This window comes from Eschrichtius robustus, chromosome X (genome assembly GCF_028021215.1).
Source record: "Eschrichtius robustus isolate mEscRob2 chromosome X, mEscRob2.pri, whole genome shotgun sequence".
Lineage (NCBI taxonomy): Eukaryota > Metazoa > Chordata > Mammalia > Artiodactyla > Eschrichtiidae > Eschrichtius > Eschrichtius robustus.
Genome location: NC_090845.1, coordinates 106,049,187 through 106,110,985, shown reverse-complemented (window position 1 = coordinate 106,110,985; position 61,799 = coordinate 106,049,187). Strand labels below are relative to the sequence as shown.

Sequence of the window (61,799 nt, the reverse complement as noted above, 5' to 3'; positions counted from 1 at the left end):
ACAGAGAACAGGGTAGTGGTTTCTAGAGGGGAAGGGGCGAAGGTAGAGTGGGGAGGGCGAAATGGGTAAAGGGGATCAACTGTATGGTAACAGATGGAAACTAAATTTTTGGTGGTAAGCACACTGTAGGGTATATAGAAGTAGAAATATAATGTTGTACACATGAACCTTATACAATGTTATAAACCAATGTTACCTCAATTTAAAAAAAAAACAGGCCAAATTGGATTTTTAAAGGGAGGAGCAGTGGTAACAATCACTCCTTCTTTAAATAGGTCCTGTATAATGGGTTTCAATTCTTGAAGCCCCTATTTAAATTTACATTGGACCTTATTAGCTGTTTTAACAGGGATGGGGAGGGGAGACGGTCCATGTGGTCCCATTTTTTTTTTTAATTAATTAATTAATTTATTTATTTATGACTGTGTTGAGTCTTCGTTTCTGTGCGAGGGCTTTCTCTAGTTGCGGCAAGTGGGGACCACTCTTCATCGCGGTGCGCGGGCCTCTCACCATCGCGGCCTCTCTTGTTGCGGAGCACAGGCTCCAGACGCGCAGGCTCAGTAATTGTGGCTCACGGGCCCAGTTGCTCCGTGGCATGTGGGATCTTCCCAGACCAGGGCTCGAACCCGTGTCCCCTGCATTGGCAGGCAGATTCTCAACCACTGCGCCACCAGGGAAGCCCCATGTGGTCCCATTTTTAAAAGCCAATTTGTAAGTGCCACAGATTTAGGTTTTTTTTTACTTGAAGTATAGTTGATTGACAATGCTGTGTTAATTTCTGCTGTACAGCAAAGTGATTCAGTTATACATATACATATATTATTTTTTATATTCTCTTCCATTATGGTTTATCACAGGATATTGAATATAGTTTCCTGAGCTATGTAGTAGGACCTTGTTGTTTATCCATTCTATATATACCAGTTTGCATCCGCTAATCCCAAACTCCCAATCCTTCCCTCCCCCCTCCCTTGGCAACCACAAGTATGTTCTCAATGTCTGCCACAGATTTAGTTTTAACTTATTACCCATTGGGTCAGTGCATCCATGCCCCCACTATGGGATATTTTAGGGCAATGCGTGCTACCATCATGGGGAATTTAGGAAAGGCTATTTTTCTGATAGTTAAGGTGAGGCATAACTGTTTGTCTTCTATTTTATATTACAGTAACTCCCCTAAGATTAGTGGGGTTGTGTTGTTCAAATTTAGAAGGATCCTCAGGTATTACTGTAACTTGAGCCCAACTGTTGATTAAGGCCATCAAGGTTTGCCAATTGGTGCATTTCAGCAGATGTTAAAATTAATTCAGAAACTATGTTGTAGAGGTGCAAAAGCGAATCAGCACACTTTTATCTTCTTTTATAAAAATATTCATTTATTTATGGCTGCGTTGGGTCTTCATTGCTGCACGCGGGCTTTCTCTAGTTGCCTTGAGTGGGGCTACTCTTCCTTGCTGTGCGCAGGCTTCTCATTGCGATGGCTTCTCGTTGCAGAGCACGGGCTCTAGGCGTGTGGGCTTCACTAGTTGTGGCACGCGGGCTCAGTAGTTGTGGCTCGTGGGCTCTAGAGCGCAGGCTCAGTAGCTGTGGCACATGAGCTTAGTTGCTCCATGGCATGTGAGATCTTCCCAGACCAGGGCTCGAACCCGTGTACCCTGACTTGGCAGGCAGATTCTTAACCACTGCGCCACCAGGGAAGTCTCAATCGTTTTGTTTTATAAATACTTTTAGTAAATTTTGGACTTCCAATTGGCTCAAATTGTGGACCTCTGTTTCATTATTTTATTTCCTCCCCTGTATCCAGATTCCTCCCTCCCTTCCTTCTTCCTTTCCTTCCTTCCTTGCTTGCTTTCTGTCTTTTCTTTCCTTTTTTTTGTGATTACTGGATATACTTTGGCGAAGTTCTCTCTACCCTGCTTGTATTTATACATTTCTTCCTCCAGAGAGCCTCAGACAAGCATCATCAGTGCTATGGTCTCTCCCATGGCAAGGGTTACTTTATACAGCTTAAAGACCTCAGGCTTAAGTTGAACTTTTTTTTTTTTCAAACTGATGAGGATGATTATAATTTTTTTGGCCTGAAACATTACTGATTCTTTAAAATAATTTTTATTGAAGTATAATTGACTTACAATATTTGTTAGTTTCAGGTATACAACATAGTGATTTGATATTTTTATACAAAATGATCACCATTTTAAGTCTAGTTAACATCTGTCACCATACAAAGTTATTACAATATTATTGACTATATTCCCTATGTTGTACATTACATCCCCAAAGTTGACTTTGAATTTACCCCTTTGTTGTGCCATGAGGGTACGATGGGTGATTTTCCCTATAACCCTGAGGATCAGGATCTTTGTTGTGGCATAGGCAGCAGCAGCAACAGCAACAGCAAAAAAAGCATTTTGCAGGGTCCTAGTGAGCCCTCTGCCTTTAGGTATGTAGATTCAATAATTAAAATATTCAAGTGGGACTTCCCTGGTGGTGCAGTGGTTAAGAATCCACCTGCCAATGCAGGGGACACGGATTCGAGCCCTGGCCCGTGAGGATCCCACATGCCGCGGAGCAACTAAGCCCGTGCGCCACAACTACTGAGCCTGCGCTCTAGAGCCTGCAAGCCACAACTACCGAGCCCGCGTGCCACAACTACTGAAGCCTGCGTGCCTAGAGCCCGTGCTCTGCAACAAGACAAGCCACCGCGATGAGAAGCCTGCGCACCGCAACGAAGAGTAGCCCCCGCTCGCCGCAACTAGAGAAAGCCCACGCGCAGCAACGAAGACCCAACACAGCCAAACATAAATAGATAAATAAATTTTAAAAATCTTAAAAAAAAAATTCAGGTAGTAACTCCTTTTCAAATAGTGAATGATCTTCCTCCACATGAGCAACCACCCAATGGGCCTGTATATTGCACAGGGTGTAGTCTTTCCCATGACTGCTCTATAGAACTGTAGGTACTGCTGTTGAGACACACAACCAAATGATCTCTTTCCCCTGAGCCTAGCATTAGTCAAAGCTTATGCTAGAATCAAGACAGATGATTCATTCTAAGATGCACAGATAGGTCTGGGCCAAGACACAACCCAGGGTCACTTTAAGGAGGGCCCTGATCCTATACTTCTATCCCTAAGTGCCAATTAATTACTGAAACTTATGACTTAAGCCAGTTAAATCTATGACAGAGGCGCAGTAGGACTCAGCAAATGCAGCACAAAGCAGCACAGCTCAAAGGGCAAGCTAGCCAGCAAGCATCAGAGTCAGTTAGCAAGTCAAAGCAAGAGAAGACAGACCCCTGGTGGTGGTGGTCACTGTCTCAGCATTCTGCTCACAGTACCAATTGTGGACGCCCTACAGAAACAGGATGAACCCCCACCCCAAATTTGGTTTTGATGTCAAGACTGACATATATCTAGAGGATATGAAAGGTTTATTGCTTACATAATGAGGCTTTCTGGGGCAACAAGGGCAGGCATCCCAAACTGATCTGAAATGACTTGAGAGAGCAAGGAAAGAAGACTGGCTTGGGGTTTTTATGGTGGCCAGGGGGTGGGCTGGAGTGAAGGTTCCTGTGCATGGGATGGGGCCTGGGGGTTTGAATCTCTGGCTGGTGCCAAAGGAAGGAGAACCCAGGCTTTCTTATCAGCTTGCCAAGATGTGAGGCACAAAGGGAAGAGGGAGGGTGAAGCTTAAAAGCTGTCAGCAGTCAAACATTGTAAAAGGGATTCGACTCTATTAGAGCATACTTCTGATGGCAGTATGGAAAAGTGAGATAGCTGGGTCCTTGATGAGTTTATTCAGCCTCTCAAAAGACCTTGTAACCACCTGCTCCAGACTTCTAGTGTTGCTGAATAATTCAATGTCTTTATGGTTGAGGCTATTTTTAATTAAGCTGTCTGTTACTTGCAGTCAAAATAATTCTGAACTGATATAATGTCGAAGATATAGTCCATTATTATCATTTTGGATATATTCAGGGAATACAAAGGTGGTTCAATAGAAATAAACCTATACTTGTAATTCATAACAAAATGAATTAAAGAAGAACATCATAGGGCATATTAATAATATACTTTAAATGCTTTCATAAAATCCAGTAACTATCTCTAATAAAAACGCAAAGTAAAAGAGGAATAGAAAGCACCTACCTAAAGGCTCCTTACTAAAAACTAACAACAAACATCATTCTAAAGAATGAAACACTAAAAGCATTTCCCAGATAACCAAGCATTACACAGGAATGCTATTATAATTATTATTCCACATATTCTTAGATATTCTAATAAATGCAATAAAGGAATAAAGTGATTTAGCATATTAAATATTGAAAAAAGAACCGTAACTTTTTCTGGTGTGAGTATATACCCAGAAAATCCAAGAGACACTAATAAATACTAATACAATTAATAACATCATTAAGGTTGCTGGATACAAAGTAAATATTTAAAAGTTAAATTTTCTTTATAGTAGGAATAAATGGGTATAAATAGAAATGGAGGAAGTACTTCATTCACCAAAATGACTTAGATTATAAAATACTTCACGGTAGGTTTATAATGAGTTAATTTCTTTAGGTTCAGCTACATTTCCCAGAATTCCTTTTCCTTTATGTTTCCAGCTAAGGTGGGACACAAGAGAGATTATTGTGGGAGACTCGGAGGACAGAAGTGAAGCAGTAGCCATTTTGTAGCTTGACCACATTGCTGTTTTTCTGCTGACTCACCTCATTGGCACAAGGCAGCAACTGGGTTTGGAACTGCCCCCACCTTCCCCTGGATTCTCCTTTAACTCCTCTGACTCTTGGGTCAGGTGTGTAAGTTTAGTTTTGAGACAGTGTCTTGGCTTCTACTGGATGCCCATTCTATCAGGGTCAGAGGAAACAAGAAACTGACACAGGTTTCAGTTCGTCCTTGGGAGCGCTAGCTCATGCTTGTGGGTTCCAGTTTGTTTTTGTTCTCTCCCACTTTACATCTATGTCCATCTTGCCTTCCTGACTATCTGCACTGTGGACTTCAAGTTCCAGCATCAGATGTGAAGATAACAGCCTTACAGAGATTTCTTAACTAGTTCCCACAATTCTGTAAGGTAAAATCTCCGTAACAAATCCCTTAAAAATTACACACATACACTCACATGCACACTCACATGTGTGCACGTGTGCGCACACACGCACACACACACACACACAGTGTAGTCCTGCTACTTTGAATGAAGCCTGATTGGCATACTTTGAAATCAAATTTAACAAAAAAGGAGGTAGATTTCTGCTACTGGCCAAGGTGGTAATAGCAGGGACTGGATTTACTCTCCTATCAGAAAAAGAAAACTACATTTTTACAAATGGACAACAGATATGAAATAATAGTTTTCAAGTCACTGGACATCAAGTAATGAAAGACAGTGATCCCTAAGAAATGGGAAACAAATGAGGTGAGCCCCATGTTTGCTCAGCATGCTGTCTGGAGAGAGTTTCCAGGACATAGCGTAAGGAGAGGGAACCAGGTGGAACCTGAAAAACTCTATGAGTTGAGGAGATGGAGTGAAGAATCTGTGGAGACTAAGGCAGCTATGGTTTGAAAGACAGAGTAAGATATATATCTATATCTATATCTATATATAGATATAGATACCTATCAATATATATACATATATATAACTCCAGAAACCTGCAGAGGGTTCCCTCAAGTACTGATGTGCTCACACATGTGAAGAAACTGCCCAAAGCTAAGGAATTAATCACACAAAAGGATTGGAACACAAATAGACGTGGAAATAGTGCCTGTTCCCTTTAGCCAGACTGGTAAAACATGGAACATTGGATAGAATACTGAGGTTCTTGCCTAGGTAGTGGAGGGTATTTAGACTCAGACTGAACACTGCTCTCAATCCACCTAAAATATCATAAAAGCAAGATCCTAAAGGATTCAACTGTTTCCATGTAACTTGTGTTTCTGAGGAAAAAAGTTCAATAATATTTGTAGGATTACAGAAACAACTAGCACTCAACAAGTTAAAATTCTCAGTGTTGTGTATCCAATCAAAACTTTCTAGGCATGCAAAGAAGCAGGAAAACATAACTCATAATGAGATGAAAAAAAATTAACCAATCAAAAGCAGCCCCCAAATAACACAGATGTTGGAATTAGCAGACAAAGGCATTAAAACAGTTATTATAACTATTAAAACAGTTATAACACCATATCTTCAAAAGTTAAGACATGTATAATATAAAAAGACAGAAATCAAATATCTGGAGTTGAGAACTATGCAATTTGAAATAAAAATATGCTGGATGGGACTAACAGTAAATTAGACATTGCACAAGAAAAAAATTAGTAAACTTGAAAATATAGCAATGGAAAGTATCCAAAATGACACACTCAGAAGAAAAAACATCCAAAGAAATGAACAAAGCATCACTGAGCTGTGAGAAAACTGTATTTGTGTAATTGGAGTTCCCAAATGAAGGGAGTACAGAAAGTAGTTGAAAATTTCCCCAAATTTCATGAAAACTATAAACCCACAGATCTAAGAAGCTCAAAGAACCTCAAGCACACACAAAAAATTGAAGAACACAACACCAAGGCATGTATGATTTTTTTGTTTTGTTTTTATTTTAATTAATTAATTAATTTATTTTGGCTGCGCTGGGTCTTAGTTGCGGTACATGGGATCTTCGTTGCGGCATGTTTTTTTAGTTGCAGCATGCATGTGGGCTCTAGTTCCCCGACCAGGGATCGAACCAGGCCCCCTGCATTGGGAGCACAGAGTCTTACCCACTGGACCACCAGGAAAGTCCCTGTTTTGTTTTTAGTTCTTTAATATTTTATTGGACAAATATTGTGACTCTTTTGAAATGTATGTTATCAACACGTCCTTTCAAATAAAGTTTTTAGATTTTGCTAACTAGAGACTCCAAGGTCTACCCTCCCTTCCTCTGCTGAGCATCATGAGGTCTCCTCTCCCTACCTGAATGTCACAAGACTTCCACCTGCTCTACCTCACATATATGATTAAAGGTATATATGATTAAGTTGCCCACAATGAGTGAGGAGAAAAAATATATATATATATTTTTGGCTGCGCTGCGTGGCTTGTGGGAAGTGAGATCTTAGTTCCCCAACCAGGGTTTGAACCCAGGCCATGGCAGTGAAAGCGCCAAGTCCTAACCACTGGACCACCAGGGAATTCCCCAAGAAAATCTTAAAAGCAACTAGAACAAGACATAGGTTACATAAAAGGATGATAGTAGATCTCATATCAGAAATAATGTAAGATGACAGAGGAGCAAAACCTTTAAAGTCTTGAAATTAAAAAATGATTATCAACCTAGAATTTTATACCGAGTGAAAATATTGTTAAGAAACAAAATTCAACTGAGTAAAATTTAAAGATCTTATTGGCTTTATTCAATGATTCACGAATCAGGCAGCATCCCATCTAGTAGATAGAAAGGAGCTCTGAGGAGCTGTACAAAATGAAAGACTTTTATAGGCAGAAGGGAGCAGGAACAAGGAAATTGGTTGTGGCAAGGTCACTTTCCTTTAGGGGAAGGCAGGGATCTATCAGGAAGATGACCTCACTAGTGCTGATCAGGTAATTCCTGACTGACTGGTTTAAGATTCCATTTCTGGGAAAGCTGAAACTAATTAAGTCTCGGTTTGGTGATGTGGGGCTTAGCATAAGTGACTCCATTTGTGACCTGTTGTCTTGTTTTTAACAATATCAAGAAAGAAGGTGAAATACTTATTCAGCTATACAAAAGCTGAAATAATGCATCGTTAGCTGACCCATACTATAAGAAGTGTTAAAGGAATTTCTTCAGGCAGAAGGAAAATGATAGATGGAAATGTAGATTTATACAAAGGAAGGAGCACCAGAAATGGTTACAACAAGGAGATATACATATATATGAGTTTTTCTTATTATTTAAATCTCTAAAATTTAATTGACTGTTAAAATAATATTAACAATCTAGTGTAGGGTTTATAATATATGTAAAATAAAATGCATGACAAAAATAACATAAAGGCTAGGAGAGACGAAATGGAAATGTACTATTGTACTATTGTAAGGTTCTCATATAATATGTGAAATGGTATAATATCACATTAAGGTAGACTGTGATAACTTAAAAATGTATACTGTAAACTCTAAAGCAACCTTAAAATAACAAAAGAAAGCTAATGCTAATAAAAGCAACAAAGGTAAAAAAGTGAAATCATAAACAACATGGAATTAATTAAAAAATAAGGCAAAAAAGAAGAAAAAAATAAACGGGGCAAATACACCATTGAGGTTGCACCCCAATTAAGTCAGAGATTCTCAGAGAATGGATTTAAAGCCAAGGCCCAGCTCTAAGTTGCCTACAAGAAACACACTTTAAATGTAAAAACACAAATAGTTTAAAAGTAAAAGAATGGATTTAGCAATGATTTCTAGGATCTGACACCAAAAATGCCAGCAACAAAATTTTTAAAAAATATAAATTGCACTGTATCAAAATTTAAAACTTCTGTGCATGAAAGGACACAAAACAGATTGAAAAGGAATCCCCATGGAAAGGGAGAAATATTTGTAAATCATGTATCTGATAAGGGATTAATATGTAGAGGATATAATGAACTCCTACAACTGAATGATTAAAAAAACCTGATGAAAAAATGGGCAAAAGGAGGGAGCTTCAAGATGGCGGAAGAGTAAGACGTGGAGATCACCTTCCTCCCCACAAATACATCAGAAATACATCTACACGTGGAACAGCTCCTACAGAACACCTACTGAATGCTGGCAGAAGACCTCAGACCTCCCAAAAGGCAAGAAACTCCCCATGTACCTGGGTAGGGCAAAAGAAAAAAGAGAGACAAAAGAATAGGGATGGGACCTGCACCAGTGGGAGGGAGCTGTGAAGGAGGAAAGGTTTCCACACACTAGGAAACCCCTTCGCGGGCGGAGACTGCAGGTGGCAGAGGGGGGAAGCTTCAGAGCCACGGAGGAGAGCACAGCCACAGGGGTGCGGAGGGCAAAGCGGAGAGATTCCCGCACAGAGGAGCAGTGCCGACCAGCACTCACCAGCCCGAGAGGCTTGTCTGCTCACCCGCCGGGGCGGGCGAGGGCTGGGAGCTGAGGCTCGGGCTTCGGAGGTCGGATCCCAGGGAGAGGACTGGGGTTGGCTGTGTGAACACAGCCTGAAGGGGGCTAGTGCGCCACGGCTAGCCGGGAGGGAGTCCGGGAAAAAGTCTGGAGCTGCCGAATGGGCAAGAGACTTTTTCTTGCCTCTTTGTTTCCTGGTGCGCGAGGAGAGGGGATTCAGAGCGCCGCTTAAAGGAGCTCCAGAGACGGGCGCGAGCCGGGGTTATCAGCGCGAACCCAGAGACGGGCATGAGACGCTAAGGCTGCTGCAGCCACCAAGATGCCTGTGTGCAAGCACAGGTCACACTCCACACCTGCCCTCCCGGGAGTCTGTGCAGCCCGCCACTGCCAGGGTCCCGTGATTCAGGGACAACTTTCCGGGGAGAACGCACGGCGCACCTCAGGCTGGTGCAACGTCACGCCGGCCTCTGCCGAAGCAGGCTCGCCCCGCATCCGTACCCCTCCCTCCCCCCGGCCTGAGTGAGCCAGAGCAACGGAAGCAGCTGCTCCTTTAACCCCATCCTGTGTGAGCAAAGAACAGACACCCTCAGGTGACCTACATGCAGAGGCGGGTCCAAATCCAAAGCTGAACCCCAGGAGATGTGCGAACAACGAAGAGAAAGGGAAATTTCTCCCAGCAGCCTCAGGAGCAGTGGATTAAATCTCCACAGTCAACTTGATGTACCCTGCATCTGTGGAATACCTGAATAGACAACGAATCATCCCAAATTGAGGAGGTGGACTTTGGGAGCAAAGATATATATATTTTTTCCCCTTTTTCTCTTTTTGTGATTGTGTATGTGTATGCTTCTGTGTGAGATTTTCTCTGTATAGCTTTGCTTTTACCATTTGTCCTAGGGTTCTGTCTGTCCGGTTTTTTTGTTGTTGTTGTTTTTCTTAGTATAGTTTTTAGCATTTGCTGTCATTGGTGGATTTGTTTTTTGGTTTGGTTGCTCTCTTCTTTCTTTCATTTTTTTTATTTTTAAAAAATTTTTTGATTACTTAAAAAAATTTTTTTTAATAATTATTTTTTATTTTAATAACTTCATTTTATTTTATTTTACTTTATTTTATTTTATTTTAACTTCTCCTTTCTTTCTTTCTTTCTTTTTTTCTCCCTTTTATTCTGAGCTGAGTGGATGACAGGCTCTTGGTGCTCCAACCAGCTGTCAGGGCTGTGCCTCTGAGGTGGGAGAGCCAAGTTCAGGACACTGGTCCACAAGAGACCTCCCAGCTCCACGTAATATCAAACGGCGAAAATCTCCCAGAGGTCTCCATCTCAATGCCAAGACCCAGCTCCACTCAACGACCAGCAAGCTACAGTGCTGGACACCCTATGCCAAACAACTAGCAAGACAGGAGCACAACCCCATCCATTAGCAGAGAGGCTTCCTAAAATCATAATAAGGCCACAGACAGCCCAAAACACACCACCAGACGTAGACCTGCCCACCAGAAAGACAAGATCCAGCCTCATCCACCAGAACACAGGCACTAGTCCCCTCCACCAGGAAGCCTACACAACCCACTGAACCAACCTTAGCCACTGGGGACAGACACCAAAAACAATGGGAACTAAGAACCTGCAGCCTGCGAAAAGGAGACCCCAAACACAGTAAGATAAGCAAAATGAGAAGACAGAAAAACACACAGCAGATGAAGGAGCAAGGCAAAAACTCACCAGACCTAACAAAGAAGAGGAAAGAGGCAGTCTACCTGAAAAAGAATTCAGAATAATGATAGTAAAGGTGATCCAAAATCTTGGAAATAGAATGGAGAGAATACAAGAAACATTTAACAAGGACTTAGAAGACCTAAAGAGCAAACAAACAGTGATGAACAACACAATAAATGAAATTAAAAATTCTCTAGAAGGGATCAATAGCAGAATAACTGAGGCAGAAGAATGGATAAGTGACCTGGAAGATAAAAGAGTGGAAATAACTACTGCAGAGCAGAATAAACAAAAAAGGAATGAAAAGAATTGAAGACAGTCTCAGAGACCTCTGGGACAACATTAAATGCACCAACATTCGAATTATAGAGGTCCCAGAAGAAGAAGAGAAAAAGAAAGGGACTGAAAATATTTGAAGAGATTATAGTTGAAAACTTCCCTAATTTGGGAAAGGAAATAGTTAATCAAGTCCAGGAAGCACAGAGAGTCCCATACAGGATAAAGCCAAGGAGAAACACACCAAGACACATATTAATCAAACTATCAAAAATTAAATACAAAGAAAAAATATTAAAAGCAACAAGGGAAAAACAACAAATAACACACAAGGGAATCCCCCTAAGGTTAACAGCTGATCTTTCAGCAGAAACTCTGCAAGCCAGAAGGGAGTGGCAGGACATATTTAAAATGATGAAGGAGAAAAACCTACAACCAAGATTACTCTACCCAGCAAGGATCTCATTCAGATTTGATGGAGAAATTAAAACCTTTACAGACAAGCAAAAGCTAAGAGAATTCAGCACCACCAGACCAGCTTTACAGCAAATGCTAAAGGAACTTCTCTAGGCAGGAAACACAAGAGAAGGAAAAGACCTACAATAACAAACCCAAAATAATTAAGAAAATGGTAATAGGAAGATACATATCGACAATTACCTTAAATGTAAATGGATTAAATGCTCCAAACAAAAGACAAAGACTGGCTGAATGGATACAAAAACAAGACCCGTATATATGCTGTCTACAAGAGACTCACTTCAGACCTAGGGACACATACAGACTGAAAGTGAGGGGATGGAAAAAGATATTCCATGCAAATGGAAATCAAAAGAAAGCTGGAGTAGCATTTCTCATATCAGACAAAATAGACTTTAAAATAAAGACTATTACAAGAGACACAGAAGGACACCACATAATGATCAAGGGATCAATCCAAGAAGAAGGTATAACAACTGTAAATATTTATGCACCTAACATAGGAGCACCTCAATACATAAGGCAAATACTAACAGCCATAAAAGGGGAAATCGACAGTAACACAATCATAGTAGGTGACTTTAACACCTCACTTTCACCCATGGACGGATCATCCAAAATGAAAATAAATAAGGAAAGACAAGCTTTAAATGATACATTAAACAAGATGGACTTAATTGATATTTATAGGACATTCCATCCAAAAACAACAGAATACACATTCTTCTCAAGTGCACATGGAACATTCTCCAGGATAGATCATATCTTGGGTCACAAATCAAGCCTTGGTAAATTTAAGAAAATTGAAATCATATCAAGTATCTTTTCCGACCACAACACTCTAAGACTAGATATCAATTACAGGAAAAAATCTGTAAAAAATACAAACACATGGAGGCAAAATGATACACTACTTAATAACCAAGAGATCACTGAAGAAATCAAAGAGGAAATCAAAAAATACCTAGAAACAAATGACAGTGAAAACATGACGACCCAAAACCTATGGGATGCAGCAAAAGCAGTTCTAAGAGGGAAGTTTATAGCAATAGAATCCTACCTTAAGAAACAAGAAACATCTCAAATAAACAACCTAACCTTACACCTAAAGCACTTAGAGAAAGAAGAACAAAAAACCCCCAAAGTTAGCAGAAGGAAAGAAATCATAAAGATCAGATCAGAAATAAATGAAAAAGAAATGAAGGAAACGACAGCAAAGATCAATACAACTAAAAGCTGGTGCTTTGAGAAGATAAAAAAAATTGATAAACCATTAGCCAGACTCATCAAGAAAAAAAGGGAGAAGACCCAAATCAATAGAATTAGAAATGAAAAAGGAGAAGTAACAACTGACACTGCAGAAATACAAACGATCATGAGAGATTACTACAAGCAACTCTATGCCAATAAAATGGACAACCTGGAAGAAATGGACACATTCTTAGAAAAGCACAACCTTCTGAGAGTGAACCAGGAAGAAATAGAAAATATGAACAGACCAATCAGAAGCACTGAAATTGAAACTGTGATTAAAAATTTTCCAACAAACAAAAGCCCAGGACCAGATGGCTTCACAGGCGAATTCTATCAAACATTTAGGGAAGAGGTAACACCTATCCTTCTCAAACTCTTCCAAAATACAGCAGAGGGAGGAACACTCCCAAACTCATTCTACAAGTCCACCATCACCCTGATACCAAAACCAGACAAAGATGTCACAAAGAAAGAAAAGTACAGGCCAATATCACTGATGAACATAGATGCAAAAATCCTCAACAAAATACTAGCAAACGGAATCCAACAGCACATTAAAAGGATCATACATCATGATCAAGTGGGATTTATCCCAGGGATGCAAGGATTCTTCAATATACGCAAATCAATCAATGTGATCCACCATATTAACAAATTGAAGGAGAAAAACCATATGATCATCTCAATCGATGCAGAGAAAGCTTTTGACAAAATTGAACACCCATTTATGATAAAAACCCTCCAGAAAGTAGGCATAGAGGGAACTTTCCTCAACATAATAAAGACCATATATGACAAACCCACAGCCAACATTGTCCTCAATGGTGAAAAACTGAAACCATTTCCACTAAGATCAGGAACAAGACAAGGTTGCCCACTCTCACAACTATTATTCAACATAGTTTTGGAAGTTTTAGCCACAGCAGTCAGAGAAGAAAAAGAAATAAAAGGAATCCAAATCAGAAAAGAAGAAGTAAATCTGTCACTGTTTGCAGGTAACATGATTCTATACATAGAGAATCCTAAAGATGCTACCAGAAAACTACTAGAGCTAATCAATGAATCTGGTAAAGTAGCAGGATACAAAATTAATGCACAGAAATCTCTTGCATTCCTATACACTAATGATGAAAAATCTGAAAGTGAAATTAAGAAAACACTCCCATTTACCATTGCAACAAAAAGAATAAAATATCTAGGAATAAACCTACCTAAGGAGACAAAAGACCTGTATGCAGAAAATTATAAGACACTGATGAAAGAAAGTAAAGATGATACAAATAGATGGAGAGATATACCATGTTCTTGGATTGGGAGAATCAACATTGTGAAAATGACTCTACTACCCAAAGCAATCTATAGATTCAATGCAATCCCTATCAAAGTACCACTGGTATTTTTCACAGAACTAGAACAAAAAATTTCACAATTTGTATGGAAACACAAAGGACCCCGAATAGCCAAAGCAATCTTGAGAAAGAAAAACGGAGCTGGAGGAATCAGGCTCCCTGACTTCAGACTATACTACAAAGCTACAGTAATCAAGACGATATGGTACTGGCACAAAAACAGAAATATAGATCAATGGAACAGGATAGAAAGCCCAGAGATAAACCCCCACACATATGGTCACCTTATCTTTGATAAAGGAGGCAAGAATATACAGTGGAGAAAAGACAGCCTCTTCAATAAGTTGTGCTGGGAAAACCAGACAGCTACATGTAAAAGAATGAAATTAGAACACTCCCTAACACCATACACAAAAATAAACTCAAAATGGATTAAAGACCAAAATGTAAGGCCAGACACTATCAAACTCTTAGAAGAAAACATAGGCAGAACACTCTATGACATAAATCACAGCAAGATCCTTTTTGACCCACCGCCTAGAGAAATGAAAATAAAAACAAAAATAGACAAATGGGACCTAATGAAACTTAAAAGCTTTTGCACAGCAAAAGAAACCATAAACAAGACGAAAAGACAACCCTCAGAATGGGAGAAAATATTTGCAAATGAAGCAACTGACAAAGGATTAATCTCCAAAATTTACAAGCAGCTCATGCAGCTCAATATCAAAAAAACAAACAACCCAATCCAAAAATGGGCAGAAGACCTAAGTAGACATTTCTCCAAAGAAGATATACAGATTTCCAACAAACACATGAAAGAATGCTCAACATCATTAATCATTAGAGAAATGCAAGTCAAAAGTACAATGAGATATCATCTCACACCGGTCAGAATGGCCATCATCAAAAAATCTACAAACAGTAATTGCTGGAGAGGGTGTGGAGAAAAGGGAACCCTCTTGCACTGTTGGTGGGAATGTTAATTGATACAGCCACTATGGAGAACAGTATGGAGATTCCTTATAAAACTAAAAATAGAACTACCATAAGACCCAGCAATCCCACTACTGGGCATATACCCTGAGAAAACCATAATTCAAAAAGAGTCATGTACCACAATGTTCATTGCAACTCTATTTACAATAACCAGGACATGGAAGCAACCTAAGTGTCCATCAACAGATGAATGGATAAAGAAGATGTGGCCCATATATACAATGGAGTATTACTCGGCCATAAAAAGAAACGAAATTGAGTTATTTGTAGTGAGGTGGATGGACCTAGAGTCTGTCATACAGAGTGAAGTAAGTCAGAAAGAGAAAAACAAATACCATATGCTAACACATATATATGGAATGTAAAAAAAGAAAAAAAGAGGTCATGAAGAACCTAGTGGCAAGACAGGAATAAAGATGCATACGTACTAGAGAATGGACTTGAGGATACGGGGAGGGGGAAGGGTAAGCTGTGACAAAGTGAGAGAGTGGCATGGACATATATACACTACCAAACGTAAAATAGATAGCTAGTGGGAAGCAGCCGCATAACACAGGGAGATCAGCTCCGTGCTTTGTGACCACCTAGAGGGGTGGGATAGGGAGGGTAGGAGGGAGGGAGATGCAAGAGGGAAGAGAGATGGGGACATATGTATATGTATAACTGATTCACTTTGTTATACAGCAGAAACTAACACACCATTGTAAAGCAATTATACTCCAATAAAGATGTTTAAAAAAAAAATGGGCAAAGGGAACAAGGGGACTTCCCTCGTGGTCCAGTGGCTAAGAATCCACGATCCCAGTGCAGGGGGCCCAGGTTTGATCTCTGGTCAGGGAACTAGATCCCACATGCTGCAACTAAGAGTTCACATGCCACAACTAAAGATCTCACATGTCACAACTAAAGATCCTATGTGCCATAACTAAGACCCGGTGTAGCCAAATAAATAAATAAATAAATATTTTTAAAAATCCCACCACAGTGATTGTCTCTGCAAAGGGGAACTGAAGGTCTGAGGCAGAAGGGGGACTCACACTTAAAAAAAAAAAATTGGCAAAGGGAAGAGGATGGTGGACTAGGAAGCTACAGACCCTCCTTTCCCCACAGAGACACTGAGTTAACAATAACACACAGGCTAGAATACCTCTGTGAGAACTCTAGATACCAGTTGAGAAGCTACAGCAACTAGGCCCTTATAAAACCAAGAGAGATTCCAGTGAAAGTGTAGGAAAATTCGTGGCATTTTTGTTTACTCATTCACGTCACTCCCCCTGTTCTGCATAGTACAGAGCAAGCAGGAGGAAACCCTCCATACTGGAGCCCCTCCCTCCAGAAGGAATAAAAATGGACCATATGTCCAACATTCTGACTTGTCTGGGACTGCCAGAGGGACTAGTTTCTGTCTTGCCTGACTTAGAACACTGATGGGACCAGCACCAGAGTTTGGAAGCTTCTGAGAATAGAGAACAGCATATTAGGGCTGTAGTTCTGCAGGCAGACACGGTGGGGAGCAAGAGATCAGAAAAGGTTTGAGAGGTCCTAGAACCTCCAGCAGGGATGCTTGATGAAGGTCTTCCCTTGCAAGAAGCTAGCACTTAAAGATAGGGAGAAGTGGTTGTTTTTCAAATGCCCAAAGCCCAGCAAAAAATTACAAGGTATACAGAGAAACAGGGAAACATGGCCCAATCAAAGGAACAAAATAAAACTCTAGACATCAACCCTAATGAAGCACAGATCTATGAGCTTCCTCACACTCATTAGCATGGCTACTATTACAAAACAGAAATAACAAGTGATGACAAGGATGTGGAGAAATTGGAACCCTTGTGCACTGTTGGTGGGATTGTAAAATGGTGCAACTGCTATGAAAAGCAATATGGAGGTTCCTTAAAACTAGAACTACCATGTTATCCAACAATCTCACTTCTGGGTATGTACCCTGAAAAATTGAAAGCAGGGTCTCAAAAAGATATTTGTTCATCCATGTTCATAGCAGCATTATTCATAATGGCTAAAAGGTGGAAACAACCCAAATGTTCATCAACATATGAATGGGTAAACAAAATGTGGAATATACATACAATGGAATATTATTCAGCCTTAAAAAGGAAGGAAATTCTGTCACATGCTACAACGCAGATGAACCTTGAGGGCATTATGCTAAGTGAAATAAGCCAGCCACATGAAGACAAATACTGTTATGATTTCACTTATATGAGATATCTAAATTCATAGAAACAGAAAGTAGAATGGTTGTTACCAGAGGCTGGGGGAAATGGGAAAAGAAGAGTTGTTTCATGGGCACAAAGTTTCAGATTTGTAAGATGAAAAAGTTTTGGAGATCTGTTTCACAAGAATGTGAATTTACTGAATGGTACTGAACTATACACTTAAAAATGGTTAAGATGGTAAATTTTATGTTGTGTGTATTTTTTTGCCACAAAAAAATGTCCTAAAGAAATAATCAGAAGTGTGCAAAGAGATTTCAGCACACGAATGTTCATTGCTATATAATTTTTAATATCAAGGAAAAAACAGATAACAACCTTAATGCACAATTTGGAATTGATTAAATAAATTTTGATGCATCCATACTCTGGATAGTACATAATACTATTTAGCTATTAAAAGTCATGTTAAGAACAGAAAAATGATAAGGGTTAAAGAAAACATAATAACAATGAAGTGTGGTGTTTATAATATACATAGAAGAAAAATGTATGATAACACAAAGATGAAATGGAAGTGAATTGTTGTAAAGTTCCTATAATATACATGAAGTGGTGTAATATGACTTGAAGGTAGACAGTGATAAGTTAAAGATATCTACTATGAAACCCTAAAGCAATGTCTAAAGAAACACACACAAGAAATAAATGAAGCAATATAGCTAACAAGTCAATAAAGTAGAATCATTTTAAAAACTCAGTTAATTCCAATAGAAGACAGAACAAGGTAGAATCATTTTAAAAACTCAATTAATTCCAATAGAAGACAGAAAAAGAAGAAAGGGGGAACAATGAACAGATGGGACAAACAGAAAACAAATAGCAAGATGGTAGATTTAAATACAACCAAATCAATAATCACATTGTATATAAATGGTCTAAACAATCAATTAAATGGTAGAGATTGTCAGGATGAAAAATATGAAAGACCCAACTATGTGTGGTCTACAGTAAACCCCCTGAAATATAAAGACACAAATAGGCTAAAGTATAAGAATAGGAAAAAATTACACCATGCTAATACTAATCAAATAAAGCTGAAATGGCTGCATTAATTTCAAGCAGAGTAGATAGCAGAGTAAAGAATATTTGTTTGAAAAACAGTCATTTCATAATGATAAAGGGATCAATTCATCAAAAAGACATAACAATCCTCTCTACCCCCGAAACTAACACGATATTATAAAGCAACTACATTTCAATAAAAAATAAAGTAAAATAAAAGGAAAAAAAAAGACATAGCAATCCTAGATCTTTATGTAACTAATATCAGAGGTTCAAAATACATGAAGAAAAACTTAGAACTGAAAGGAAAAATAGACAAATCCAAACAAATTATTGTCAGAGATTTCAACACCACTCTCATAATAATTGAACAATTATTAAACAATTAGAAAACCAGTAAACATATAGATGTGAAAAATATGATTAATCAATTTGACTTAATTGATATTCATAGAACACTACACCCACAAACATCTGAATACATATTTCAAGTGATCATTTGCCAAGATAGACAATATTCTGAGCTATAAAACAAGTCTTAATATATTTTAAATTATTTATTTATTTGCAGTTTTTTTTGTCAGGTATATTTAATTGAAATTAATTTATTCAACAGGCTTTTATTAATACCTATAATGTAAATTATTTAAATAATATAAAGTATGTTGTCTCACAACAATGGAATTAAATTAGAAATCACAGTAAGATATCTGGAAATACCCGAGTATCTGGAAACTAAATAATACACTTCTAAATAATTCATGAGTCAAGGAAGATATCAAAAGGGAAATTAGAAAGTGTTTTGAAGGGAATGAAAATAAAAGCACAATATATTAGAATTTTTGAGGTGTGGCTAAAGCATAACTTACTTAGAGGGAAATGTAAACATGACATGTTTAAATATCCTTGGACGTTCATAGCACTAAGCACTTACATGAGAAAAGAATAAAGTTCTCAATTCAGTGATCTAAGCTTCCACTTTAAGAAACCAAAAACATAAGAGCAAATTAAACCCAAAATAATAAGAAAAAAAAACCCAATACAAATCAGAACAGAAATCAATGAAGTAGAAAACAGTAAAACAATAGAAGAAAATCAATGAAATTAAAAGCTGGTATTTAAGGAAATCAATGAAATTGATAAACCTCCAGCCAGATTCTAGGAAAAAAAAGCAATAAGACACAAATTACTAATATCAGGAATGAGAGAAAAGGCATCACTATGGATTCATGCAGACATTAAAAGGATTATAAAGAAATATTATGAACATAATATTGAACATAAAAAGAGAGACATGGAAGATATAAAAAGAACCGAAATCAGACTTGTAGAAATGAAAACTATAATATCTGAGATGAAATAAGCACTGTATTAGCTTAACTATAGGTTACCAGTTGTAAAGGAAAATATTAATGAAGATATGAAAATAGAAAATATTCAAAATTAAACATGGATAGAAAAAGACTGAAAAAAAGATCAGAGTATCAGTGAGTTGTGGGAAATTTTTTTTCAGTCCATCTTTTTTTTAATAAATTTATTTATTTTTGGCTGCATTGGGTCTTCGTTGCTGCACGAGGGCTTGCTCTAGTTACAGCGAGTGGGAGCTGCTCTTTGTTTTGGTGCGCATGCTTCTCACTGCGTTGGCTTCTCTTGTTGTGGAGCACGGGCTCTAGGTGCACAGGCTTCAGTAGTTATGGCATGTGGGCTCAGTAGTTGTGGCTCGTGAGCTCTAGAACGCAGACTCAGTAGTTGTGGCTCGTGGGCTTAGTTGCTCTGCGGCATGTGGGATCTTCCCGGACCAGGGATCGAACCCGTGTCCCCTGCGTTGACAGGTGGATTCTTAACCACTGCGCCGAGTTGTGGGAAAATTTTAAGTGACCCAATATATGTGTGTATTTGGAGTACCTGAAGGAGAGGATGGGGTGGGAGTGGTAGCTGAAAAAATATTTGAAGGAATAATGGCTGAGTTACTTCAAAATTTAATGAAAACTATAAGCTTACAGATCCAAGAAGATCAATGAACTCCCAGCACAAGGAACATGGAAACTATGCCAAGCACATAATATCAAGTTGCTTAAAAATAGTGATACAGAGAAAATCTCACAAACAGCAGGGGAAAAAATACGTTATGTACAAAGGTTGACATCAGATTTCTTGAAGAAACAAGCCAGGGACTTCCCTGGTGGTGCAGTGGTTAAGAATCCGCCTGCCAATGCAGGGGACACGAGTTCGAGCCCTGGTCCGGGAAGATCCCACATGCCGTGGAGAAACTAAACCCATGCACCACAACTATTGAGCCTGTGCTCTACAGCCCACGAGCCACAACTACTGAGCCCGTGTGCCACAACTACTGAAGCCCGTGCTCCTAGAGCCCCTGCTCCACAAGAGAAGCCACCACAATGAGAAGCCCGTGCACTGCAACAAAGAGTAGCTCCCACTCGCTGCAACGAGAGAAAGCCCGCGCGCAGCAAAGAAGACCCAACGCAGCCAAAAATAAATAAATAAATAAATAAATTTATAAAAGAAACAAGCCAGAAGACAGTGAAGCAACATCTTTAAAGTGAAAGCGAGCACTCTTAATCAAGAATTCTATACTCATCAAAGTATTTTTCAAAAACAAAAGCAAAAATAAAGACTTTTGGGCATACAAAAGCTGAAACAAACCATCAGCAGCAGTTCTGCACTATAAAACACATTAAAGAACATCCTTCAAGAAGCATGAAAATGGAAATCTGGATCTACTCAAAGGAATAAAGAGAATTGGAAATGGTAACTACATAATTATTAAGAATTTTTTCTTATTATTTAAATCTTTAAAAATAGTTTACCATTTAAATGAAAACAATAACAATGTGTTGCGGGGCTTATGATATATGAATAAGTAAAATGTATGATAACAATAGCAGAAAGGCCCACAGGAGAGAAATGGAAGTATACTACGGTAAGGTTCACATACAGTATGTGAAGTAGTATAATATAACTTGAAGGTGGATTGTGATGTTAAAGATATATACCCTAAACCAGTGGTTCTCAATCAGGGGTGACTTTGACCCCCGGAAGACATTTAGGAATGTCTGGAGACATTTTTGGTTTCCAATACTGAAGGGGATACTACTGATATCTATTAGATAGAGGCCAGGGATGCTGCCAAACATTCCAAAATGCACAGGACAGTCCCCAAAACAAAGAATTACCTGGCCCAAAAAGTTAACAATGCTGAGATTAAGAAAACCTGGTATAAACTCTAAAGCAACCATTGAAATATAAACTTTCTTGCAGAAATTGACAGGCAGATCAAAAAATTTATATGGAAATTAAAGGGATGCAGAAAAGCCAAAAAAAATCTTTAAAAAGAAGAACAAAGTTGGAAGACTTACACTTCCCGAGTTCACAACTTGCTACAAAGCTATAGTAATTACGAGTGTGGTAACTCAAAATGGTCATAGATCTAAATGTAAAAGCTAGAGCTATAAAACGCTTAGAAAATATAGAAGTAAATTTTCATGACCTTCAGTTAGGAAAGAGTTTCTTAGATCTGACACCAAAAACACAGGCAACAAAAGAAAAAATAGATAAATTAGACTTTATCAAAATTTAAAACTTTTGTACTTTGAAGGATTCTATCAAGAAATTGAAAAGACAGCCCATAAAATGGGAGAAAATTTTTGCAAATCTTATATTTGATAAAGGTCTAGTATCCAGAATATATAAATAACTCTAACAAATCGAGAGTAAAAAGACAACCAAACTAAAAATGAGCATAGGATCTAAATAGACATCTCTCCAAAGAAAATATACAAATGGCCAATGAGCACAAGAAAAAAAAATGCTCTACATCATTAGTCATCAGGGAAATGCAAATCAAAACCACAATGAGATGCCACTGCACTCCCAGTGGGATGGCTCTAATAAAAATAAAAAATAGACAGTAAAAGTGTTGCCAAGGGTGTAAAGAAATTGGAACCCTCATACATTGCTGGTGGGACTGTAAAATGGTGCAGCTGCTTTGGAAAACAGTCTGGCAGTTCCTCAGAGTTAAACATAAAATTACCATATGACCCAGAAATTTCTCTCCCTCTCTCTCTATATAGATGGATAGACGGACAGATAGATAGATAGATAGTCTCATCCCCATTAACAGTCACTCTCCATTCCCCCTCCTTCCAGCCCCTGACAACCACGGATCTATTTTATGTCTCTACAGATTTGCCTATTCTGGACATGCCATACAAATGGAATCATACATGTGGCCTTTTGTGTTTGGCTCCTTTCACTTAGCATAAAGTTTTGAGATTCATCCATGCTGTAGCATGGATCAGTATTTCATTCCTTTTATGGCTAAACAATATTCCATTGTATGGATATGTCACACTTTGTTTATCCATTCATCAGTTGGTGGACATTTAGGTTCTTCCCATTTTTTGGTTATTATGAATAATGCTGCTATGAACATTTGTGTACATGTTTTTGAGTGGACATATGTTTTAAATTATATCTCATGTATATTTAGGAGTGGAATTGCTGGGTCATTTGGTAAACTCTATGTTTAACCTTTTGAAGAATTGCCAAACTGTTTTTCCAAAGTGGCTTCACCATTTTATATTCTCTCCAACAGTGTATGAAGGTTCTAACTTCTCCATATCCTCAACACTTCTTACTGTTCTTTTTTAAAGAAAAATTATTATAACCATTGTAGTGGATGTGAAATGGTATCTCATAGTGGTTTTGATTTGCATTTCCCTAATGACTAATGATATTTAACATCTTTTCATATGCTTATTAGCCATTTGTATATCTCCTTTGGAGATATATCTATTTAGATTCTTTGCACATTTTAAATTGGGTTGTCTTTTTACTGTTGCGTTGTAAGAGTTTTTTATATATTCTGGATACTAGTCCCTTATCACAGCGGTCCCCAACCTTTTTTGGCACGAGGGACTGGTTTCTTGGAAGACAGTTTTTCCACGGACCAGGGGCAGAAGGGAGGGTGGGGATCTTTCAGGTAGTAATGCAAGCGATGGGAAGCAGCAGATGAAGCTTTGCTTGCTCGCCCACTGCTCACCTCCTGCTGTGCAGCCCGGTTCCTAACAGGCCAAGGACTGGTACCGGTCCACAGCCTGGAGGTTGGGGACCCCTACCTTATCAGATATATAATTTACAAATATTTTCTCCTATTCTGTGGGTTGTATTTTCACTTTCTTGATAGTGTCCTTTGAAGCACGAAAGTTTTTAATTTTGATGAAGTCAAATTTATCTATTTTTCTTTTGTCACTGGTGCTTTTGGCGTTATATTTAAGAAACCATTGTTTCATCCAAGGTCACAAAGATTTAAGTGTAGGTTTTCTTCTAAGAGTTTTATAGTTTTAGCTCTTACATTTATATCTTTGATCCATTTAGGGCCAGTTTCTGTATATGGTGTGAGGTAAAGATCCAAATTCATTCTTTTGCATGTATATTGTCCCAGCACCATTTGTTGAAGAGACTATTCTTTGACTATTGAATGGATGTAGCACCATTTTGAAAAATCAATTGGCCATAGATGTGTGGGTTTACTTCTGGACTCTCAATTCTATCCCAGTGATCTATATGCCTATCCTTATGACAATACCACACTATTTTAATTACTCTAGCTTTGTAGTAAGTTTTGAAATTGGGATGTATGAGTCTTCCAGATTTTTCTTTTTCAAGATTACTTTGGTTTTTCTGGGTTCCTTACACTTCCGTATGAATTTTAGGATCACCTTGTTAATTTCTGAAGAAAAAAGGAAGTTGGAATTTTGAAAGGTTTGTATTGAATATGTAGATCAATTTGGGGTGTATGACCATTTTAGCACTATTAATCTTCTAATTCATGAACACCAGTGTTTTTCCATTTATTTAGTTCTTTAATTTATTTCAACAGTATTATGTAGTTTTCAGTGTACAAGTCTTACACTTCTTTTGTTAATCTTTTTCTAATTATTTTGTTCTTCTTTTATTCTATTATAAATGGAATTATTTTGTTAATTTCATTTTTGAATTGTTCACTGCTAGTGTAGAGAAAGACAACTGATTTTTTATTTTTAAATTTTTAAAAATTTTATTATTTTTTTTAATAAATTTATTCATTTATTTTTGGCTGCATTGTGTCTTTGTTGCTGTACACAGGCATTCTCTAGTTGCGGCTAGCGGGGGCTACTCTTCGTTGTGGTGCACGGGCTTCTCATTGCGGTGGCTTGTCTTGTTGCAGAGCACGGGCTCTAGGCATGCGGGCTTCAGTAGTTGTGGCACGAGGGCTCAGTAGTTGTGGCTCACGGGCTCTAAAGTGCAGGCTCAGTAGTTGTGGCACACAGGCTTAGTTGCTCTGCGGCATGTGGGATTTTCCCGGACCAGGGATCGAACCCGTGTCCCCTGCATTGGCAGGCAGATTCTTAACCACTGCGCCACCAGGGAAGTCCCACAACTGATTTTTTTATACTGATGTTTTATCTTGAGACCTTAGTGAACTTGTTCTTTAGCTGTAATAGTCTTTTTTTTTAAAACATCTTTATTGGAGTATAATTGCTTTACAATGTTGTGTTAGTTTCTGCTGTATAACAAAGTGAATCAGCTATACGTATACATATATCCCCATATCCCCTCCCGCTTGCATCTCCCTCCCACCCTCCCTATCCCACCCCTCTATGTGGTCACAAAGCATGGAGCTGATCTCCCTGTCCTATGTGGCTGCTTCCCACTAGCTATCTGTTTTACGTTTGGTAGTGTATATATGTCCATGCCACTCTCTCACTTCGTCCCAGCTTACCCTTCCCCCTCCCCGTATCCTCAAGTCCATTCTCTCTGTCTGCGTCTTTATTCCTGTCCTGCTCCTAGGTTCATCAGAACCCTTTTTTTTTTTTACATTCCATATATATGTGTTAGCATATGGTATTTGTTTTTCTCTTTCTGACTTACTTCACTCTGTATGACAGACTCTAGGTCCATCCACCTCACTACAAATAACTCAATTTCGTTTCTTTTTATGGCTGAGTAATATTCCATTGTATATATGTGCCACATCTTCTTTATCCATTCATCTGTTGATGGACACTTAGGTTGCTTCCATGTCCTGGTTATTGTAAATAGAGTTGCAGTGAACATTGTGGTACATGACTCTTTTTGAATTATGGTTTTCTCAGGGTATATGCCCAGTAGTGGGATTGCTGGGTCATATGGTAGTTCTATTTTTAGTTTTTTAAGGAACCTCCATACTGTTCTCCATAGTGGCTGTATCAATTTACATTCCCACCAACAGTGCAAGAGGGCTCCCTTTTCTCCACACCCTCTCCAGCAATTATTGTTTCTAGATTTTTTGATGATGGCCATTCTGACCGGTGTGAGATGATATCTCATTGTACTTTTGACTTGCATTTCTCTAATGATTAATGATGTTGAGCATTCTTTCATGTGTTTGTTGGCAATCTGTATATCTTCTTTGGAGAAATGTCTACTTAGGTCTTCTGCCCATTTTTGGATTGGGTTGTTTGTTCTTTTGATATTGAGCTGCATGAGCTGCTTGTAAATTTTGGAGATTAATCCTTTGTCAGTTGCTTCATTTGCAAATATTTTCTCCCATTCTGAGGGTTGTCTCTTTGTCTTGTTTACGGTTTCCTTTGCTGTGCAAAAGCTTTTAAGTTTCATTAGGTCCCATTTGTTTATTTTTGTTTTTATTTCCATTTCTCTAGGAGGTTAGGATTTTCTATATACAAGATGATATCATCAGCCAGAGGACTGGAGAGGAGGGAAAGGATGTGACCCTCCTCCTGCATCTCATTTGTGAACATGTTTGTTCTGATGGAAGTCAAATACTTTTATGATTCAAGTTAACTGTTTTATGAAGGTTATATCATTCTATTCTGGGAAGAAAATGTTTTATGGAAGCCAGACTCTGAATGCAGATTTAAATTTTGGAATTCTCTTTGGTAAAGACAAAGTAAAATAAATCAAGATGGTTTCTTTCTCTCTCTTTCCACCTTCCTTTTCTTCCAAGCAAAAGGTGTTTACAAAATGCCAGAGTAGAGTGAAAGGACTGTTCTTTGGAGATCTTAATGTTAAAGTTTTGAAAAGATTTTAGTCTAAAAGTTCAGATACAACCATAAGTAGGTGTAGGATTTGACAGGACACTGACAAAATATAGTGGACATCTATTCTATCTTCCACTTCCCATCCGTACACCCTTCTTTGGTAACAACACTTCAGTTTTCCTCAGGAGGATCACCTCTCCCTGACTTTCATTCCAGGCAGGTTGAGTGGTATTGATATCACCCCACGATCCAGGGCTGGGCATGTGACTCAAGCCTGGCCAACTAGAGAAGTTTCCCCCTGTGGCCACATAGGTTGGTTCAGGGATGGACACAGAGTCCAATTCAAGCAAATGAGAGACTCAGAATTTTTATTTGAACTATCAGGGAAGAGAAGCTATCTTTTCAAAGGGGAATTAGCCTTTAAGGATGTCAGCCTGGCAATGCTGGCAGCCATCATGCATATCTTGATTTGTGGAGCCTGAGAATGAAGCCAGTGTGATGGAAAGCAGAATAGAGAGATGGAGAGAGACTGGTTCCTAATGACATCTTAGAGTTCCTGGACTTTTCAGTTATGTGATTCAGTAAATTCCTTTTTATCGTTAAGTCAATTTGAGATTTTAAAAAATTCATTTGTTTATTTTGTCACTTACAAGCAAAAGAGTTCTAAATGATATACCAGATTAGGAAAGTATGAAGGAGGAAATTTGAAAAGGGAATGAATATTAAAGAATAGAGAAAAGAGCTTCTGTAATGGGAAAGCCTACTACCTCTGACCCCATAGCCGTGGAGCAGAGTATGCATGAAGATAAAATTGCCCCAATCACTGGAGTCGGTTCAGTAGATGGTTCCAGCACTGTATCAGGCTCTGAGGAGTCTGTCCTCAGAATCTCAGAATCTTGGTGGCTGTGCTAGGTATTTCGTGTTCGCCCCTCCAAATGCACTTTCTACCCTTTTCCACCCTGCTTTCTTCCTTGGGAGGCTGACCTGTATGGAGCACATCGGTGGGCTTCCTTGCCCTCTGACTTTTGGTTGAGTTTGGGCAATGGGAATTACCAGCAGGAGATCATAGGGAGGGAGGAAAATTAAGTCAAAGTATTTATTCTCCTATTTCCCCACCTACAAGGTCACCTAGAGCTAACTTAGTCCTCCAACAAGGTTGCCACTCCTCTCAAAGCAGTCAACTGGGCACAACTCAGTCCTTCCGGGTTCTGGGAACCACTTCCTACAGTTGTCCCTTAGGGTCTGGGGAAGGCTAGAGTTTAGCTTATACTAGCCTGGGTTATTATGCTATTCTTTGTGGTTCCATACATCTACACATTTATAAGTAATCTCTTTGTAAATAAATCCTCTTCCAATTATTCCATTTTGTCAAGTGTGCTATCTGTTTCTTGTTGGAACCCTAACTGAAGCTATGGCCATACAGGAGCCTGCAAAGAAGTATATCCTGGATACTGTGCTGTCAGATTGAGAGCCTGTCACATCCTTCTTAAACCTTTTGGATCCCTCTATCAGCTTTTCTTCCCTCCTAGCCTGCAACTGCAGAACTTTGTGAAGTAGGCAGGGCTATTCAGCCTCTCAACTCCATTTTCCTTGCCCTTTGCCTCCATCCATCCTAGGCCCCCACACACACCTCAACACACACACGAACCCCCAAAACTCTATTTTCTGCCTGGATAAAATCACAGTGTAAATCACACTTCAGTATGATTTGGTTAAATTGCTTTATCATGTTTGAAGTCAGTAAGGAAAAATGACTCTAACAACCTAGATGGGGGAAATACATTGGGATCACAGACCTCGCCCCAAGTCAAACTATATCAGCCTAGTAGAGCTTAGCCCAGGGCAGCTTCCAAAGAAAGGGATTCCTACTGCAGCCTAGCCTCTGAGTCAAACAAGGGAGTGGAAATATTTCTGTCTTTAGTTGCAGTTACAACTAGAGATTTGCTCTGGGAGACAGTTTGGGGTCAAATGTGCCCTGAAGTCACTTAGCTAGACTTTCATCAAGGACTTGCAGCTTCTCTTTGAATTTTGCTTCCTTCTCCCCACCTCAAAGTTTCTCATAGTGTTCTTCTCCTACACAAAGAGAACAGTTTATACTGGAACTCAACCTTGATGAAGAAAGGAAGTTTACTTTGACAAAGTAGTCTTCCGAGAAACTGGAGCTTGAAGACTGCAAAAGGAAAAATGCTCAGAAATGGAACAACTTTTAGTTTCATCCTCCTGTGGCCAAATCCCAAGAGTCAGAAAAAAAAAAAAAAAGGTGGGAGGGAGAAGAAGAAAAAATGTCTTAAACTAATAGGCTGTCAGTTGTCGAGTTTTCCACCCACATGTCTGCCCAGTATTCCTATGGGAAAATCAGTGGTACAGTTTAGAAAGAGGAAATCATACACTCCTTTTTTATTTTAATTTATTGCTGTCAACAACTCCCCAAGACAATATTAATGTCTTCTATATGAAGATTCCCAGCAAACAGATGCCTAAGAAAGGTAACTTCAGGATAATAATTTCAGAGGGATAAGAAGTAAAAAATCCTAAGTCTAGCATGGACAAAATCATGAAGGCATTTGGAAGTAGTATTTCTCATTGACAATCAAGTAAATCCAAGTGCACTGCAACAGATGGTATACAAATCAAATCCTGGTACAGCACAGTTTGGGGGACTATTTAAATTAATCCATTAGAAGTTTATTGAATTGTTAGAATCCAATTTTAGTGAATATATTATAATATCCAGTTCTGTATAATAAAGCTATTTTTAAATGTCCCAGCTGACATCCCCAACTGCCCTAGTACTATTCATTACTGCTTTGAAACTGTGGACACGATGGATTCCACTGAATGAGAAATACTGTATGACAAAAGATTCATAATTCCTTGTCTGTTTAATAGTCAACGTATTTAACAGGATAATGTATTATGTATAATATATAGCACCAGTTGAATCCCTGTGAAACGTTAACTATTCTAACTCAAATTTGACATATGTTTTTAAATGTTTGGGATATCATTCATTGATTTTTAAAAAGATGGTACTTCCTGGTAAGCAGCAGCTCAGAGTAGAAAGAGCACTGGACCTGGAGTCAGATGCAATGCAGGTTGTTTTCACTAAACACTCTAATATCCTTTCCAGATCTAATGTTCTATTACCTTTTACTACTAAATCTCGAGAGTTTGGTTATTTGAGGTAATTTTTAGGTGGCTTTAAAGTTGTTATCTTCAAGTTTGTTTCTTTTTAAAGGTTAGCTTTGAAAATGGAATTGGTAAGGAAAGGCGTTGGGAGGAGACAGTTTCATTGTTTTTTGTAGCTTCCACAAATCTGCTGTCGCATGTCTTTTAATCACTTGTTAATAGCAGTCAACCCCCCTTTACTCTGTCATTAAAGTTGGAAAGGTGTCTGGGAAGGAGATTCCAAAGAGCAGCAGCAGTCCTTTCTGCCATAAGCCAAGAGAGAAGCACTACCTGAGAGACTAGATTGCTGTGGTGTCTTTACATAAGTGGCTCAAATTCCCATGATTAAATAGCTTAGACTTTATTAAGAGAGTTCATTTAAGCGAATGCTGCTTTTGTTCTCAGATTTCCTTCTTCCCAACCCCACTTATATTTACATCTCCACATCAATGTCTGACCAATAGAAATCAAAAGCCTAAAATGTCCAAAAGTGATCTCAACATCTTCCTCTCCAATCCTGCTTCACTTCGTGTATTTCCAGTCTTAATCAACAATATCACTATCCCACTGGTTGTAGCCAAGCTCAAAACCTTGGCGTCATTCTTGACTCCTTCTTCTCCCTCGTTGCCCATTCCCCAGTCTCGCCCCTCTCCAATCCACCCTTCACATTGTGGCTGCCAAAGTGCTCTTTCTAAAAAGTAAATATGATCACAGAGCTTCCCTGCATAAAATGCTTTAATGACTCCTTTTCACCTACTCGATAAAACTCAAAGTCTTCTTTCAGTACCTGTATACATTTCTAGCCCAATCCACTGCCGCTCCCTGCCATTGCTCTGAGCCTTGTACACTCCAGCTACATGAACTGCTCACAGTTACCCAGACACACCGTGGTCTTTCGTGATTGTGACTTTGCATGTGAAATTTCCTCTGCTACTTTCTCAGCTTACTTTTCCTCATGTTCCCATAGCATTTCCACATACTAGTATTATAACTCTTGTCACACTATATTGTAGTTACTTCTTTACTTGTTTGTCTTCACTACCAGACTGTCAGTTCCCTGTTTTGGGAGAAGGTAAACATTGTAGAGGAGATTCAGACTCTGGATACTTCTAGGTGGCATTTAACCCTGCTTTGGACCCTGAGACACTATGCTCTTCTCTGATGCTTTCTTTTTCTCCTTGTCCCAGCCCTCCCCCTGGTGGAGGCGTTAAGGAGCAGTGGAATGGTCACATGGCCAAAGATAAGACAAAGCAGCCTGGCTGATCCACAACCTGGAGAAACATCTGCCTCATATCATTTTTTAAGCAAATGAAAAGCTGGCTAATGGGCCTTGAATTTAGGGTGGCCTGGCAGGAGCTTTCTGTCTTACCACGTATCAGCTGGGAGACCCTGATTTCAATCCCCAGCGCTGTAGCGAGGTGTGGGCGGGGACGGTCAACACACCTATCCCTGATGGTCTCAAAGAACATCACACTACTGTCAAACAAAGAGCTCAAGAAGAATTAGTTGGTGGAGATCTTCCTTGTTTTCTTCCTGTGTCTGAAGCTGAGACAAACCTTTCTGCAGGAACATTTGCCTTTGGATGATTACACCATAAAGCAAGGAATCTAATACCAGTCACATCCACATGGTAGGCGTTCTCCCCATTTGCAGTGGGCCTCACCTCCCAAAAAAAGTGATAGGGAAGGTCTATGTTCTGGTCTATCCCAGGACAATATCCAGTTATCACTGACTTCTGTCCCAGTTGAAGATAACCTAGTCTGTGAATCAGTATTTAGTTGCCCATGTGAGGCAGCCAGTTTCACAAGCACCCCTGGATATAGAGTTCCCTAGGTATGGTGCCCCTAGGTGTATTCTGGATTGGTCTGGTTGGTGATTCTCAGGGAAAGACCTTGCCAGGCAGGTTAACAAAAATGGTTAGTTATCAGCCTGGTTGGGAGGAATCTCACCTCTAAAAATAACAAATTTTTAGAAAACATGATGAATTTATAATCATTATGGAAATTCTCCTTCATGGCTATTGTGAATTTTATCAGATACTATGTTACACTACAATGAGACTTCTAGCAGCAAGAATGGGTTTTAGTTTTAAGTGGGAGAAAATGAAATTAATATAAGCTATTTGTCATCAGGAGAGACTACCTTTAAAAATCAAATAGCTCCCACAATGCCATTTCAAACATATGTCAAAGGCAAGGAAAGATGATCTACTGTCTCAGGTGTCCACTTGGCTGTGTCCCAACTGAAGAAAAAGAATTCAGGTGCTACCAGGGTAACATGAAATAAAACAGAAACAGAACTGGTGGGAGTGGCCCCCTGAAGTTCTTAGGTTTCTATGTTCAGAGTAAAGATTACCCTACCCACAAAACGATCATTGATGACATCATTTATGATGCCTTTGCCCTTCAGTTGGCACTGCACAGGCACCGCTTGGTTCTTCACTACATCTGTAAAGTGCATTGCCACCAGCGGGGAGGTGTAGTTAACCTGTAGGTGGAAGAACAATGAATTCTAAGTGTGAGGAGGGGAGGGTATGTAGGGGAGGGCAATAGGATGGAAGTGATCGGATAATCAGTGCAGGAGGATGGAACAACCTCCACAAAAGGAACTGAGTAAATCCCATGATGCCAGGTCACAAATGGCTAAAGCAACTGACATGCTCTCTCTGCCCTGGGACAGTGGAGAAATGACACATTTCTCTCATAAGTCAGTGTCAGTTGTCTGATTGTCCTCTGGGGAAAACCAATTCTAGCTCAGCGTGATATGATTTTCTGGATATCAGACCATGAATCAAACCAGAACTAGTACTTATCAAGTCTCCATGCTGGAGATGAAGTTTTCACTGCCCCAAGGCTCTAAGTGGGAGAAACAGGAAAGTGATTATTTGGGCATAATTTAGTGCAATGGCAAGTGATTTGTCTGCTCCTGGCTCTGCCACTAATTAGCTATGTGACCTTGGGCAAGTCACTTCCTCTCTCTGAACCCTAATTTCTCCATCTGTAAACTGAAGGAGTTAGGCCAGACCATGTCTGAGATTCCTTCAGATTTGGAAAGGAGCGGTTGGGATAGGAATTGGTAGAGGGAACTCCTAGTCTGGGCCAGCAGCTATTCACCCCTTTGCTACTACCTGCTGCTCCCTAATTCTCATAGATCCCAGCCAGCCCTTCCTTTGTCTCTGAGCCCTTTCTGACAGCAAAGACTGAAGGGAATACAGACTTACGTGAGTCAGTTTGCCATAGTAAGGGTAGTAACGGAGGTCAAAAGAAGCCGACTCTGGGTAGTAATTGATGGATCGGATGTCGTTTTCATCACCTCTCTGTAAGTAAAAGCAAGTACATGTCAGGTGCCGGGTCACTCAGTGAGATGGAGCCTGAGCTAAAGGGGCCTGTGTCCCAGGTGAAATCACTGTGTGACCCACAACTGTCTCAGGAAGACCATGAAAGCAGAATGGGGCATAGCTCAGCCCAGACTTATCCCCAGAGGAGTGTTTTCAGGGAGAGACTGTGCTTTGGCTTTTCAGTGCAAAGAACACTGAATAGAAGGCCCAGACCACGGAGGCTGAAGGTTCTCAGTCTGGCTCTATGCTGGCTCCTAGGGGACCCAGGCAGAAGGGCTCCAAAGGGCTTGCAGTACCCAGCGTTGCTCTGGCAAGAGGGCCTACCATGCCAGCCCCTCTCCAAAGAATCACACTGGTCCTGGTACCCAGTCTTGGACTTTGGAGCTGAGGCAGGTGTAAGTTGGAACATGCCTAGTGAATCCCACTCCACAACAACGTGCACACGGTGCGCTCATTTCTGGTTGAGGTCAGACCCACTGCACAGGGACCTGATGCATAGGGACACAGCCTGTAGTTGGCTCACCTAAGTGCATGTCTCTGACCACGTTCTCTGAGGTGCTTAGTTACAGGAGGTGGGGTCAGGAGGATAAGCAAGGGGGGAAATGATTAAATAAACAAGTCTACCCTCATCATATCATGTCAGGTAGGGGACTGCCCATTCTGCCCATGCGTTAGGCTTGCCCTAAATAGCAGAGGTCTAGAGGTTACTAGGGGACAAATAGTGCATCACTACTAGCAAATCATTCACTCGGGTCATGTGATTACTTGTATCGATATAGTATAATGGCTCTTAGTATAAACTGAGCTCTCCTTAATTTATTCTAATAATTACCTCATCATGCTTGATTTCCACAAGTGGGTGTGGATTTAACCAGTGTTGATTATTATACAATGTATAATGACTCAGTGTTTCTTTTTTTTTTTTTAAAGGACAGTTCTCAGCAAGGTTCGATGTAAGCTGAAAAATGCATGGCTTCCACTAGGGAACTATAAGCAGGACTCAATCCAATTAATTAATATGCTGGTTTAAGACTGAGTTCGTCTTTATGGTTTATTTATATATTCTTGTAAAAAGTAATGAAATTCATTTTTTTGTGAATGGTGTGTGGAATCAGTTCCACCGGTTTGCAGTCACACCTCACACGTGTGTATGTTTATACATGCTCACGTATATGTGACCAGAATGAATGTCCTTCCTACCTTGTTCACCTAGCAAGCACTGCCTGACCTTTCAAAGCTCAACTTCAGTGTCACCACCTCTCATGTGGAACTAACCTTTCCCTCTTTAATGTCCCCACTGCACCTTTCATAGCACCTGTATTACTTGATGGCCCTGATTTCAGAGACAGAATCTTATTTATCTTGGCACCCCCCAACACCTAGCAAAGTACCTGGTACTTAATAAGTGATCCATAAATCCTTGCTGAATGTGAACTATTGACTGAATAAATGCTGCCTTTTGCTGCTTTCTGATCTGCCACAATCAAGACTGGAGTTTTGAGCGGCATTTCTGGTACTGAGAATGGGGTTACCCGGCTTCACACGTTTGCAAGACAGCTGTCCAGGACTGGGGGTGTAGTAGATGTTACCAAACAGGAGGGAGCTACTGCCAGCTTTAAGAAACAAACCCCAGCAAACCCAAGATCTTTGTAGGCTTTTTCCTACAAAGGAGCTAATTGGCACAGATGAGATAGGAGTTAATGGTCCCTTGAAGGACAGTTAATCAGCATATTAATGGAGTTCTGTTTATACTTCCCTTGTAGTCATTTGTTATTGCAACACCCAGTGCCACTGGTCATTGCTGCAAAAAGTGAAATCAGTTTTATTTATTTATTTATTTATTTTTATACTGCTATATATGTTATATTGTAAAATATGTCAAAGAGTATGGAGGCTACACACACACACACACACACACACACACACACGATTTAAAGAAGAAGAAGAAAATTGACCCCTGAAGACCTCCACCCAAGTTAAGAAACAGATCAGAGCCTGTCTTTCCACAAACACTACCTAACTTTTGTGATATCATTCCCTTGCTTTTCTTTTGGGAAATCAGTTTTAAAAGCAGGGACTAATGACTCTAATGAAAGCTGCTTGTTTAGTTCAAAGAAACAAGTAATTAGAGCTAAAAGCAAAAGTGTAAACAGAATTCCCGTTAATGACTTGGCACATTGTTGTTTCCTGCTGTGGCCCTTAGCTGAGGTTCAGTCTTTGGCTTTCACAGGTATAAATCAGCACACACACACACACACAAACACTACACACACGAATACACATGAATGGAATGCTTTCTGGAAACAGGGAGGCCCGAAGGTATAAATGGAGGTGTAGTTATGAAAAGATTAACCCTTTCCCTAACCCTTAGGCAACCATCCATGGTAAAGCCCTTGGAAGGGATGACCCACCCTTTTGCATGAAACAGATGTGCTAACAGTACTTACTCAAAAAGGCACTTTACCTGAACTTTGCAGGAAACCTTCACAGGGTCTCCAGGCTCAGGACGAAAGCCAACAATCTAGCAAAAGAAAACCAACGTTTTTTTAAAAAACAAAAACCAAAACAGATTTGACAGTAAAAATACAGCTTTTCTAAATCCCCCTTGAGTTGTCCTTTCTTTAGGCATAAACTTGATCTATTTTGCCCTCTCAGAAATGTTACAGAAAGCAGAAAATGCAAAGTATCTTCAGAGCTGCTCAGCTCAGCTTAGTTCTTATTTTATTTGTGCCTGATATTCATACAATGGTAACTGCAGCAGGATTACCCTGAAAATGTAAAGAACGTACTGGGTCAAGAGGAGTGTGCCTGGTAAGGCTCTGCCACACCTGAGGCATGGCAGGAGAGAAGGAAAATGCATTTCTTGTGATATAAGAATTGTCCCCCATGCCACCCCCATGTCAGTCCCCTGTTCCAAACAGCTCAAGATCTCATTCCTGACAAAGCATCAAAGGTTTAGGGGTGCTGGAGAAGAATCAAAATAGAACGTGTTCAGGGAGAAAAGGAATTATTGCTTGGTAGGTTTGTCTGGTTGTTTGTATTAGTGATGCTCTTGGTAAAAATGGCCAAACTTACAGTGTATGAAGACAGAGCCCAAGAGAAATGGAGTGGCCAGAGCCCTCCTACCCAACTCATCCGCTTATCATAGCCAGAGTGACAAGGGCCAATATACCCGGTTCATCTTTAGAAGGATGCAGGGCTGTCCAGTAGAGTAGCCAAAAGTAGGGTCCTCCAGGCCAGAGCAGTTCTTCAGGAAGGAGCGCTTAAATTGGCAGGCCTTCTTGTCCTCATCCTCATCACCATCTTGGATGAAGTATTGGCCCGGGGGGCAATCTACATTCATTTCCTCTTGAAGACTGTCATTATAACCTAAAGCGTGGGTGGCAAAGGGTCATGTTAGATAGGTACTACAGAGGAAGGCCATGTTTTCAGTAGTTCTCTTCCCTAGTTTCCTTTCTCCAGCTTGCTTGTGTTCCTCTGAAAGCCCACTCAGTTTGTCCTAGGGCCTGTGACCTGGCATCAGGTGCCCAAGGCCCTTCATCAGCAACATCCCTCCAAGAAGCCTTCTGGGCTGGTCCCCTCAGCCCACTTTGATTGCCTGTCCCCTTGCTTTTCATTCCCTTGAACTTCTTCGATATCTGTCTCTGGATTGTATGTTGATCGCTTTATAACTTTTCTCTATTTTTCATTATTTCCTTTCCGATACGGTAAATTGTAAGCTTGGAGGGCTGCCTTTTCTACCTCTGGGAGAGGAATAAGCAACGTAGTAGATGGATTTTGGAAGAAGGATTGAATCATATCAAGGCATGGCATATATAAGGAGGCAAAGCCCCTGGGTTAAATCTCTTTAAGTTCGGCCTAGGAAACATCTCTCTTTGAGGTCAATGAGAGGCACTGGATGCAAGACAGTGAAAAGTGTGTGCTGTGGGACAGAGGAAGGGGGAGGACGAAGAGGAGGAGATAACCAGCTCCTCATTCTTTACAGAGGGAAGCTAGCACTGCAAAATAGAAGCTTAGGTTGAAAGACAGAACACAATGACAACCATAGGGGTCTCCACTGAGAGGGTGAGGGGGTGAGGTCTTGTCTACTGAGACCTGAGGCACTCAGAGTTAGTGTCCCTTTACACTGGATGGAATTTAACATGTGTCCAAGGTACATATATCAGGGAGAGAGCTGAAAAGGGCTATCTGTGAGCTGACTTTTTGGGCTACTAGATGCCAGAGAACTGGACTTTAGAAATTACTGCATTATTTCCAGTTTGGTTCTAAATGATGGAATCCAGTTAGTCCTGTTAGATCCAGCCCCCATGCATTCATGTTCCAAGTAGCTCAGTTTTTTAGAGGAGATTGTGCACCTACGATCCACCAGCGTTACAACTCCAGACGTATTGCTGGATCCTCATCTAAACAGATTGTGACTTGAGTTTGATATTAGAAGCCACTGGGAATTTTAAATCTATTCTAATTATGGCTAAGCCTTTATTTTTCCTTTGACAAAGCTACATTCAATTCAAGGTTTTGTTTTAATCTCTCTCTCTCTCTCCCTCTCTCTTTTTTAGAGTAAACTATGTTCAAATAACAACTTTCTAAATAGAAGCTCTAATCATGTGCTCCTTGTTTCTCTTGAGGTAGTTCCATTAAAAATACTGTGACATGGACATGACCCTTATTGCAAAATCCCTGTCCTCATGGGAATGAAACTGATACTCTGGGATGTCTATTTCAGAGATGTGTTCCTTTTTAACAGGGCGTATTATCTACACTTAGGAACTAAAAAAACCCAACGCTTTTCCTAATGTTCCCCACCTGTGTCATCAGGTCAGCATTGATATTTCTGAATCTACTACCTTCTCAGAGGAATTTCCTCAGCAGAGATTCTGGCAGTACATTTGCAATAGCTCACAAACATTTTGAAAGAAAAGAAGATATTGTGCTGGCTATGATGCCCAAAACATTTTTGGGAGCCGAAAGTGGAACTTCATGGATTCAAAAAGAACCCAGCCCCTCTAATTTTACAGGTGAGGAATCTGAACCTCAGACTTAATCAAGATGACACTGAGCATTACCAATACAAAGCTGAGTTTCTAACTCCTGGTCATATGGCAGCAGCAAAGAATTATGAAAAGCAGAACTTCTCGAGCTTTAATGGACATACAGATCACCTGCGGATCCCCATTCAGCAGGTCTGGGTGGAGCCTGAGATTCTGCCTTTCCAACCAACTCCCAAGTGATGCTGATGCTGCTGGTCCCTGGGTCACACTTTGAGTAGCAAGGGTGTCGAGAACACAAACAAGGGTTTAAATTAAACACTACTGCTACTGGGAGACTTTGATCACATTTCTTCTCCTTCTGAGCCTCAGTTCCCCCAATGGGGACGATAGACTCTGCTATGCAGGGTTAAAGTTCAGTGACAACATTTACACATTTAAATAACACTTCCTATCACATAAGAGAATCCTCTTAATTCAGTGCACATTCTGTTGGCCACCCCCATCACCCCACTTCAGCCAGGCCAGGAAAACCAAACCTGGCTTTTTTCCACAAATAATAGGTGCAGTAAACCCATGGGGGCTACTCTTTGATAGCTGGATAAACACAGAGACTGTGTGCTCTGTGTTTAACCTTAACCAAGCTGCTACCTCAGTTTTCGCCCTGTGTAAGGGCTTCTCAGAAAGCCATTCATTCGCCCCTGAAACTGTATCTGATGACGCTATAGAAAACACTTGCTGTCAAAATGTTGGAGTGAGTGCCACCCAGAGATTCTTCCTCTAACTCCCTTTTGGACTGCTATTTAAATGAAGACCCTTGTTCTTCTCCTTTAAGACGGATCATCTCCAAGAAATGAATTCTCTTACCTTGAGAAAACATAGGAGGCAAGAATCTTCCTGTTCTGGAGAACACTCTTCTTTTCTCACCACTACCTCCCCCTCGAATTATCTTTTATAATTGATCATTATTGAGCCATCTGGATGTGCCCGGGACATAACTAGGTGCTATAGGGTGTTCAGGAAGAGAAAACAAGTTCTCTACCCCAATGAACTTATCATCTTACTGGCTTATATGCTTTCAAGGCAACATACAATCACAAACCACAGCAGTTTTGATTGTATCTGCAGGTGCTGAGGGGGATGCATGGTAAGGAAAAACCAGAATGGGCAGTGCTAGTAAGACTGGGATTTCTGAGCCAAGTGAATTTTGAATTTTGAGTTCCCACCCATCACCTTTCCAAAGAGATTCTCACCATTCAGAGGAACTTACCCTGGAGAAAGCCATTTAGACTAATCACATAATGCTGCCAAGTGTCAGGTTCAGAAACGTTGAAGTTGAAGTTAAGGCTATGGGCGAAGGGTCTGATCATAACTCCTGGCAATGAAAACAGGTCTTGGATATATTAACCCATTCTTGGGATAATTTTTTTGTATCGATTCCCATGAAACCATTTCCCCCCAGGCAATCAAAATGAAAAGGACCATAATTTGCCAAGTACCATTTTACTTTTACTCTTAATAATTGAATCCCTAAGTCATTACTGGGAAGAGCCAAAGTTAATTGAAGCTGAACATGCTGTGCAAGCAGATTTCTGTCCAGCAAGTTCTGACAGCACAGGGTATTTGGGCACTCACCAGGAGGCTTCACCCTCTCAGTGAAGGTCGGCATGTAAGGACTGATGGTCAGAAATAGCGTGTACATGCAGAGGGTGATCACAGCGGCCAGGGAAGCATAGAAGAAGAAGTAAATGACTAAGATCAGGCCTGCAGAACAATCACAGATGAGGGTGGTCAGTGCTGGCCAACAAGCCCTGCCTCTACACTTGAACTCATGAACCAGAACCAACCCAAACACGTGACATGGCTTTTTTAAAATTCCCCAGATTCAGTATGTCCTTGCTTATTCAGATTTCACCAATTTGAAATTGGTGAGAATTGCGTCAGAGGTCTGATTGCAGTTTACCTTTACAGCATCTCCGATGGAAGGGCTTGCTGAGCAAATGATGACCGTGAACAAGATTACAGGGGAGTGGAGTTTAAAGTACTGCAGAGGGCAAATTGCTTGGGAGTCCTCTGGGCAATGGTTGATGTCCTAAGTACAAATCATTCTTCGCTATTCCTTAAAGTAGGTGCCCTAAAGAGTCCTAGCAGCTTGGTTCCAGTGATTATATGTATTTGCAAGTGATGAAAACAGCATTTCTTTTCACATAGCCTATAATTCAAACCTTTGATTCGTTTCCACTGGATGTGCCTCTAATGAAGGCAAAGTGAGGTTTCACTTTACGTATTTCAAATCTTCTTCATCTTTGGCAAAACTCTAAGTGACTCTGCTTTCCAAAAAGAACACTAACGCAGAATGGGGAAGGGAGGAGGGGCAAACTGTACTTAATTACTGACACCTGCTACCTGTGAGCTCAACCTGTGAGCTATAAGTTATAGAACCTCCTGGCACCCCCGATTCCTCGCAGGTAAAATGGGGATAAGTTCAGCACTTACCTCATATTCTGATCAATATCCCTAACAATATTTGAAATTCAGCCTTTCCTTACATCCTGTCCTGACTCTACCACTTCCTAACTGTTTAATCTTAGACATGCTATTTACCTCTCTGGGCCTCAATTTCCTCATCTGTAAAATGAGGATAATAATAGTACTTACTTCTTAACATTGAATAATGCATATAAATAGCATAGCAGAGAGCCTGGCATATACTAAGTGCTCTGTAAGTGGCAGTCTTCATCATTGTTATTATTAATATTATTATTGCCATAGGACCAGAAGCACAGTTGTGTGAATTCTTCCTCTGTGGGCTGGATTAGCACTAGGTTTGCCCCAGGATTAGGCAGCACAGAATGAGTGAATGAGCATGAGATTGCTGCTGAGAAGCTCTTTCAAGTCCTCTTTGGGGCTCTCTCAGAAAATAATATCTAGCTCCGCTCACAGCAGTGACATGATGTCGGAGCTACAGATTTGAACTGAATCATGAACCAGAAACCGGAACAAACCACAAAACTTTGCTGTACCCCAAACCAAATCCAAATATTAATTTTTAAGTTGAACCATGAACCAAATAAAATGAACCAAAAAAAAAAAAAAAAGAAAAAAAGGAGTAGGGAAAAGGAGAAAAAAATTCTTAGTAATCTAACTAGAAGTGAACCTTTATGTTTTATAAGATGAACTAAAGCAGAGCTGGAATATGAACACATTGATTCAGTTGGAGTCCCTGGAGAAGAAACAGCAGCACCTCGTGTGCCTGTGATACTTGGCTGCTGCCCGCCTGCTGCCCTGATGGGATGTGCCCTGTGACTCCTCCTCCATCCCTCTACCCCCATCCCCATCCTGGGAACCGATCAACAGCTGGAGCCATCCTGGGGGACCAGAAGGCTCAGTTTCATGGATGAGAGGAAAGCAATAGAATACAGGTACATTCCCCTGGAGATATCTTCCTTCTTGCCCAGAATGTGTGGCCAGGAAGCTGTAGATGGGAGAACGGCACTAGCAAGGAGTCCCCTCAGCTTTGCCCAGGAGTCTGTGCCCTGGAGTCTGTGATAGGCTAACTGTCTCAGCTACACCACCCCCTGCCCCCGGCAAAACCAAGCACCGTACCCACCTGAACCCATTGATCCCTCCAACCCTTTCTGCTCCAAATGTCCAAGTTTTACTTGGGCTGCTCCTCTAGGTAATCCAGAGTTTTCTCCTGAATGCCCCACCCAAGCTTGGATAGACCATTATATCTTGAATAGACTAGGTACCCACGATCCCAACTCTTCAGTCCTTCCACTGAAACACCCCATCAGGTCCTGAGGCCCTATCCATCAGGGCCTTGCTCATTGCTAGAGTTCATGAAGACAGCATGATCTTCTGGCAAGAGAATGAACTCCAGTGTTCATCCAACCTGGGTTTGAATCCCAGTACTGCCACTTTATTAACTGTGTGACTTTAGATAAGTTACTTACCCTCTCTAAGCCTCAGTTTCTGCATCTGTAAAATGGGGATAATAATATTACTACCTCATACAGTTCTTGTCAGTACCCAATAAAATAACATAAAGCTCCTAAGAAGAGAAGTTGCCCAGCTATCAGAGGAAAAGCCCAGAATATAATAATAGGCTGGGTGAATATGTTGGTCATTTTGATGTCCAGGCTGGGACAGTGTTAGTAAGTGCTTAAGTGGCACCTACTTCTCAAGCAGGAGGGCAGCAAGGCATGTGGCAGCCTAGGCATTAACATCACTATTTGCCCTTTGCCCAGGGGTAGCCCGGGCTTTCCTTAGACCCGCTACCCCAAGGCCTGGATATGGCCTACCGTGCAGTGTCCCCACTGCCATATCTTCCCTGGGCACTTGAACCTTCCTCCCTCATCCCCACTTGTTGGCCTATGGATTGTTCTCCGCAGGCGCAGTTGGGATCAGCTCATCTGGTTAAGTTCCAATGGCTGGCTGTTTAAGGGTTAACGTAGGGCTCCCTCTCCCAGAATCACACTTGCATTTCACAAGGCCTGTTTTTCCAGTCCTCTTTAGGCAAGGGAGAAACAGCTGTGCCCCTTTTGGAGCCCCAGTGAGTGTCCAGCATTTGTCTGCAGCTTCCAGAACGTCGGAATGTTCCTTGAATGGTACATTTGTTCCAGTTGAGAGTTCGAGGGATGGGCAGGGGTGGGGCTGGGAACTGAAGAGGGGTGAAGGGAGGTGGGTGTTGTTCAGAGCCCCACACCTGCTTTTGCTAATTCCAGGCAGCAGGGCTGGCTGTTTCACCCTGACTGAGCTGAATTAGAAACATAAACTACAAAGGAGAGAATTCTCAGCCAAAGGGGCCTTTAGAAGGCATGACCATCGACTTTAGCAACCTAGACCCTTGGCACTGGGAGACTCTTATTTTATCCATAGAGTTATCTATTTTTTTTCTTCTGTGGGTTAACTGAATTCAAACCAGCAGCTGCTCTTTTCCTGGGATGTTCAGAGACTATGGCGAGTGTGAATTTTACCACAAGCTAAATCTCCTGAGAAGGATCAACATTAATAGTTCAAGAGGTGAGTAGGACCCTGGGAGAGGAGTGCTGGGGAAGCTGTGAAGTAAAGGTGGTGGCAGCATGTGGTACAAAGAGGAAATGCTGGGGACCGCAATTCTGCCATTGATCAAGCAATATGGGGACTCAGCCTTAAATTGCTAGAAATGATTCCTTTAACCCATTTCTCTCTATACACCATGGGATCGATCACAAAGCACCTGCAAGCTGGGGCCAGGGGCAGCCATGGCTCTCCTTCACTGATATTACGAGGTGAAATGACGAGGCTGTACAAACCCTTGGTCAGGTTAGCAGGGACTTGGGTCTTGTATCCTAGGAATAGTCTTCTGCATAGTACTTTGTACTTTACAATTTTAACATCTTATTGGAGCCTCAGGCTGATCCTGTGAGAGAGGTAAGGCAGATACTGTTTCCTTCATTTAGCAGGTGAGGAAACTGAGGCTCAGAGAAGATAAACGATGAGCCCAAAGTTACAGACAGAAAGTGACAGGGCTGGGGCTTCAAAGAAATCTGCACTTTTTCAACTCATTCTTACTGTCTCTCTGCACTGCAAATGCTATTGAGCCCAGTGTATTTCAGCTATACAATCAAGTTCGTTCACCCACTTGGGAGTTTGTTCTGATGAGATCTGCCCATTATTTCCCTAGGCAGTGATCCTGTTACATGAAGTGCTAGAGAACTTTGCAGACAAGCCCATCCAACGTATGGTAAAGGAGTCCTGGACACCAAGCCAAAAGCAAAGGACACCCGACTGGGGCATTGGGACAACTGGGACTTACTCCAACTCTGACCTGTTCGGGCCAGAGACATCCTTTTCTCCGGATCCCACAGGTATTCGTTCACGATCTGCCATTTCCGCCACCAGGCACTGCCTGTTTCCTGAGTCTGACTCTCTTCCTCCTCCTTTTCCTCTTCTTCTTTCTCCTCCTCCTCCTCCTCCTCCTCCTCCTCCTCCTCCAAATCAGGTACCACCACCACCCGAGCCTCTTCTTCTGCTTCTTCCTCTTCATCTGCTAAGTAGTTCTGGTTCACTTCATCCTGATCATCCTGAAACATTGACAAAACACAATCCCCTTTTTGGAGAAGAAAATTTCCAATGGCACATCCCACCAGCCAAAATAAATGGAAAACGACTCAATATTTGGAGATGCTTCAGATGTCCACTTACCCATACACATACCTGTTGTTACAAGAGGCAGATTTCTTTCTCTCTGTTCTTTTGCAGGAAATATCCTTTCTATGACCCATTTTGACCCAATATTCTTTCCATAGAGGTGCAAGTTTTATTCTCGGCTTCAGGCATTTGGGCTCTTCCCCTAGGACTGCTCATGTCATTACTCTGTCCTGGGGCCTTGGCTTCTCGCTTAACTTTGTCTGGCCTGTCAGGGCAGAGCTGAGCTCAACACTGGAGGATGGAGTAGTTTTAGACACTTGTGTCCGTGATGGCAAATTCTCAGTCTAAGCCAGCTTTGTCCTAACACCCTGTACACTTTCAGCTGCTCAACCTCACCATCCTAAGTTGTGTCTAAAAATAGCCTGGGATAGACATCAGGAGGAGAGGCCAGCTGCTGTACCCCTCCTCAAAACTTAGACTGCCTTCCCAACAGAAACAAGAGATGGGGGCGTTACTTGCTGCTTCTCTGACTGTTGCCCACAATGGAACCTCCTCCTGCCTTAAGCAGGTTGGACAGACCACCTGAGGGCTGGCACGGCAACTGATACTTCCTTCATCTTCCCCCCACCAACCCCATACCCTAGGCAGAAATCTGGGCACGTAGTAAATGCTCAGCACATATTTGTTGATTGACTGATTGCAGCCATTACTTGAGATCTGAAACTGTAATCTTCTCCGAGTGGTTCTAAGAAAATTAAACAAACAAACAAAAAACAACAACAACAAAAAAGAAAAACCCAGACTTCACCAAATGGTATTTCCAATGCCTCCCAGCCACGGGCTGGAGGGTTGGATCTTTGCTCTTTGTGGGTCTGAGGCCACCGTCCCTTCTCTCCGCTGTCCAAATCTGAAGAGTGGCGGGGCCTGTGCACCTGTTGGGGTTGGATGTGTCAAATGATAGAGGCCAGGGGCTCTGTGCTGCCCCCTCCCTGCCTGATTCCTCAAAGGCCATTTAGAGGACACTCAGCTAAAAGGGCTGCCATGGCCGGGGGGGAGGGTCAGAAAACTGGATTGTTCAGAATCAGTAAAAGTGATACAGCGTGACAAGGCTATACTCTCAGCATTCAGTCTGCCCGGCACTATCTAGCTCTTGATTATAAGCACTCTTGAATTGCTCTCTAGTTTGTTCAAATGTACAGCTTTATGTCACGCGCCATATCAGCGCTGACAGGGACCTTGAAGATTCACTCCTCCATGTGAGGCCCAGAGAGGGGACAGGATCTAGCCGAAATCACTCAGCAAGGTCATGATAGAGCTGACAGTCTCAGAACCGCGTTTCCTGGTACCCTGGACGATGATGCTTCTCACTCTGAGCACAAGTGCCTAGAGGCGCTTTAGCAGAGGTGGTTTATGGAGCACGACGATGTGGTAGAGTCTGTGTTCCCAAGACAATGAAGGTGCTTATAATCAGAGATTTCTAACTGACAAGGACTCACAGAGTAAGGCTTAGGAAAATAAACCTGAATGGATTAATAAATGTTCTTAAATCTCTTTCCCTTGTGCGTGAACATATGTACCCATTTGACCTCCAGAATGACATTCTGAGCACCCGGGGGCAGGGTCCATATTTTCTAACTCCTTGATGGCTCTCCACGGTGTGGAGCCTGCAGCTAGGTAACCAGCGGGTACTGAACAAACGTCAGTGATGACTGCCCGACTGAAAACTCCTGAACCAGAGCTCTGGGGGAATGCTCTCACAGAGCTTGCTGCTCTAGCCTCAGCACTCATTTGGACTGTAGTGGGTCGTCATCATGGCCCCCAGAGAATCTAATGCAACAGAGAATTTGAAGTGTAACATTTCAACTTGGAGACATTTATATTCCCTTTATATTTTCTGGAAAACTTCCTTTTCTCTCCTTGTTGCCTCTTTGCCTGCCCTCCACCGAGGAGGCAGCTGGCTTTGGCCTCAGCCTGATCTTATTTGTAGATATGAGCTCTCACGATAATCCCATTAAAGATGGCTTGTCATTAAAGCTTTACCCTCCCGGGAAGAATTAACCTTCTCAGAGCTAATTTCCCCACGGCTCTCACACTGCCTGAGCTTCAGGAACCGCAAATACCTTTTCCCCTCTCCCCTGCTTCCAGGTATAGGAGAACCTCACGTTGTACAAGAGAGGCACTTTTGTGCAACTAACTATTTAACGGAATCCAGTAGGGAATCCTTTGGTAATGAGAGGGTCTGTTTTTGTCAGTTTCCTAAAGTGGCACTGCCCTCATGTGATAGTGTGTGTGAGTGTGCTGGGGCCATCGTGTTGCCCTAAAAGGAAAGAGTCTGAAGGGCAGAAGGTGGCTCCATTTTGAGCACTCTAAATATATAAACATATAAACAAATGTATAAACAAACAGTATGACCCGAAAGATAAATTCGTGCCCTGCATTAACACCCTGTAAACATTCGAACAGTTGGTTAATTGTCAAAGAGACATTAGCACCCGATTATTCACTGCATCAAATAATTTCTTTTTAACTTTGATCAAGTAGCCCCTATAAAGAGCAAGATCCCCTGATGCATTTAAAATCCAAACCAGTTGACAGATAATTGAAATTATACACAACGCTTTAGCAGCATTATAGCGAGAAGATGCCAAGTAAGGAATAGTTATGTATGCCCTACAGACTGTGACTGCTCTGAGACCTGGAAGGGACTTTGGGGATGTCAAAAGAGAGATTCTACAAACTGGCTGGAAAGTTATGAGAAGCCCTCCGCAGGTTGATACGGGGTTGGAAGAATTCGTGTCTTCCTCTGCTGGCTGTCGACAGTCTCCACTTAGCTCCCTGGTTATATAAGTGGACATTCCCCAAGAAAAATGGATTAAGCTTTGTTTCTTCCTGGGGCCCAGATCACAACCCTCTCTGGGGGAGATTTCAGAATATACGTCCCCGCAAAAAAAAAAACTACTGCATGTGGCATATATTCATGATTTCTAGCAAAGTAAACGCAAAGAAACTTTGGGTTCAAAAAAATTTCTAATGCACCCTGGAGATAAATGGTGACATTGAAGGTGGGGTGCGTGAGTGTTGGGCAGGGCGGGGTGGCAGGCAGGGAGGCAGTGGGCTAGGGAGTGGCATGCTGCAAATATGATGGAAAGAGCACAACATCAGAAGTCAGGAAACTTACATTCTCACTTTGGCTCTTCCAGTAACTTGCAAGTCACTCCTGTGCTCTGAGCCCCAGCAGCCTCCTTTACATAATGAGGGGTTCTGGAGAGATGATGTCTAGGACTGCTCCCAACTTCTATCTAGGATTCCATGCTTTTAGCCATCGTTTGGAATTTCTGCTTTAGAAAAGAGCAGCTGGGTTCCTAAGAAGCTACCACCCAAAGCGACTGAGACAGCTGGGTAGGCAGCGCCTTTCATTTCCTCTTCCCCTTCCCTTCTTTCTTGGCTAAATTTCTTGCTATCGGAATGAAACCTCTATGCCCAGACTCCAAAAGGTCTGTTCAAATTCTAGACTCCCACGAAAAAATTTTAGAAGCCCCCTTATTCTCTGGCATCTTCCCCTTCCCTTATGTTTGTTGCACAGGAAGAGGGGCTTCCTCTTTCAATCCAGCAATTTAGGGTGCAGTGGGGTACTGGGAGTCACTGCTCAAGCTTGAAACAATGGGCTTCCTTAAACTTCACTGTTCCTGCCCATCTTAAGGAGAAGCAGCCCTAAGCCACGACCTATACAACCCCCAACCCACCCCACTAAGAAGGGACAGCAAAATATTCTGCTCCCTGGGACTCACAAGTCTGTAGCGATAACCGTAAGGAAAGGCCGGAGCCCTTCTGGACCGGAGCTGCCTTCTCATGGCTGTTCAGTGGGCAAAGACGCGGCAGAGGCAGGCAAGTGGCTGAGAGCTCTGGAGCTTCTGCTGGTACAGGAGACACTGGTTGCTGGGGATACTTGGCGCCTAGTAAAAGTGAACCCTCCTGGCATGAGCCCTTCCCCAAAATAATCTAACATGCCCCGCTCTCATTGGTTGGCCCCTTCCCTGAATCAAAGGAAAGCCCTTATGGAAAAGCAAGCTCATCATTACAGGGAGGGGGAGATATTCTGGGTCACGAGGATGAGCGACTCACCACCCCCCCCCGAACTTCATGTCTCTTCCCACTCCCTGCTCTTCTCTAGCGCCTGAGCTACTATGGGCCCAATGGAAATCTTAAGTTGTGTTCTTCTCAACTGAGAGTTGGATATCAGTGTGTGCAGGGGGTGGGGCGTGGGTGGGAGTTGGGGGTGAGGGGAGTTGGCCAAGAATAACTTTCTTTTTTCATAAGGCTGATCTCATGCAAAAGGATCTAGGGTGTCAGGAAAGATTCCCTTTGCTCTCCCCACCTCCCCCCACACACGCACCAAGCCACCTACGATATTCCTTATTTGTGTCAATCCACCAGCCCCTTAAAGGTGGATTATGCGTTCTGATTTTAGAGGCCAGGCTCCTGCTTTGCCCCTCCCTGCCCAAAGAGGATCTTGGACATAAGAAGCCTTTTTCTAGCATACATGTCAGCATGACCCCATCAGCACTACCCCTCACACACACACCCCTTGGAATCCTGGCCAAATTTCTGTAGTGGTTGAGATCTATATTTATCCCTTAGCATCAGGGCAGGGAACAAGCCAGAACTTTGCAGTGTCAGTTTCCCAGAGATATATAACTCCTGAAGCCAATGTGGGATCCAACAAAAGAAAAATTAGTAAAAACAGCCAAGAACATTGTATAGCATTTTTGGTTTGTTTGGTTCACCCCACTGGAGCCTGGGTGGCTAAAAGGCCTAGGAGGAATATGAGATCCTTCACAAATCCCCTCCCCCCCATTACACCCAGGTGACTGAGAATGTTGCAGGTACTGAGATTCTGGGCACATTCATAACCAAGAAAGCCAGCCCAACCTCTTAGATAGACAGATTTATTCATAATGCCAAGCCTAGGCTCTTCTGATGAAGACAGCTTCAATAGTGGTTAATTTAAAATATAGACTTCATTTGTTAGAACGTTATTACTCAGGATTCTTTCTTCCAGAGTCTCCCCTGATACCCTCATTTGAAGAGAAAGAGAACACTGACAAAGAAAAGAGAAACTCATTCCTCTTTTTGGATTTTAATAAAAGCAAAATATATTCCAGGGGATAACCTGGTCTCAGTAGACATTGAGCTTTATCTTTACACTTTCTCCACTCGAGATTTTTGTGTGATTCCTGATGTTAAGTATATGAGAAACCTGAAGCCCTTGGGAGCCTCAAAAACCAAACAGAGGATAGGTAAATTGGTCTTGTCTTACTAAGGCAGAAAAGACAGTACAGTCATGTTAGCAAGATTTAAAAAACTAGGAGTAGGGGGTAGCATTATTCACAATAGCCAAGATACGGATACGTGTCCTGTCAACAGATGAATGGACGAGGAAGGTGTGGTATATATGCATACAATGGAATATTATTCAGCCATGAGAAAGAAGGAAATCCTGCCATTAATGACAACATAGATGGACCTTGAGGGCATTGTGCTAAGTGAAATAAGTCAGACGGAGAAAGACAAATACTGTATGATCTCATTTATATGCGGAATGTAAAAAAGCCAAATTCATAGAAATAGAGAGTAGAATGGTGGTTACCAGAGGCTGGGGGGTGGTGGGGGAATTGGGGAGATGTTGGTCAAAGAGTACAAACTTCTAAACTTCTAGTTATGAAATGAATAAGCTCTAGGGAACTAATGTATGGCATGGTAATTGTGGTTAATAATACTGTACTACATACTTGAAAGTTGCTTTTTTTTTTCCTTTCTTCTCTTCCTAGTCTTCCTTCTCTTCCTCTTTTCTTTTTATTCTTCTTTCTTTTAACAGTGTTTTTTTTTTAACATCTTTATCGGAGTATAATTGCTTTACAATTGTGTGTTAGTTGCTAAGAGAGTAGATCTTAAGTGTTTTCACCATAAAAAATAAATGGTAATTATGTGACATGCTAGAGGTGTTAGCTAGCACTATGGTGGTAATCATTTTGTAATATATATGTGTATCATATATATTGCACATATATACACATATATATGTGTATAAAATCACATTGTACACCTTAAACTTACGTAATGTTGTATGTCAATTATATCTCAATAAAGCTGGGAGAAAAAACTAAGAGTGGGAGATAAAAGAGGATTTGGAGCAATGTGAACTCAGGTAACGAAATGTTCCATTCTCCAGAATCTCTCGTTCCCTAGCATTCTGGGTAATTTGGGGTTTGCCATATCCTTAATATATTTGCAGTGTATTTTGACTATAGCCCAGGCTGCCTTCTGGAATGCCAGCTGTTGGGTGGGGTAAAATAACAAAATCCCATAGGATCTCAAAGACAGAAATCTGTATGAGCTCACACTCAAAAGACTAAAGGAGAAACCATTCCTGCCAACTTTGGAAAAAAGCAATCTGCTTAACAGTGTAGCAGACTGGAGCCAGAAGTAGCCAGTGGGGCTGCAAATGAAGCAGTGGCTACAGAGGCAAGAGAGGAGGGAGACAGGAGAGGCTTTGAACTTGATAGCAAGTTCAAAGGCAAATGATTCAAGTCCCTAAAACTATATGGCCAGTCCTTGTGCACAGATGTTAGCAGCTGCTTCTATAAGCCCCTTTTCCTGGTTGCCTGCCTCAGGAAAACCACCTGGTGGCTGATGGGGAACAGAAAGAGTCTTATGGACTGGGTTCTCCTGTTCCCAAAGGAAGGAAGAGAAGGTAGCACTTTTGAGAGATTCTTTGCTTCTGAGAGGGGCTAGTTTAAGGCATCTATTCCTGTGGGCTATTTACACAATCGTGTGTGTGTGGGGGGGGGGGAGTGTCCCAGAGCCATCAAAGAGCGGTTATGTACTTTCCCTGCCTAGGGATTGGCTAAGTCTTCAGGGAGTCTCTAGGAGGTCATGTGCAGTGGAGCTTAAGAGTTGTTTGCTGTTGGAGTCACCCAAGCATTGCTGAGTGCTCTCTAGAACCCCAGTCCCTTCCAACAGTAGTGACCTTGAGGACTCTGAAGTCACAGGTGAGGAAACTCCAGGCTGGCCTAGGACCTGAGGCTGCCCATGAAGGCTGCCCAGCATAGGGTGTCATATTCAAAATTTGTGGAGGAGGGGAGACTCATTTGGGACCGCAAAGATCAGGGAAGGCTTCCCAGAATAGGCGGGGTTTGGGCTGGATCTTGAAGGGCAATCCTTCAAGCTGGAACAGCTACTGCTCGACTTTGATGATGCCAGTATGGTCCCCAGTGCCCAAAGTTCCCCTCCTGAACAGCTAGCCTCTGAGTAGTGGCCAGCAAGCGTGGCCAGCAGGCTCACTGGCTAAGGCCAGAGGGTTTCTTTGACCTGAATGGTCCAGATAATGGCCCCAGATCCTTATTTCACTGAGTTCCAGGAAGAACCCTTAGCACATCACATTCCTGAGCAGAGTTTCCGTCTGTCGAGTACAGTTGTACAGTGAGCGATGCTTTCATTTCGAGGGACTGAGAGCTCTAAGTTGGTGACTATATAAGCTTAGACCCCCTAGGGAAACAATGAAGGCTTGGGAAATAGTGAGGTCCTTGTGGAGTTTCAAGCCTATTTCCAGTGGCTAAAAGGCACTAATGAGTATAATGCAGGCAAGAGACGTTGGTTCAAACAAACAACTAATTGGAATTAAGAGAAGAAGTGTGCAGAGGCCCCTAATGAATGGATATGCTAATTGGTCTTCTTTGCTAGCCCCTTGGGCTTTGGCTGTGACATAGACTAGCCTATTAGATGCCTGCTCTGTAATAGCTGCTGAATGCTGGGGCCCTTTATTGCCATGGTAACATTGATGTCGAGAGTCTAGCTGAGCCCCGGATCTCTTAATTTACTACTCAGGCGGCTACAATTCTTTGGGTTTTATTATTCTTCATGCCCCGGGTGCCAGAGTGGCAGTGAATCATGCTTATTCATCCTCTGCACCACCCACGGTGTCTTTGAATAAGTCAGGGTGTCTCTTACTGTGTGTGATGAGCAGATTATTAAGTTCGAGCCTGTTTCTGCCTTAGCTAGACTAGTGCCTCTCAGAAACCCAATGTACCTCTCTAACCACTTGCTTACCTGACGCATCAGATGGCTTTTGGCAAGCGGAGTGATGGCACTGCAGTGGGCTGGCAGAGGCCCAGCCTCCCAGGAGTTTTGCGCTTGCTTGGTGGGCAGGGAGAAGCAGAGCAATATAGGTGGGACAGCACCCACCAGGAGAATGAACCTTGGAGACACATGCCATCCAAAGGGAGCAGTCAGAAGGGGAGAAGAGTCACTGCAGAGAAGGTCCTGGCTGGGAACTCTGGTGCTGGAAGTTTCAGTCTCTCTAGGGTCAGGGGGAAGGGTCTGGGTAGAAAAGGCGATCCCTCGTTCTTCGTGACTCCAGAGGAAGGGAGCAGCCCCCAAAAGCTAGAAGTTACTAGGAGGATGGATTTCACTTTATTTTCTCAAAGACCCTTGTTTAAAAAAAAAAAAAAAAAGCTGGTCACAGAGACCAGCTGCCTCTGAAACTTAGTAAGTAACCTGTCACATGAGCTGCCCATACTTTGGTCTCTCAGTATAGAGATGTTCTAAGATGTTCTAAGCGTGCACAGCCAGGGGGTGAAGAGTAGGATGGAGGGTTTGCTAGATGACCTCTTAGGACCCTTCCAATTTTGAAATCTTTTGTGTCTATATATGATGTTGTTTAATTTATCAGGACATATGCTAAACTTGGGTGATACTTTATATGCACATGTGCTTGCTTTAACAGCGCAAATGCTAAAATTGGGATGATACTCTATATGTGTTTGTCTGTGTCTATCTCCAGCCATAGATGAAACCTTGCAACAGGTGCAGAGGTATTTTCCTGACACCCCTGTTGCTAAGAAATGGGCAACCTGAAACTAAAGATAAATCGGTCAATAACCCCCCAAATTACAAATGACTCTTGCTAGCAGGAGAGAGTCTTGGTTTTTGTGGGGTTTTTTTTTTCCATTTCACTGCAGCATTTGACTGGGCATCCTCATGGGAGAACTGGCAGACTAGAGAAAACTGTGGGCTACACAAATTCAGAGCACCTTTACAAGGTTTTTCTTTCTGTTTATTGGGAATGGAGGGTGTAGGGTGAGAGGAAGAGGTTTTCTTGAGCTAACTAGAATCTAAGAGGTAGCATTTTCCCCTGTGACAGGCTGGACAGAGAGCTGTAAACATAAAGACAGTCAATCAAGTGTGCAAAGCACAGAAAGGGGCTGTTAGGCAACACCGGTCTTTTCCACCAAAGCCTGCAAGCCTGTTTATTATCAAGCAGCAGCATTTCCCCACACAAAGGACAATGATATTAATCCAACCTGAACCCACTCTGGATTCAGCAAGCACCAGTCAGAAATCACAGTGGCTCTCAGCTGCCTCTTAAATCAAAATCAAATTCATAAGCAAGAGCTTAAGATCTCTCCATCAACATCCCTGCTTGGTTACTCACTTGCTGTAAGACCACAGGAATGCCAATTGATTTCTCTATTAAACCATCTCTCCACCTTTAAAGATAATAAGTCCAGTGTCCCTGCTTCCTCACTCTCAGGAATGCTGTGGGCCTAGAACTCTTCAGAAGAAAATGGCAAGAGAATTCTGAAGTTGGGTGGAATTATTGCTCATTAGGGAGTATATAGCTTAGTGTTTAAAAGCATGGACTTTATAAGTGGTACTGGATTTGAATCCAGTTCCCACTCTTAATAGCTGTGTAACCTTAGAGAAGTTACTTCACTTCTCTGAGCCTCAGTTTTCCCATCTGTAAAATCATCAGATTGGCATAGGATCAAATGATGTAATTTATGTACAGTGCTTGACTTAGTTCACTCAATTATTATTATCATTATTATTATTGATAATAATACAAACCAAACAAACAAAAATACCTTGTCCGTTTCAAGGGCGCTTCCTCACAAGGCCAATGACCAGAGTAGGGGAGAAAGCTCCCTCGGGTTGTAGGCAATGCCCCCATCTGGCCTACTAATGTCTCTCATGCTAGGGATTTGGGGCCAGGCAAGAGGGAGAGGGTATTTGGAGGTGGAGTGAGAGGTGAAATGTGAAGGCAGACATGCTAAGCCTGAGGTATTTTGGAGGCAGATAAGGCCTTGGAGGACCCTCATTCACATCACACCATGTAAAACAGCAGTTCAAACTTCAGTGCACTCAAGAATCACCATAAGAGCTTGTTAAATGTGCTCATTCCCGATTACTCTGCAGATTACTTATTAATTTCAAAGGGAAAATGTACCTTTGCAATGAAGAGTTCTAGAAGACACCACCTTACATAAGTGATCAATTTTAGCATCACCAATAACAGGGCAATTGCATGTGAACCTCCTGATGTGACACAATGGGAAGTAAACAACATTACTTCTGTAGTATTCTTGCCAAAGATGTTTAATATGAATCTAATCATAAGGAAACAATCAGACGAATCCAGACTGTAAACAAGACAAAGGACCTGGACTCTTCAAAAATATCAGTATCATTAAGAAAAAAAGCCAAAGGTACTGTTCTAGAATCTAGATTAAAAGAGACTAAAAAGAAAAGACAATCAAATGAAATCCATGATTCTTGACTGAATCCTGTATCAACACAAACAGCTAGGATGTTTTGGAGATAATTTGAGAAATTTTGATATGGACTCAATATTGAATAATATTATTCTATCAATGTTACATGTCTTGGATGTGAGATGGTGTTATTATTATGCAAGAGAATGAGAGAATGCTTTTGTTTGTAGGAAATACATGCTGAAGTATTTAGGTGCAAAGTGGCATGGTACCTGCAAGTTAATTTCAAATGTTGTAGCCAAACACATACATGTTTTTATTACATGTGTGTATGTGTGTATGGAGAGAGAGCATATGTGCAAATCTAAAATGTTAATTTCCAGGTGAAGGATATGCTCTTATTTATCATAGTTTACTTTCAGATTTTTCCAAACAAAAAGTTGGGAGCAAAACATAAATTCTTTCCTACAGCTCCATCCCACATGTGCCTTCTCATAGCCTCAACACTCCCTTGCACCCCGGTTCTTAGATGCCTAATATCCCCTACTGCATAGCATCAGGAGATAGTTGGAGTTAAGGAGACATGAAATCAGGGAAAGCTCCATGAAGGCAGCTACACCTGAGCTTGGCCTCCAGGGTTGGGGCAGGATTTTGCTAAACAGAGATAGCAGGAGAAGAACTAGAAGAAAGAGGCAACAACTCAAATGAAGCTTGAAGAATATAGAACAGAGGTCCTCAACTTTAGTGGACACAGAGTCATGTGGGGAGCTTGTTACCTATGCAGATTCTCTGATCCCGACTCCAGAATTCTGATTCTGTAAGCCTGAAGTTGGGCCCAGAAATCTGAAGGTTTAAAGCACGAAGATGACTCTCCTGCAGGGGTTTGAGGACCATGATTTGGGAAACACTGGCATGGGCAGCTGCCTATTCCACATACACACAGAACTGGCCCTGTCTCTCTCGTGTTCACCTATGAATCTCTCATAGGTGAATTGTCACCAAGGCTGATGTAAACCTTCAGGGGAAGTCCTCTGTACTAGACCTGTTAGTCACGGTGTCTGCCGTGTCCAATACTCTGCTCACTGCCTCCTGGTCAGGAAAGCAAATCCAGCTAGTTGTGGCATAGGGGTGACCTTGACTGTACCAGGAATGGGCTGCAAGATTTGGTGACAGATAAGGTAGCCAGGCACAAAGAGTTCTGTCCAACAGGATTGATGGTATCAAGCTAAGGCAATCAGACCAGCAACCTGTGGAACTGTTCATATAGACTACGGAGAGAATTTTCTAGTCCCTGGCAAGAGGAGAATAGAGCAGACTTACAGAGGGAAGCAGGGCCATTATACAAGAGGAAGGGAACGTGATGCTGAGGACTAGAGCTGCTTTGGAATCTAGGAGTCTTCCAGGCTATGTGTATCATCATCATAATCTTTCTTTTCTTGAGGTATCCTAAATAGACCTCTGTTATCTATGATAAAAGGATTAAATTAATGTGCCTTCTATGAGGTTCCCAGTTCTTAGAGAACTGCTAATGCCCACACTGAAAAAGAAAGTGTCTCTGGGGCATGTTGCTGCTCACCTGAGCAACTGGCAGGACAGAAATAAGCTAATTGTTTCCTTGTCTCTTGCCTCTTCAAACAGACATACAGCTCAAGAAAAGAAACCCCGAGCCTACTTTCTCGAGACCCTCCTTATTTCATACATGCCTGCATCCCAAATGCCTCCCTTTCCTATCCCCAGTCCTCCTTGCTTGGTTCACCATGGTGGAAACTCCAAGTTATGTAGCCCTTTTCTGAACTGGTTGCTCCCCATCAACTCTGGCTCCAACCCAAGCGGCGCCCTGCTTGGTAAATCCATGCCTAGAAGTCAAGAAGTGAAACAATCATCCTCTGTTCAGACAAGAGCAACAGCTGCTAGAGGGGGTCAGGAAGGGGAGAGCCGAAGGCTGTGGGGAGGTTAATTCTACTGCTCGAAACTGCCAGTGGGCCATTCGACCAGGAGAACTGGTTATCTGGCTGGACTCTCAGACCCAAAGGCACCAGCACATTGTAGATTTTGGATGCAGGGTGGTGAAAGAAAAATTCATGGTCCAGTCATACTTTAGGACTCCCAGTCCTCAGCTCTTCGCAGTACATCAGTCCTTACACCACCCTTCCCCCCTGCCTTTGTGGAAGGAAGCATGATGTGGCTAGGCATTGACGTTGTCCTGCCCTTTGCCTCCGGAGATTCTGTCTTATGGCAGGATGACCAGAAGCTGTCAAAAGGAAGATTTCTCACCCTACTCCTCTACCACCTGAAAACTAGGACACTAGCCTCTGAACTCACTAAATAGACAAGGTATAGAGAGGAATTCTAGCCCCAGATCTGCTATGAATGTACAGTATAATGTTGGACTAGTTAGTCACTTAAACTCTTTGGACCTGTTTCCTCAAAGGGCTGTTGTGAGGATAGCATGCAATCACTCTGGTGCAAATGCTAGACAAATCATCAGGCCTTCTGGTAGAGCAGTCCTCTGGGGACATGATAAGGGGGAATGGCCTCACTCCTCCACAGCCTCCTGTTTCCCCTCTCCCCAACGCTATAGCAGCAGCTGTAGCTCCAGCTTTAGTGAACAGAGAGAATGATTGCCTGACATCCCAACATTGTTGAAGCTAAAAAGAGTTTGTAGATAATAAGAGCAAAAGACCTATATGAACAAAAGGGGTATTTGGGACTCCTGAGATTAGAAATGTCTACTGAAACCACTTTATACAATTAATTTGGGGGTTAGAAATATGTGGAAAATGTGATCTTGGGATCCCACCATTGTATACCCCCTGAACTACTACCTAGGTGGCCCAACAAGGATATAGAAGGCCCAGTGCTTTTTGATGTAGAGCTTGGCAAATAACCCCCAAAGAGCTAAAACTAGCCGGTTATTTATGAAGTATCTAAGGTGCTCCAGTTGTTGTGTCCTCTGGGAACTTTTGTTCATCAGGATGAATATGCCTGACAAAAGCCTGACTATTACAAGAACCATAACCCTGGGCAAATAGCGCGATTAAGCAGATAGGATGATAGATTAAAGACTTCCATTAACCTAGGAGACAGAGGGAAAGACAATTATAATCAGACACTTTAAACCTCTTCTCTGCTTAATGGAACACCCAAATCATCCAACCTGAAAAGTAAAGTCAGGTCTAGTGACACATAGGTATCGGAGAAGGGCAGGGAGGAATGACATCATACGATGCAGCAACTACTCCTGTGTACGGCTCAGGAAGCAACAGCATCCTGGGAAGAGAGTGTGGGTTCTGGAGCCAAACAGATACGGGTACAGTTCCCACTTCTGACACTTCACCTGTGTAACCATCAAGACTTGTGATGGTTCTGAGATTTTATCTTACTTGCAAGCTACCAAGTTAGCCTGCCACATTTTTTTCATGGATGCTGGCAGAAGACATGAGACTCCTGGGTCAGCAATAGTAGTAGCCAGAGTATAAGCTTTTTCTTGTGTCAGTTCCCCTTGCCCCCAAGTCTCATAGGAGCTACTCAGAAAGGGCCAGGTGACATGTGCACATGCAGTGGGTTGTGTTACAGGAGAGCAACACTGAGCTTAATGAGTCTGAATCTTTTATGATGGGCAGTAAGTTTGCCTTTCCATTGCTCCACAGGGAGACACTGTGTCTTCCAAAGCTGTTCACTATACAGATATCCTTGAAAACATAGTCCAGAACCATGTCAGTCAGTGTCTCTGTTCACAAGATGTGCAAAAACATGAGAGATCCATGGGAAATTGTCTCACAATAATGATCATTAGCAAGTTATTGAACCTCTTTGAACCTCTTCTTTTTCACCTGTAAAACATGTATTATAATATGGCCTATCTCATGGAGCTGTGAAGATTAAATGAATTCATACATGTTAAAGCACTAGACACCTAGAAGATGCTCAACAAGTGTTAATTTCATTCCTCTCACCCTCACTTTCTCACCACTGTTACTAGAAGGCCCTACTATTCCACACTTCCTGTTTTGTTCCTGCAGTCACTTCATGGCTTCCCAACGAAGACTTCAGTTTATTTCTCACCACCTTTTCTCACTCATTTGCTAGTTTCCATCTACATCCCGTCAGGATTTAAGTCCCGCTTAACTAATTAATTAATTATTTATTTAAAAGATATTGATAGGACACTGACTATGTGTCAGGTACTGTACTGGGTGCTGGTGATACAACAAAGAATGAAAAAGACATGGTCAACAGCCTCATGGAGCATGCCCTTTCATTGGGGAGATTGACATTAAACAGATAAGTCAGAAATTATTGGTCACCAAGAAAGCATGACATATGGAAGAGAGCATTATCCCCATTTCCCTCATTTGATCCGCACTGCCTCACTGAGAAACACTGTCCACGTAGGAGCATATCTCTTACCACTTTTCCTTGATGGAGTCAGCTTCACTCCTGGGCCCTAACTAGGTGAAAGGTCAATCTAAACTTGTGGACCAGCTAGGATGTAGAACACTGTCCAAGGAGTGGAGTCCTATTACTTTCCAAGACAGGCAGCAGCACTGGTGATAGAAAGTAGGGTCAGAGAAATAAGGCTTCTATAATCTGCTGAGGACTTGAAAGAACAGATCCCAGCTGACATTAACAGACATTCTTTAAGAGAAAATACAGCTGCCAAAGGTGGTTTTTGTTTGTTTGTTTGTTTGTTTTGGCTGCACTGCGTGGTGTGTGGGATCTTAGTTCCCTGACCAGGGATCCAACCTGGGCCTGGGTTGAAAGCGCTGAGTCCTAACCACTGGACCACCAGGGAATTCCCCAAAGGTGTTTTTGAAAGCAAATCTGTTGGCCTTCACTTTTAAGGAACCTACACAGTGCCCTCATTTTTCACAATTAATTAGCTACACAAAGCTTCCTCGCCTTCTTCAAAGGTCAGCCTCACCTCTGGCATATAAAGAAATGATCATGTACTCCAAACCAGCGAGATATTTTCTCTTCCTTCTCCTAGCTGAATATTTTTTTTCTCCAGTAGGATTGTAAGAACCTTGAGGGCAAGACCTGTACCTTACACTTCTCTTGTAACCCACTTCTACTCTTTCCCTTCCCAGCAAAGCCTGCATCTGTTCAGTGACAAAAATCTGTTCTCAAAAAAAACAAAAACAAAAACAAAAACCTAACTAAAAAAAGGAATGATGGTGTGGAACGGCATGGTGTTTACAAGCATATTTGTGGTCATTTTATTTATAAAAATTCCCAGACTTCTCTGGTCAGTCACTCTTATGGTATCAACAAAAACATTTTTTTCCCAAGTATATTTTGTTAGCCCAAACAGATCCGTCTCCCTAGTTTCACAGATAGAAAGTCAGGTGTTAATTTGAACCAATCCTGTGCTAGTACAGTACTGCTAGGAATAGAAGCAAGGAAACATTATCCCTAACTCTCTTTAATCATTAGCTCGGTCCCTTTCTTAGTCTAATCCCCTTGATCATGAGTCAGGGACCTTTCCAAGCGGTATGCCAAGACTTATGTCACTGTTCCTCCCCAGGGCAGGGGGCAAGGCGTGATTAACTTCAGGGGAGGGCATGAGAGAGAAGATTGTTACCTCTCAGCTATTGTAATTTGGAGGTCAAGGGGAGAAGCCAACTCTTTGGAGAGAATGAGATTGGAGGGAACTTTGAAATGCTTGTAAGGAGACCCTCACAAGACGGGAAGAAGAAGCTATGACAACTGCAAAAATTAGCCCAGGCACTAAATCTGGCTGTTCACTTATCATGACTGAACCTAGGAGACTTTGGAAAGTCAATAATTCCTTACTTGGTTCTAGAGAGGAAGACGGTGTAATGGGGAAAGCATAGAATTTTGACTTTGATAGCCCACTATACTTAATTAAGTCTAAAGTTAATATATTGACATACCTCTTAAAAAATGTGAGCAACTTAGAGCACTATAACTGTAATCACTTCTCTCCAGACATTTCCTCCTTTAAAAAAAACTGTGGAATATAATATACATACAGATTTTAAAATAGACTTTGTTTTTTAGAGCAGTTTTAGGTTGATAGCAAAATTGAACAAAGTACAGAGAGTTCCCATATACCCCTTACCCTCCCCCACTATCAGCATCCGCCACCAGAGGGGTACATTTGTTACAATCGATGAACCTACACTGACACATCAGAATCACCCAAAGTCCTTAGTTTACAATGGGGTGCCCTCTTGGTGTTGTACATACTATGCATTTTGACAAGTGTATAATGGCATGTATCCACCATTACAGTATCATACAGAATGGTTTTACTGCCTTAAAAATCCTCTGTCCTCCATCTATTCATCCCTCCCTCTCCACTAACCCTTAGCAACCACTGACCTTTTCACTGTCTCCTTAGTTTTACCTTTTCCAGAATGCTGTATAATTGGAATCATGCAGTAGGTAGCCTTTTCAGATTGGCTTCGCTCACTAAAGTATATACGTTTAAGTTCCTCCATGTCTTTTCATGGCTTGATAGCTCATTTCTTTTTAGTACTGATTACATACAAATGTGATGCATAAAATATTATCGTGTAGCCTAATGAAAAAATTTTAAAAGCTAATGCCATAGGGAAACGACTACCCAGGTCAAGAAATAGAAGATTGACAGCACTCAAGAAGTAAGCATCCTCCCGTGTGGACTTCTAAAAGACAACTAGTCTGGACTCTTCAAAATATAAATAAGATGAAAAGAAAAAGTGGAAGGTTTGTTTTAAGTTAAAGAAATCTAGAGAGACAAAGCAACAAAATGCAATATGTGAACCTTGTTTGGTTATTGGTTCCCCACCACACACCACCCAAAAGAAGGCCCATAAAAGACCTTCTTGGAGAAATTTGAATATGGACTGTTTATTAGATGATATATAAAATTATGTTAATTTATTCAAGAATGATAATAGTATTATGGTTATATAGGAAAATGTCCTTATTTCGGGGAAATGCATGCTGAAGTATTTAGGGATGTTTCCTGATGTCTGCAACTTATTTTGATATGGCTCAGCAAAAAATACATATGGATATATATGGAAGTTCCACTTCTGGCAGGACAATGTGAGGAGCTCTGTGGACCAGCTCTCCAGTGAAACTGGTGAAAATTATGAAAAAATAACATACAACCATTAAAAAATCTCTGGAAATTATCCTAAGGACATACAGAAAATGAAGAA

General features: G+C 41.5%; 1 protein-coding gene across 2 annotated transcripts; it reads right to left on the bottom strand.

Moving 5' to 3' along the window:
* Positions 1-31,939: 31,939 nt before the first annotated feature.
* Positions 31,940-47,925, bottom strand: ATP1B4 (ATPase Na+/K+ transporting family member beta 4). Of its 2 annotated transcripts, none has more exons than XM_068533567.1 (8): positions 47,863-47,925; positions 43,740-44,007; positions 39,575-39,703; positions 39,210-39,314; positions 36,124-36,320; positions 35,416-35,472; positions 32,835-32,930; positions 31,940-32,101 (listed from the first exon to the last, which is right to left on the bottom strand). In XM_068533567.1, exons 1-8 carry the CDS (start codon positions 47,923-47,925, stop codon positions 31,940-31,942), a joined length of 1,077 nt encoding a protein of 358 aa, XP_068389668.1. The 2 variants fall into 2 exon arrangements, with proteins under 2 accessions (XP_068389668.1, XP_068389669.1); XM_068533568.1 differs by having other exon boundaries at positions 43,752-44,007.
* Positions 47,926-61,799: the final 13,874 nt, after the last annotated feature.

Coding starts and splice junctions, on each gene's coding strand:
- ATP1B4 (XM_068533567.1), bottom strand. CDS start 47,925: ATGAGAAGGCAGCTCCGGTCCAGAAGGGCTCCGGCCTTTCCTTACGGT. Junction 36,321..39,209: donor TCTAAATGGCTTTCTCCAGG/GTAAGTTCCTCT, acceptor CCCACGCTTTAG/GTTATAATGACAGTCTTCAA. Junction 35,473..36,123: donor TCCTTCTAAAGATGAACCGG/GTATATTGGCCC, acceptor TTCTTTTGCTAG/ATTGTTGGCTTTCGTCCTGA.